This window comes from Pinus tabuliformis, chromosome 1_2 (genome assembly GCF_031772625.1).
Source record: "Pinus tabuliformis cultivar Carrire ecotype Pingquan chromosome 1_2, CPIR1, whole genome shotgun sequence".
Taxonomy (NCBI): Eukaryota; Viridiplantae; Streptophyta; class Pinopsida; order Pinales; family Pinaceae; genus Pinus; species Pinus tabuliformis.
Window position 1 is genome coordinate 1235655084 of NC_142298.1, and position 72089 is coordinate 1235727172.

The following is a 72089-nucleotide window of genomic DNA, read 5'->3' on the forward strand; positions in this document are numbered from 1 at the left end:
ATGTTAATTCCCTTTACTTTATAATTAATTTTGATATTATTTGGAATTTTATTATTTTGTTTCACTTCTTCCTCAAGCAATTATCAAAAACATGAACATCACAAAACACTAATAACACAAGATATAGGCTCCACGCCAAGGAAAAACCCCACAACTCAGGAGAACCCAAACAATCCTCTTCTTATGGAATCAAATCAAAATGAGACCTCTAAGACCTAAAGACAAAGTCCAAGACCTCCTCAAGCCCAAAGTCATCCCTCCAAATGATTTCTTCTAAATAGGTCAAAGTCAACAAATGTCAAATTTTGTTAAATCTACCTCTGTCAAAATCTTGGCCTTGCACCTTCAAGTCTACAATTCAAACCTGCAACTTCACCCCCTACAATTAGGTCAGAAAACCATAATATGCTCGCACGTGTCGACATAAAAGATATATATCCATACTTCTTCCTCACTTTGACCTTTCCTTCTTCTTCTTGACTTTTTTCGCTCTTCTTTCTTCTTGTCTTATTGTAGATCATACTTGTGTAGTATGTGCTTCAATAGATCGAATTCTCTAGCTATATATACACCTTTCAAGAGGCCGATTAGCCTCTTTAGGCCGACTTTCACTAGCAGGGCCAACTTGATCTTGGTAGTCCAAATTGACTTTATAGACTCAAAAATAATGTTTCTTTCTTGATAAAAATTGCCCAAAAGTGTATTTTACATATGATAATAATTATTTTGACTCATGACAAACTCTAGGAGAATGAAATGCATGCTTGACCTATATGACCATTAAATGGAGCATGAAACCCATGCTTGAAAAGCAATATTTTCTCTCTTCTTTTGCTTGATACAAAAAATATACATAATGACATAAGTACAAAGACAATTATGAAGACCGAATCTAGTTACTTTTCCAACAATATCATCTTAAATATAAAATTTCTTAGTTTAGTTTCGATGAAGATATGCCTAAAATACATTCAATATCTAGATGTTGAATAATTCCAGGGAGTGAACAACTACCACGTTTCAAAATTCCCATTATGTTGATTAGCATCCCAATAGTTGATTTCAGGAGACCAATTACTATGCTGGAATTCTCAATGTTGATTGATTTTTATGATTTATAGTAATTATCATCATTGATGTCTTATATTTCCCCTTGTCAAGTGTAAGATGAGAATTTTGTCCAAGAGATCCAAGATTGAGCATTAGATTCGTTTATTTTTCAATATTTCAAAGTTGAAGGGATCCAAGATTGAGCCTTGGATTCTTCTCTTTTTCAATAATATTTAGTGATTTTTGGTTGATCAATATTCATTTCTAGTCAAAAAATGTAGTGGTTTTGGATAACCACTAACCAATTTGATTTGAATAATGTGGCGGTTTTTGTTTAACAGTAACCATTTTCACTTGAACAATGTCGTGAATTTGGATGATCACTAACCAATTTGATTTGAATAATGTGATGGTTTCAGTTTACCACTAACCATCGTCACTCTTTCCCTTAAGGCGGTAGGATAGTTTCATCATCACACTTCTTCCCCTGAAGGTGTAAGAGAGTAACACTTTCATCAATGTGCTCCCCACCTTGAGGTCTAGATGGTACCATTTTTTGGTTCATATTTTAATTTTAGATAACATATAGAATTGGACTAGAATATGCCTAAAATAATATGGAATAATTGTTTTAACTAATTTTACTTTTGTATTTTCTTCTTTTTCTTGTGTCTTTACCTTTGTTTTTAGTATAAGATAATACTTAAGCAACTTCTTTACTTGTTGATTTCATATCCAAAAAATAATCCATCCATAATGAATTAATTTCTTATCTTTTTTTTCTTTTTTTTTTTCGGACACTTGTCAAATAAGTGATTTGTCTTCCCACAATAAAGACAACAATAGAGATCAAAACACTAGCTCTCTACATGACCAACTTTATGACAATGTTGGCATTTATGTTTTTCTTTAATATGTTGATGATCACCTATATCATTGACTTCTGGAGTTTTAAAAAATTCATCAAGAAACTCTCCACTCACAAAATTGATTGGCAGGGAACTTTTCAGGGGATAATATTAGCAAGTGCGCTAATTTCCCATGATTTTTCCACAAAAAAATTCACCAATTTCCATTTTTTCTAAAACTTATTAGCCCAAATTTTATAGGATAAAATTATTTTACCTTTCAAATCACCAAAATTTTATAGAGACTATAAAATAATTAAAAATATAAATATTTTTACAAGGATGTAAACAAACATTTTATAGTTTGCATATTAGGGACTAGTGAGATTTGCTAAGGTTTCTAGACTTTAAGTTAAATTTCCATCCTTAAAATTTTCTCTATTGATTGGTTTGAAGTAATCTAGAATCTGAAAATTGTTATCATTGTGATATCTTGAACTATGTCAATTTTTGTTGGGTTGTTTCTTCTCGTGGCTCTATAATGTTGTTGGAAATATTACACTAAACTAGATTAATCCACAACTTCATCTTCATTTACAAATGATGTTGTTTTTTTCAATTTCTCATTACTAATCTACAATAACATCATCATCAAATATAGGGTTTTTTGAATAAGTACTAGAGCACTTAATCAATTCATGATTTTGAAGATCCATCAACTCATCAATGAAGAGTTGGAATTGAGATTATAGCAAATGAACTTTTGTTTGCATGATTTGCTAATGTGTATTTAACATTTTCCAATGTTTCATTGGTTAGTATGGTCAAACTATTCTGAATTGTTTCAAACAAGGTTTCTAATAAATAAACCAATTCCATGATTGTAGGCATCATTTTTCACACTCACTTATACTCACTTCAAATTACTTGCTTGAACTTCACGCTCACTTGATTTATTTTTTAGCAAATTGTGGGCATCAAATGCTATCAAAAAACACCCCAGCTAATCATTTTTACAATGTTTTGATTTGATGATAATGAAATCCTTATTCAATTTTAGGTAGATCTAAGTTTTCAATTAAACTACAAGTTCAAACGTTCAATGTTGACTTATCCAAATATTCAAAGAGACATTTTTAGAGAAACTATTCTAAGTTACATTTCGTTGTTGCTTTTAATGATGTAGAATGATTGTTGGATGTTGAAGTGATTTGATAGTTGTGCAGTTGCTTGATTGCTTATGCTTGATTTTGTTTAAAGGACATTAATTGTACTTAGAACTCCTTAATTGTTTGGTTTTATGACAAAATCACAATTATAATATAAACATTAAACATAAAACATCATAATGAGAAGAAGTTTTATTATGTATAGTTTTATTATTAAATTGGATAAATATATTTGATTTTGAAAAAAATGTAGATATTTTGTGAAAAAATTGGTGTCTTTGTAATGTGATTTGGTAGAAAAGAAGGATGGATAAAAAATTCATATATCATGAAAAATTAATTAAAAAAAAACAAAAAAAAAAACATGTGGTGATCATGTCCTAGATCCACCCAAAATTGAATAAGGAGGTTTAAGGACCTTTGTTTTTGTGTGTGATGGTGAATATTTTGTTATATTGCCGGTGTTTGATCATCAATTTATGAAAAATTTTGTTCTTCTCCCCTTCTTGAAGCCAATGGATTATTGACTTTTGCTTCCATAATATTTCTTCCTGTTGTCTTTGGTCTTCTATCTTTGTGATCATTTCTCTTTCTTTTGCATCTAGATGCTCAATTATTTCCCTCTAGAATTATTCGTTGTTGAACCTCTTGCATATGTACCTCTAAGACTCTTGTTTTTCTTGGAAAATATTTCCAAAGTCTTCTTTGTCCCATTTTGTGATTTTTAACTTAAGACTAGCACAACCATACTAATAAATGTGGTTGAGATACATCGATAGAAATACATCAAGCATATGCACAACCACATTAGTAAATGTGATTAATATATTGGGATAGGTGTATATCAACCACATTAATAATTTTTATGGTACGGTAGAGATTTAACATTATTATTAATATTAATTATTATGCAATTGTAATAATTATATAAGCAATAATTAGGTTATAGTATTAGGTTTAAAATGTTGGATTTTAATATTAGTGTGTTAATATTGGGTTATAGTATTAGGTATTAATATTAGGGTTTTATTATAGGGTTTCATATTAAATTCTTCTTTGTCCCATTTTGTGATATTTTACTTAAGACTATTGAGCTTTTGTTGAAACTTAATATCTTCCCACCACACCTTTTCCTTCTCAAGGAATGATGGATCCTTAAGCCAAAAACTCTCAAATATGGAAGGCGTATTTTTAGGGGAAATTTTGATATGTATTTCTAAATAAATTGGTAAGTGATATGAACCTGTAAAAGGAACAATATATGGGTTTAGGAAGATATCCACTTAGAAGAGAATTTTTGAGACTATAAATTTATCCAAGCTTGCGGCTATTTGATTCTTACCATGATGATGATTGTTCCAAGTGAATTATCCATTAACTATTTCCATGTCAGTCAAATATATTTACTGCATCAGTTATTTGCACTATTGGGAGTCTCTTTCCAAGAAAAAAACTACCTCCATTTTTTTCTCTAGTGATGTCATCATGTTGAAGTCACCACGAAGAATTGATAGATTTCCTTGGTGAAGCTCTCTAATGCTAGCCAAGTTTCAAAGAAAGTATCCCTTTTCATTGAGCATATTTGGCCCATAGATTATTGTTATGCATCTTGCTTCTTTTGATCCTAGGTAGTGGAATCTACCTCAGATTATCCTCAAGGTAACCATCCAATCCATAAATTCCACTTTTCTTGGATTCCATTAGATAGCTAGTCCCCCTGATTTCCCTGTAGCATTTAGCATTATGGTTTGAAATCCTCTCCAACAATGAGAGGCTTTTGAGCTAACTTTATCAATGTCACATTAAGTTTGATGTAACATTACTATTGCAGGGAGTTCCCTACATGTTATTTCTTTGAGAAGGCCAGTTTTCCTTAGAAATTAACGCCTCTTATATTTTAATTATATTCATTGGGAATGATGTTGGGCAAAGGAAAACATGTTTTTTGAGAGAGCCACTTGTCCATAATTGACAAGAACATTGCCCATCTCATGTATTAACTCTTATTTACTTTTCCTTCCTCTCTTTTTATCTTCTTTTGCAAGCTTGGGAATATATTTGAATCTTTGTGTTTGGATGCCAAGACTTGCCAGATATGAGCTTGCTCTCTTCGAAGTCACATTCATTTATTTTTTTAGTAAGAGATATTCTTATCTAAATAACATTTTTTTGTTGGTCTAATATCTCTCCCGGGTCCTTACCTATCTACTCTTCAATGAGTTTTAAGAGTGAGATTTCTGTTGAAAAATGTGTAACTAGGTTCGGTCTTCATAAATATGAAATCTAATTTTGATTCTTGTAAATTGTAAAATGAAAGAAAAAATTATTATCATTGATTTGAAGCATGGGCTTCATGCTCAAGGTATTTTATTTTATAGGTCAAGAACACATTGAGTGCTTCTAGGGTTTGTCTTAGGTCAATAAGTCAAAAGATTCATTGTCATAAGTTGAAGACCCTTTTGGCTACATTGTAACTTGTAAAGAAAAATATTTTTGTCATTTTAAGAGTCGAAATACCCTCCAAGACCAAGTAGGCCTAAAATGAAGAGCCACGTCCACCTTGAAGAGCCTATATGTAGGAGGAAAATCGACCTCATTGAGATTCATTCATCCATCGTTCATTCTATTGAAGAAGGAGGAAGAAGAAGGTAGCAAAGAATGAAGAGGATGAAGGAGGATTTTGTTTGGGCTATTTCTCTCTCACACATGCTAAGGAGGACTAGGGTTTCGCAACAGATCTACGATTTCTATCTACAAGTTTGATCTTAAAGAATAGAAGGCAAGAATGTCAAGCGAAGGTCACCAAGGGTCATCCTCAAGCTCCAAAAGTGAGTGAAATGCAAGATAAGTTCAAAGGAAGGCTTAGAAGATAAATAAAATCTCACAAGTGTGGCAACAACAACTGTTAAGAGGCCTGAAATTTCATATGTGCAGTGGATGCCAAAATTTTGCAGTTGGAGATCGAAGAAGTGCCAATGAAAGAGATTTGACTGGGTTTGATTGGATCAAGGTTAGAACATCATCCAGAGAGGTTGGTATTAGTCTTGGAGGGTATTGAGTTCAGTGTTAAGGTCTTGAAATTTGTCAATTCAAGAATCTATAAGAAAGATAAGGGATTTGCGGGTTTCCTCCCAAGTGGAGAGGTTTTAGCCCCAACTTGCAGTCTATATTTTGTGTTCTTGTTATTCTTATTTTTGGTAGTTGTTTGATGATACACACACCTAATAAATAACAAAGCTAATAAGTAATAAGACATCACAAGAAGTTATCAAGTAAAGAGAAATAATTGTAATCATTTTCTTTCTCAACAATTTCATCCATCTCCCTGTCCTTTGACCTATCAACATTCCATATTCCATGTACATCTAGCATATGAATTTCCCCTATTGGTACATTCTTTATGGATTACTCTGACACTTTTCTGTTATGAGCCTCCACCTTTGTTTTCTCATTTCCATTCTCTTGATATTTTTCTTGAGAATGTGGAGATAATTCCCTTCTTTAGTCAATTCCTCATAACAACTTTTGGATTGAAGGGGCTCCTCCAGTGTTGCCACATTTTGTGGTCAATGGTTTTTTACGTGAGGTTGGACTTTCTAAAAACCCTCATGATCCATTTTTATTTTTATTTTCATTTGTTGCCTCTATGATATTCATGGGACAATCCCTAAAGAAATCAATGTATTCATGGCACCTTTGACATTTAAACAATACATGCTCAAAATCTAGAGCTTGTTTCCAAAATTCATCATGGTAGGATATTTCGATTGATTCCAACAGTGATTCAAAGATATGAATATAAAAAAACCATGCATATGAGGTATAGTGATGCCAACCTGAAACTGGTTGTGCCACTCATGCCGACCTAAAAACCCATAATGCCAAATATATGGTCAAAATGTCACTTCCTTAACCCCAACATAGGGAGATAAATCCCTTTTTATTCTTGTTTTAAAATTAAGTGTGAGGAGTTGTATGGGTAATACAAAAACATTGTATTCAAGTATCATTTAAATATAGCCACTGGAGCCAAAACTATATATAGATATAAATGCTTGGACTTGATATTTTTGGGAAGAACCACCGTAGCCTCATCTCCTCTATAAAAAAATGTGTGTGGGAAGAATTACAATGTAAACGCATTTGCCTTCTTTGAAGCTCCTTTGTAATGGCCATCGATGTTCCTCCCTTTGTAATATACCATCTCTCAATGCTTACATTTTTATTTCTTGCAACCAAGTCTCGTGACCTTGATCCTCGATCTCTTTCAATGGTGCCCAAGACAACTCAACAACTACAAAATATGCATATGGCCCCTCTTTGTATTTCTATTGGACATTTGTTTCACATCTTCCACGTAATCTCTTTACATGTCACCAGGCTCTTCTGATGATGCAAAAAGGATTTTATCTTACAAGAGATGGACTCTTGGAAGTGAAATTTCCTATTTATTGTTGTGCTCAAATATTCATTAAAGTGTACCTTGACCCTTTATTGAAGTGTGCACGCCCTTTTTCCTCTAAGAGGAATAAACACTCCTTTGTTGGAACCTTGTCAATTTCACGCCCAATGCATTAGTTCTAGATCATCCCTACCTTTTCCACATCACCAAACTTTTGCATCATCCTGGTGCCTAGTAAGCCTAGTTTTTCCTTTGTGTGTTGCTCCTTTAATCATCTGAGTAACAGACTCCAGGGAATGGAAATGTCCTCATCTTTATTCATTGACGAACTACCAATGCTTTGTAAACCACCTCACTCTGGCTTACATCATTCCAGAGATTTTCTCATTTACTAACTTCCACATTCGCCCAACACCTAGTCATATTGAATTTTCCTTTGTCTCCTCCTCTTTTAATCTTCAAGGGAAGATCCTTTGGGACAAGTCACCATAGCACCCTTGCTTAACGAGGTTTTTCTAAGAGAACCTTGAGTTCTATTTCCCAGCCTTCAATAATTGATGCACTTTCATCAAAGGTTAAATAAAATAAGTCTTTGCCCCTTTCTGCTTATACTTTGTGCTCAACTTCTTTTGCACGATTACATTCACACTCCTTTGGTCCTTCGCTCACTCTTGATCTCCATGCTCATGTTATTATGTTATGTCCCTATACTACTAGTGTAACCCCTTATTGTTATTAGTGTAACCCCATTATTATATTGTTGTTACCATGTAGTCCCCATATTTTTATTATTGTTCCCCAGAGAAGCCCAATATTGTTATTGTTGTGCCCTTACATTATTATTGTTATGTCGGATCTCATTATATTATGACCCCTTAGAATCCGATATATAGAAAGCAGGCCTTGTCATTTGTATCATCCAAGAATTGTTCATTTGTGTAATGTAAGTGAGGTTGCCCCCTTGAATAGGCTCATTTATAAGTCGTTGATCTATCTTTTCTATCTTTTTGTGAGCTAGTTTCATAACATTTGGTATTAGGGCATTGGATTCTACAGCTTCACTGCTCCAAATAGGCCATTGTGGAAGTTTCGCTATAACATTTTTCTACGATGTTTCAAAAGCTAAAATAAAAACCCATTTGAGACGCAATTGTTTTGCACCTCAGGCCAAAATTTCAGATCTTGTCTCACTATATTTTCGGATATATGATCTAAGGAAGTTACGGATTTTGCAAGCTCCATAATTCCATCTCAAACAAGTCATCATGGAATTTTCGCTATAATTTTGTTTCTATGAAAGTTCATACTCTGAAAGTAAATACCATTTTATTTGAAAGCCTAGTGAAGCTAGGGCCATAATCTCATATCTTGGTTCACTATATTGTACGAGATATGGTCCAAGACATTTAGGGTTTTTGTAGGCTCCAAAATTACATCCCAAACATGTGACCTTCGGAAACTCGTCATAAATTTCTCCCTAAGCATCAGATTGAAATTTCAAAAGAAGCTACAAAGAGAGCACAGACTGTAATTTTCTATGTAATTTTTTCATGTCTGAAATTCAAAACAGTGACACATGGCACTTCATACAAGTTCGCTCTATTGAAAAAAGTATATAATCAGGTCATCTTGGGAGATTGGGCATAACTCTTTCTTGAAGAATCCAATTTTGATCAAACTGGTGGCATTGCAAAGAGGACACATAGGGCTAATGCAAATCACAATTTCAGACCTTGGAGATCCAAAATTTCAAAGATACAACAGATTCAAGATCGAGCTTCTAAAAGCAAGAAAAAGAATGACCCGAATCAAGAAAATAGAAACACCTAGTAAGAAAAATTGGATGGATGATTTCAAGAATGTGATCCAAGCTAAGATAAATAGTTTTATCTATGCCATGGAAGCTGATATCGATGGTATGGAAGCATATTGGAAGAAAGGCATGGAATATTTGAATAAATACATGGAAGGTTTGAAGGAAGGTGTGACAAAGATGCTACAAGAAAGGTCTTCTAATGGCGAAAAGGTAGTAGAGGGAACTCATAATGAGAACAAAAGTAATGTTAATCATGATATCATAGAATCTAATATTGAATTGAAGACCCATCATATTCCAAAAATAGATATGAGGAAGTTTGATGGTAAGGAGCCCATAACATGGATACTACAGGTGGAGAAATATTTTGATCTACATAATGTACAAAACACACAAAAGGTACGTATTGAATCTTTATATTTAGAACCAAATCAGTATGTATGGTATAGATGGATTTGTTCTTGTAAACAGCTTGTCACCTGGGAAATTTTCACAAATGAAATGATAGCACATTATGAGGATACAAAGATCAACACATTCTTTAGCCAATTGATAAATCTCAAACAAAAGGGTTCAATGGCATAGCACATTGAGGACTTCCAAAAATTGAATATAAGGGTAAATGATATTCCAGAGAAGCATAGGATTGAAGTCTTCATAGGGACTATAAATGATAACATCCAACATGAGGTTCACCTTTGGGAACCTGATTCATTGGACAAGGCATATAGGTTGGCAAGAAAAATTGAAAGTAAAATTATGGCAACAAAGAAGCCTACCACTCATAACTATAAAGATGGAAATTTTATTGCTCCTAGCCTTTCACCACCTACAAGGTTGACACCAAAAAAATTGAAGAAAAAAGAGCAAAAGGTCTTTGTTACAATTTTGATAGAAAATACACTAAAGGTCATAAGTGTGCTAAGAAAAAATTAATTTACATAGATGGGGAAGAGGAGAAGGAAAAGGAACAAGAAACGTCAAAAGAAGAGGATATACACCAGGAACCAATCCCAGATAAAGATAAAATAAATCTGACCATGTCTTTTATTGCATTGACAAGAATTACCACTCCTCAAACTCTCAATATAGAAGGGCATATCAAGAAGAAAATGATAATAGTGTTGATTGATTTGGGTAGTACCCATAATTTTATTCATTGTAGGATAGCCAAGGAATTGAATTTCTTCCTATATCTAGCACCAAAGTGTCAAGTAATGGTTACAAATGGAGGAACCATAAATTGCTCTAGAAAGTGCCATAATATCAAGCTATCCATGGGATAATATGTCTTGAATAGTCCAATGCTTTCCATTCCAATGGGTGGTGCAAATGTTGTACTAGGATTCCAATGGCTACAATCTTTGGGTACGATAGCTTTTGATTTTCAAGAACTTTTCTTGAAAAAAATTTGGGAAGGAAAGGAAGTTGAATTAAGGGGTATCACCAGGAAACCTGGAAACATATTCAACTCTAACATCATGAGGAAGCTTCTAAAGAAAGAACAATGGGGCGTAATTTCATAATTATGTTCATTATAAGTTCCCACATCAAAATCATCTATTTCTCTGAATCTCCAAAACATTTTGGACAATCATTCCAATGTATTTGAGACTCCCAAAGGCCTCTCACCTATTTGTGATCATGATCATGCTATTCATTTGATTCCAGGAAGTGTTCCCCGAAACACCAGGCCTTATAGATATTCATATGCCCAAAAGAGTGAAATTGAACGTATGGTTGCAGAAATCCTAGAGGTTGGTATAGTTCAACCTAGTTAAAGTTCTTTCTCTACTCCAGTGATATTGGTACACAAGAAGGATGGATCATGGTGCATGTGTCCAGATTATAGGGAGCTCAAAAATCTTACTATTAAAGATAAATTTCCTATTCCTAGCATTGATGAATTATTGTGTTAGCGCTCGAATCTGCCTCAGGCTGAAGAAGGCAAAACTCGAGGCAACATCAAACCAAGCTCAGCCTCGTAGCTAGCCCTACTAGGGCAGGAGAGGGCTCTCTCCAGTCAATCTCGATAAAATGAGCAATCAGATGCGAGATGACTAAAAATGGTAATTGATTTTAGGCTAGTAAATGGATAGGAAAGGGGTAATTTGATAAATGGTTGGGTTTTCTGGGCAGCGTGGGATCGAGAATAGCATGAGCAGGGAAATTAAATCCGAGACACAGATTATCTCAGGAAGCAAGACAAGCAATAAATTTAGCATTCAATTTTGACATTATATGGAATGAAAAGAACGCTGAGAGGTTGACAAGGGCAATAGATGAATCCTTATCAAACAGAAGAAAACACAAAACATGAATACCTTCCCAAGGCAGAGCAGCAAAATGAATTATGCCTTTCTCACTTAAAAGTATTCATTTAGAAATGATTATGAAATGAAATGGAAACAAACTACATATGAAACAAAGGAAAAAAAAATGCTGAATTCACACCACAAGCATCTCAGGAGTCAAAGCTGTACCTTTTCATTAAATCCCTGTCAAAAACTATACATTGAAGTTTTCCTTCACAGCTCTCCCACTGTTTTCCAGAACTCAGAACCATTTACACATAATTTTCATACAATAAATAGACTTCAATATGGGAAATTCGATCGACCCAAAGTGGGACAGAAGGTGAAAGGCCAATCGCCTGTAAAGGAGTAGCATTACATTTTACTAGGATCTGAAAAAGTGACATCTGTAGGTGTGAATATTTTGAAATTGTAACTGAAAACGAAAGTAGGCCCCGTGGCTTATTTCTCTGCTATGGTTGTTTGTCATACGTTTTACATTTGGGCATTTCTGTGCTTTGACCGTTATTTTACATTTGCCACATGAATAAAAGTTAATTTTTAATAATAAACATAGTTCCCAGCTCTGATTGTTCTTATGTCATCATATCCGCCACCAATTGTCTTCATAGAATTAGCGCGCCCCAGAAGGTTAATGTTTTGAACCAGAGTGCATTCTCTCAGGATTTACCGGTTATTCTATCATCAAAGCGAACGCCAAAAGCACGCAACAGATCAGCTTTATCTACTGCATAATAGACCATCTCGTGCATGCCCAACATCCCCAGGCTTTTCTCATAAGAAAATAGCAGCTGGCATAATATTTTCATGGGAGATTAACCTAATCTAGAGACTAGAAGACATATTTAATGATCAATGCAATGGTATTTACAATGAAAAACATTCTCTGCGCCTCAGAAATTGACCCATACAATCTGTTTCAACATAGGTCTGTTGTGCACCATATCTATCACTTGTTTAAAAAACCTGGATGTAATAAGACCATTTCTGATGATTCCAAGAAGCAATTGCAATATCAGGAGGTATCACTGAACGAAGAAATTGCATCCATTTCCTGTTTCAGAATAAGAGCATCGAAGAAAATATCTAAGCTTTCACCCTGCACGATATCTTCTATCGAATGATAAGTTATCCCAACTCTATGATCAGTTACCCGGCCTTGGGGATAATTATATGTCTGGATCCGCTCTGACCTGTCTCCACTGCCAATTTGTTCAGAATGGAGCTTAGACCGGCTGGAATGGAGTCTTTGTCTTTCCATTTCATAAAGTTTCGCATATAGAACTTTTAGTGCTTTAGCTTCGTTCTTATGTTATGATCGCTCATCTTGAATGGTTACGACAATGCGTGTTGGAATGTGAGTGACACGAACAACACTGCTCGTTGTATTTACATGTTGACCTCCTGCTCCACCTGATCAATAAGTATCAATTCTCAAATCCTCATGGCGCAATTGCACATCAACCTCATCAGCCTGAGGAAGAATGGCAATAGATGCAGCACTAGTATGGATGCGACCTGATTTTTATGTAACTGGAACACGTTGCACACGATGCACACCATTTTCAAATTTAAGCTTTCCATAAACACTCGAACCTGATATTGTTGCACTGGCTTCCTTTCATACATTTTAAATATATCCATAGCAAACAATGATACTTCCTCTCCTCCTGTGCCTTCTCTGACCTCCAATATGCAATCCCTTGCATCTATATCGTCTTTTGGAAGCAAACTCTGAAGCAGCATATACTAAATGTTTCTTTCCTCCTCTAACCTCAGATGGAGTTCCTGAGCTGCTAAGTCACGCATTTCTTTTTCTTCAAGAGAGTCATTCACCAATATTTGCAAACCATCAATTTCCTTCTGTTTGGCCCTCAAGTCTTTGATACAAGGCATGTAATCCTCCAACTTATTGAGTTCCTTATTTATCCTCGCAATCTTCCTTTGTTCAAGTTCGCTAATCTTCTCCACTCAGCTTCACTCAGTTTTAGGTACTCGGCTTCATGCAAATGTCAGCTTGAAATTTGTATTATATCAAAATAAAAACTGACATTCACGCGCTGGTTTCCGGAAAGAGGAAGGTGGGTTGTTGTAACAACGATCAACGATTCTCCCTGCAATCGTTGTTCTCCTACAGCGCCACGGCAGATGGGCTCTTCACACATCCTTTCAGAGCTCTTTAGTTTGCCTCACATTGGAGCTTCTGGTTACTGGTTAAGATGATGTTGGTCGTCCATTGCTCTGAATTCACGTTGCAGAATTGTAATGTCCCTGTGTGATGACTCCTTGAAAATATTAGATTGGTCGATGGATTGGCTAACATTCCGAGGCATGCTGGTTTTGAATTGGATATCACCGAGACTTGGAACTTCAAACCTACACAGTGAGCTCTATTTTCCATTCTAGATTCACGCGAGCAGTCTCTCCACACAAGCACGCAGTTTTGCTAGACAAGCATGTACAGTCAAGCTCTCCATTGTCCAAGCATACTTGTATGCTCTCCCACAATAAGTTGATGAACATATTATCGACACACATCAACTCTAATCTGAGCCCAAATTAACCCGTCGAAGATTAGAATAGGTAGCGGATCAAATGATGCTGACAACAAATTGAATTTTTTGATGAATCGATGATAAAATTCGGCCTTGGGGCTCTGTGCAGCACGCGCACTCCCAGTGTGTCGCGCTTGGTGAGTGCGTCGAGTCAGTGCAAAAAATGCACTGTGGAGGAGCGCCCAATGCATCGCGCGGCCTATGTGCACCGCGCTCTAAGCCAATGCGCCGCACAGACTCATAACACAGTCTTAGTCTCAAAAAAATCACCAGTTTTTCCCTCTCTCCATGAAACTTCGACTTTCCTTGATTTCTTAGATGTAAATGAGATTGATAAACATAGACTGGCTATCTTCTCCTTCACCACTTCCTCAGAGACTTCACTCTAGTGGATCTATTCCAGACATACTTATCTATATATATATATTCCTGGTTGGCACCTTGACTGGATCTATTCCAGACATACTTGTTTATCGAATCGCGGCAACGAGACACAAGTGATGTTATTCCCCTGATGAGAAGACCAACCAGTACACGTGAATGAGTAGCTCGTGTGGTACCTAATACGAGGCGGGGACCCAACCCAAGTAAAGACAAAAGAGTTTAAGCAGGGCTCGGTACCCTTTCGGTCTTCATTTGCAATTTTTTCTTCAATATCAACTCACAGCTAAAAACGCGACGACATTGCTTTTGCTGAGGTAAAGAGTGATGTTTTCACAGCAACTTCGTCCCTATTTCCACATTCAATAACACCTTTTCTCCTCAGCATGCCTCCATCCAATGAGATAACCCCGTCTTATATATAAGATATGGATTGATTTCATGTGCTTTCATTGTAAGCATGACAGATTGTTCCATCATTGAAAGTTTGATCAGGAACACTAACAATCTCCAGCCGTGGATTTGGAAGAATATCAACCTTAATATGCAGAAAGAGCTCGGTATGCTAGGAATGGGAAGCTTTAAATTGCAACAGTCTAATGTCTTCTGGAAGCATAATTTTGGGCACCGTACACTTTCCCTGACTGAATTTGTATTAAACAGGACTTAGAGTATACAAATCAACTATCAACGTATGCTGGAAACCATCCATTTTGGAATCAAGATTCCCTTCGTCGTCAAAGATTCCAAACACAACATTCTTTAGAATAGAACCAGCATAAGAATGCTCTGGAATCACAGATACAACTTTGAGCTCCCTTGATAGAAGGTCAAACTCTTTGTTAAGCAACATTTTTGTATCTGAGGACACACGAATGCAACCTCCAGCAGCAGAGATTTCTTTACTCTGCCCTATGGCAATCAATACTGGATCTGCAAAATAGTAGAGGATGCCCAGGAGTATTGCAGTTCCAGTCATTATTATCATGGACCTCTGGCAGATGACTCCGAGCATGCTGTACTGTTTAGCACCGTAAGCTTGACCACACACAGTTTGGACTATTGTTGCCATTCCAAGCATAATTCCATAGGCCAATCCTTGAATGGCCACACTAGCTATGGATGCTCCTGCAAGCTGCAACTCTCCAAGATGATCAGCAAACATTTGAGATATGGCAGAGGGCATAAAATTAAAAACACTAACTATTATAGAAGGGGCAGAGAGAATCCATAGTTTCTTGGATTCAATAATGGCAGCTTGAGCAACTCTGGACCAGGAAATATGTTCTTGAAATAACACTGATTCTATGAAGGCCGACTCCTCCTCGGACTTCTTCTGACTCTTGATATCCTCATGTTGAATCAATGGGACCACAAGATGATCAGCCCCATTGTGCTCCACGGAAAAATCCCGAATTAGTTTACAGGGCACAAATTGCAGTAGGATGTTTACTTTACAGTGCCTGAATCATAATTTCGCTGTTGTTCCTCCTGTTTACATAGAATTATGGAGCTATTGAACCTAGCAAGATGATCAGGGCCTGTATTCTAAGTACTCCATGATGTAAGACTTTAAAATCAAAATTTATTACAAAAACAAATTTGTCGATTTCTGTTTTGGAGAAGGATCATTTTTTAGCATTATTGATGATGAAACTCTTGAAGTAAGAGACTTATTCAACCTCCCTCTGGCCTGCAAGCATTATTTCACACTTCTGGAGACAAAACCCTGGACTCAAGAATTAAAATGACTCTTTTTGACCAAAATGGCATTTGATGACTGCAAATGACGAGAAATGAACCTTGGTGAATTTGACTCTGACAGAGGACTGACAAGACTGAGTCTAACATTGGCTCCAATTGGGATGGTAGTTGCCGCTCCGTGGAGGTGCCAAGAACTGCAGATCTTTGGGTGAGCAGACAGTGCCTTCATCCATTGGGCTATGGAGTCATTATTTCGACAAACCACACAAGACTCTGACTCATTTATTGACTGAAACTTGACTCAAACTAACTCAATGCGAAGTGAAATGACTGAAAAACTTAACTCTATCAAACTAACTCAAAATACCAAGACCTGAATTGAAAATTTAAAGCTTGGTGGCAGTACCTGGCCACCTGTGTTTCTTACAAGACAATATATCCTCAAACTATGTCAAAATGCCAATGCAACCAATCAAGAAGATGTCTTCTTGACTGATTCTTCCTATCAGATCTTCTGGTCAACAATACAAACTGATCACTGGGCATCCAAAAGCATAGTTGACCATGATCTCCTTCCTCACTGAACACTGCAATAAACACTTTCACTGCTGGCTGCAATAAACTTGCCAGAGGATCTTGAAAAACATGAAGATTTGCCATTGCCATTTCCTACTGAAAGAAAAGGGTGTCCTTTTCACCTGCTTCTGATCTCCCTTCAAAATGTACTTTTGTAAAAATCTGCTCCTAGTCCCCAAAAAATTCTGAACAAATAGATGAGCAGATCTCTTCTTGGAAAAACATTTCAGCACATGAAACATATGAAGAAGAATCTGAATGGAAATCCTGAATGTTTTGATCTTTTGCGGTGTAAATGTAATGTAGGTTATCTTCATATGATATGATGGCCAGGTTTTCATGTTCCTTATTACATTCATTAATCATAAGAAAAGCAACTTCGGATGATTCTTGAAACTCAAACATGACATCATCTATCATAAATTCATCCAGAGAAACTTTTTCACCTACTTGAACAAAGATATCCTCTTGTTGTTCATGAATTGGCTAGATTACCTTGGTAGGGAGGTTGTGTTCTGATGAGATGAGGGTAGTTAGGCCTGTAACTCTACTTTCTTCGTTTGAGGTAGCCTCAACAATGCAATTCTCTTCTATGAGATCCAGAACAACATGTTTTTCCTCATCAGAATTCGTCTCTCGATCTGGTTTATCATCATCATTTTTGGAGATTGGAACATCATTTTCCTGCATATCCTCATTTATTTCAACCAGATCTGAAATAGGACTTCTTTTTCCATCATTTTCAGTCATATGGAAATCTTTAACCTGCTGATTTTGATCCTGCTACAAAGTTTCCTCTAAGATTTCTGTAGGCTACTGAAACAGATTTTCATACAATGCTTCCATGATTTCTTTGTCCGTAAAATTATCATCCTCATAGTATTTTTCAAGGTTCTCAATAAAACCATAAGCATGCTTGCAACAATCCTGAACTAAATTTAATGATGGATAAGATTCTTTATACTTCTCAAAGAATATTGAATGAAAATCCTTTAGACAATAAATGGAAGCAGGTGGCAAACTTTCATACCAAGATCGGGCTTCATCTTCCAGGGTAGCCATAAAAATTTTCATCAAACAGTCTTCAGGAAAATTGATCTTTAATCTATGCACATGAATGTGAAATTTCACCAGATGAAGAGCAGCGTCATTACCTTCCGCATTTCTGAACACAAGAAATTTCTTTGACCAATCTACCTTGAGCATTTTATTTAGAAAGCCTGGAATGTGATCTCAGCTCATGGGAGCGTATCTTCTTGCAATCCGATCCATCTTAAAAATGTCAAAGCTACTGATCTCTCTGCAGTGAAGTCACCATGAAGGATTGATTGCTGGATTCTTCAGTGAATGGAGTCGCCAGGTGAATGCTTTCAGCCTTTCCAGTGTCTGATCATCGTCCACCATCAACAATTAGATCGGAACTTGAGATATGAACTGGGGCAAAACAATCTACAAGTAAACCATTTCATCCCCAGTATGTCGCCACTATTTTAGCGCTCAAATCTGCCTCAAGCTGAAGAAGGCAAAACTCAAGGCGACATCAAACCAAGCTCAGCCTCGTAGCTAGCCCTACGAGGGCACGAGAGGGCTCTCTCCAGTCAATCTCGATAAAATGAGAAATCGGGTGCGAGATGACTAAAAATGGGAACTGATTTTAGGCTAGTAAATGGATAGGAAAGGGGTAATTTGATAAATGACTGGGTTTTATGGGTAGCGTGGGATCGAGAATAGCATGAGCAGGGAAATTAAATCCGAGACACAGATTATCTTAGGAGGCAAGACAGGAAATAAATTTAGCATTCAATTTTGACATTATATGGAATGAAAAGAACGCTGAGAGGTTGACAAGGGCAATAGATGAATCCTTATCAAACAGAAGAAAACACAAAACATGAATACCTTCCCAAGGCAGAGCAGCAAACTGGATTCTGCCTTTCTCACTTAAAAGTATTCATTTAGAAATGATTATGAAATGAAATGGAAACATAACAAACTACATATGAAACAAAGGAAAAAACAAATGCTGAATTCACACCACAAGAATCTCAGGAGTCAGAGCTGTATTTTTTCATTAAATCCCTGTCAAAAACTGTACAGTGAATTTTTCCTTCACAACTCTCCCAATGTTTTCCAGAACTCATAACCATTTACACATAATTTTCATACAATAAATAGACTTCAATATGGGAAAGTCGATCGACCCAAAGTGGGACAGAAGGTGAAAGGCCAACCGCCTGTAAAGGAGCAGCGTTACATTTTTACTCGGATCTGAAAAAGTGACATCTGTAGGTGTGAATCCTTTGAAATTGTAACTGAAAACGAAAGTAGGCCCCGTGGCTTATTTCTCTGCTACGGTTGTTTGTCATACATTTTACATTTGGGCGTTTCTGTGCTTTGACCGTTATTTTACATTTGCCACATGAATAAAAGTTAATTTTTAATAATAAACATAGTTCCCGGCTCTGATTGTTCTTATGTCATCATATCCACCACCAATTGTCTTCTTAGAATTAGCGCGCCCCCGAAGTTTAATGTTTTGAACCAAAGTGCATTCCCTCAGGATTTACTGGTTATTCTATCATCAAAGCGAACGCAAAAAGCATGCAATAGATCAGCTTTATCTACTGCATAATAGACCATCTCGTGCATGCTCAACATCCCCGGGCTTTTCTCATAAGAAAATAGCAGCCGACATAATATTTTCATGGGAGATTAGCCTAATCTAGAGACTAGAAGACATATTTAATGATCAATGCAATAGTATTTACAATGAAAAACATTCTCTGCGCCTCAGAAATTGACCCATACAATCTGTTCAACATAGGTCTGTTGTGCACCATATCTATCACTTGTTTAAAAAACCTGGATGTAATAAGACCATTTCTGATGATTCCAAGAAGAAATTGCAATATCAGGAGGTATCACTGAACGAAGAAATTGCATCCATTTCCTGTTTCAGAATAAGAGCATCGAAGAAAATATCCAAGCTTTCACCCTGCACGATATCTTCTATCGAATGATAAGTTATCCCAACTCTATGATCAGTTACCCGGCCTTGGGGGTAATTATATGTCTGGATCCGCTCTGACCTGTCTCCACTGCCAATTTGTTCAGAACGGAGCTTAGACCGGCTGGAATGGAGTCTCTGTCTTTCCATTTCATAAAGTTTCGCACATAGAACTTTCAGTGCTTTAGCTTTGTTCTTGTGTTGTGATCGCTCATCTTGAATGGTTACGACAATGCCTGTTGGAATGTGAGTGACACGAATAGCACTGCTCGTTGTATTTACATGTTGACCTCCTGCTCCACCTGATCGATAAGTATCAATTCTCAAATCCTCATGGCGCAATTGCACATCAACCTCATCAGCCTGAGGAAGAATGGCAACAGATGCAGCACTAGTATGGATGCGACCTGATTTTTACGTAACTGGAACACGATGCACACCATTTTCAAATTTAAGCTTTCCATAAACACCCGAACCTGATATTGCTGCACTGGCTTCCTTTCATACATTTTAAATATATCCATAGCAAACAATGATGCTTCCTCTCCTCCTGTGCCTGCTCTGACCTCCAATATGCAATCCCTTGCATCTGCATCGTCTTTTGGAAGCAAAATCTGAAGCAGCATATACTGAATGTTTCTTTCCTCTTCTAACCTCAGATGGAGTTCCTGAGCTGCTAAGTCACACATTTCTTTTTCTTCAAGAGAGTCATTCACCAATATTTGCAAACCATCAATTTCCTTCTGTTTGGCTCTCAAGTCTTTGATACAAGGAATGTAATCCTCCAACTTACTGAGTTCCTTATTTATCCTCGCAGTCTTCCTTTGTTCAAGTTCGCTAATCTTCTCTACTCAACTTCACTCAGTTTTAGGTACTCGGCTTCATGCAAATGTCTGCTTGAAATTTGTATTATTTCAAAATAAAAACTGACATTCACGCGCTGGTTTCCGGAAAGAGGAAGGTGGGTTGTTGTAACAATGATCAACGATTCTCCATGCAATCGTTGTTCTCCTACAGCGCCATGGCAGATGGGCTCTTCACACATCCTTTCAGAGCTCTTTAGTTTGCCTCATATTCGAGCTTCTGGTTACTGGTTAAGATGATGTTGGTCGTCCATTGCTCTGAATTCACGTTGCAGAATTGTAATGTCCCTGTGTGATGACTCCTTGAAAATATTAGATTGGTCGATGGACTGGCTAACATTCTGAGGCATGCTGGTTTTGAATTGGATATCACCGAGACTTGGAACTTCAAACCTACACAGTGAGCTCTATTTTCCATTCTAGATTCACGCGAGCAGTCTCTCCACACAAGCACGCAGTTTCGCTAGATAGGCATGTACAGTCAAGCTCTCCATTGTCCATGCATAGTTGTATGCTCTCCCACAATAAGTTGATGAACATATTCTCTACACACATCAACTCTCATCTGAGCTCAAATTAACCCCGTCGAAGATTAGAATAGGCAGCGGATCAAATGATGCCGACAAAAAATTGAATTTTTTGATGAATCGATGATAAAATTCAGCCTTGGGGCTCTGTGCGGCGCGCGCACTCCCAGTGCGCCGGGCTTGGTGAGTGCACTGGGTCAGTGCAAAAAATGCACTGTGGAGGAGCACCCAATGCGCCGCGTGGCCTATGTGCACTGCGCTCTAAGCCAATGCGCCACGCAGACTCATAACACAGTCTTAGTCTCAAAAAAATCACCAGTTTTTCCCTCTCTCCATGAAACTTCGACTTTCCTTAATTTCTTAGATGTAAATGAGATTGACAAGCATAGACTGGCTATCTTCTCCTTCACCACTTCCTCAGAGACTTCACTCTAGTGATTCTTCATTTGCAATATTTTCTTCAATATCAACTCGCAACTAAAAACGCGACGGAATTTCTTTTGTTGAGGTAAAGAGCGATGTTTTCACTGCAACTTCGTCCCTATTTCCACATTCGATAACACCTTTTCTCCTCAGCATGCCTCCATCCAATGAGATAGCCCCGTCTCTTATATAAGATATGGATTGATTTCATGTGCTTTCATCGTAAGCATGACAGGTTGCTCCATCATTGAAAGTTTGATCCGAAACACTAACAATCTCCAGCCGTGGATTTGGAAGAATATCAACCTTAATATGCACAAAGAGCTCGGTATGCCAGGAATGGAAAGCTTTAAATTGCAACAGTCTAATGTCTTCTGGAAGCATAATTTTGGGCACCGTACACTTTCCCTGACTGAATTTGTATTGAACAGAACTCAGAGTATACAAATCAACTGTCAACGTATGCTGGAAACCATCCATTTTGGAATCAAGATTCCCTTCGTCGTCAAAGATTCCAAACACAACATTCTTTAGAATAGAACCAGCATAAGAATGCTCTAGAATCGTGGATACAACTTTGAGCTCCCTTGATAGAAGGTCAAACTCTTTGTTAAGCAACATTTTTGTATCTGAGGACACATGAATGCAACCTCCAGCAGCAGAGATTTCTTTACTCTGCCCTATGGCAATCAATACTGGATCTGAAAAATAGTAGAGGATGCCCAGGAGTATTGCAGTTCCAGTCATTATTATCATGGACCTCTGGCAGATGACTCCGAGCATGCTGTACTGTTTAGCACCGTAAGCTTGCCCACACACAGTTTGGACTGTTGTTGCCATTCCAAGCATAATTCCATAGGCCAATCCTTGAATGGCCACACTAGCTATGGATGCTCCTGCAAGCTGCAACTCTCCAAGATGATCAGTAAACATTTGAGATATGGCAGAGGGCATAAAATTAAAAACACTAACTATTATAGAAGGGGCCGAGAGAATCCATAGTTTCTTGGATTCAATTATGGCAGCTTGAGCAACGCTGGACGAGGAAATATGTTCTTGAAATAACACTGATTCTATGAAGGCTGACTCCTCCTCAGACTTCTGCTGACTCTTGATATCCTCATGTTGAATCAATGGGTCCACAAGATGATCAGCCCCATTGTGCTCCATGGCAAAATCCCAAATTAGTTTACAGGGAACAAATTGCAGTAGGATGTTTACTTTACAGGGCCTGAATCATAATTTCACTGTTGTTCCTCCTGTTTACATAGACTGATGGAGATATTGAACCTAGCAAGATGACCAGGGCCTGTATTCGAAGTACTCCATGATGGAAGACTTTAAAATGCAAATTTATTACAAAAACAAATTTGTCGATTTCTTCTCCAAAACTCTTGAAGTAAGAGACTTATTCAACCTCCCTCTGGCCGCCAAGCGTTATTTCACACTTCTGGAAACAAAACCCTGGACTCAAGAATTAAAATGACTCTTTTTGACCAAAATGGCATTTGATGACTGCAAATGACGAGAAATGAACCTTGGTGAATTTGACTCTGACAGAGGACTGACAAGACTGAGTCCAACATATTGGATGAATTACATGGAGCAATTTACTTTACCAAGTCAGATCTTCGTTCAGGATATCATCAAATCAGAAAATTTGTGTTAGTATTTTTGATGATATACTAATCTACAACATGTCTTGGAAGGATCATGTTCAACATGTTTACAGGGTGCTCAAACTATTGGAGGAGAAACAATTATATGAAAAAATCTCCAATTGTTTCTTTGGATTACAAGAGGTGGAATATTTGGGTACTCAGTTAGCTCATAGCTCATCTTATCATCTTCAATCTAATGGGAAAACTAAGATAGTGAACAAATGTTTAGAAGGATATCTTCGTTGCTTTGTATATGATAAACCGACACTATGGGTCAAGTGGTTGCCTCTCGTTGAATGGTAGTATAACACTTCCTTCAATACTACAACAAAAATGACCCCATTTATGGCACTTTATCCACCATCCATCGCATTGTCTTTAAAAGAAAATTCTAAGGTTCAAGCAGTGGAAGATCACATAGAGAATCAACAACAAGTTCTCAAACTCTTAAAGGATAACCTCACTTTGGTGCAAAATAAAATGAAACAACAGGAAGATCAACATTGTAGCGAAAGAAGTTTTGATGTAGGTCGCTGGGTATTTCTACGACTACAACCATACAAAAAAATTTCCCTCGAGCGAGCTAAGAAGGATAATAAATTATCACCAAATTATTATGGTCTATACAAGGTGTTACAAAAGATTGATACTATTGCATACATATTGGAGCTTCTTGCATCTTCCCGAGTGCACCTAGTTTTCCATGTTTCATGATTAAAGAAGGTTATAGGTGAGAATATCCCAGTTCAAACAATATTGCTAGAACTTGACGAGGAAGGAAAAACCATATTGTAACCTGAAGTAGTCATGAAAACAAGATCCCAAAAGCTACGAAATCGATCAATTTCAAAGAATATCATTAAGTGGAAGAACTGACCCAGTGAAGATTCCACATGGAAGGACAAGAATTTTATACAGAAGCATCCAGAACAACTCAGGCGTTGAGTACAACACTTTTTGAAGGAGAGGGGTGTTAGATCCTAGATTTACCTCAGGCTGAAAAGGCAAGGTTCTAGGTCCACATCAAACCACGCTCAGCCTCGTAGCTAGCCCTACGAGGACAGGAGAGGGCTCTCTCCAGGTCAATCTTAGCGAAAGATAATCAATGGAGCTTGAGATGAATGAAATAAAAACTAATTTTAGGCTAGGTATGAAGTGCAAAGATTTGATTTAAGTTTTTGAGGGTTTTGTTGGAAAAAAGGGAAAGGAAAATTTGGGTCCGAGGATGAGGCCTAGTTTTTGCAGAGTTCTGATTGGGGAAAGGAAGGCAATCGTTTTGATGCTTTGGATTGAATGAATGAATGGAAAAGACCGCTGAGGAGCTGAAGAGGGAAAGAGGGTACAAAGAATCCTCTTCAAACTGAAGAAAACATTGAAAATTAAACAAACTAACAGGCAGAGCATATCAAGCTAATGAATTCTACCTTTTGTCACTCTTTTGTTTAATTTCAGAAGCAAATAGAAGGGAAATGGCATACATGAAACATCAATGAACTTATAATTGCATGAAGAAAAACATCATCAAAACATAGAGCCACAAGGATCCCAACAAGTGTTGCAAAACCCTGGCCTTTCCTTAGCCAAAAATGCAGAAATCAGATGTACAATGGAATGCCAAGCAATCTCAAGTGTCCAACCCTAAAAATGACTGAGAAATTACATGATATAGACAAGCCTATTTCCTTCCCATGCCTCTTGGGGTCAAGCTCATCATTCTAGGAGCTGTTTGAACCAATTCTAAACAAGGAACTGAAATCTAGGCAACCTAACAGCATGCCTCAAGAAACCGGGTTTAATATATGGCTCATAATGCTGTCGATCAATCTTCTTCCTCTCATTCCATGGTTCTCCAATTTTTGGTATGCCCGTTGCCAGTGAGATATATTCTGGTGTAAGTGTGAAGGTGACACCAGCCAAAGTAACATGATCTCCATGTAAATGCAGTACAAATAGATGAGCCAACTCATGATGAAATTGAACATTAGCCACCTTCTCACAAAACTCATAACATGACTGATGTTGAAAGCAGGAGATGGCAAGAGGGCAGGCCTGTAATTCAGTGAGGGTGATGGGTTCTTCTCTGATATGTCTGCCACCTCTATGAGGCCTCCAGGGTGCATGTTCCTCCATGGGTGAGTCACTTTGGGTTTGCATTTCATAATCAGATGAATGCTCGGATGCCATGACTGCTGCTATTCAAACCGCCTTGGAGAAATGGATGCTGGTGTAAGAAACTATATTGGACTGCTCTTTTAGTGATGTGCTTGATTTCTGCCACCAAGGGGAAAACAAATGAAACAAGGGACTGTTAGGAAGGGGAAAAAATAGTAAGGGATTAGGGACTATTGGGACAAATTTTGTTAGGGAAATGTAGGAGGGTTTGGGGTTTGGGATTTGAGAATTTGGGACAGAGAATCTGGGATAGGGGTTTGATGATTTTAGGGAGTAGGGAAACTTAGGAATGATGAAAATAAGGGAAAATTGGGATGGGGGAATGAATTGGTGACAAACAATAAATTTGAAACCCTAACAGTAGGATTTTGGGTTTAGCTATTTGTTTAGGGTTTCACCACATCAATCATCACAATATAAACCTCAAAATTGGATGAATAAACAACAACCTACTTGAAACCAAGACAATGTAGGCGGTTTTGGCAATTGGAGGCGATTTTGGAACGTTTCCGGCCAATCAGTTGTATGTGCCACGCAGCTCGCCCAATGCGCCGCGTCTTCCCAGTGCGTCGTGCCTGTGTAAAATAACATTGCACGTTTTCTCCCAATGCGCCGTGCCTCCCCAATGTGTTGCGCCACCTACTCTATGCGCCGCGCCGGCTTGAACATAGTCTTGGTTTTTCACAATGACAAAATCGCCCTCTTACCACTTTGAGTCGGCTTTCAATCGACCTTTGGATGCAAATGGATGTTTCAAAACAATGAGAATATCTTATAGTGATGGATTTAATTTTTGTTTCTCACAAACCTACTTTGTAATTTTTTTGACTTGGCACTTTTTTCACAGTTAATACAACTCTGTCTTTTTGTTTCCTCCTTGATTATTAGCTTGAATGATGAATCTTTTGGCTATTTTTGCAGGGATAGTGGCATGTAATTTCGGCAAAGGATGACCAGGGCTGCGCCTGAAGTACCTCATGACTGAAAAATTTTAAAAATTACATATTTATTACAAACCATAAATTTGATGATTTCTTCTTCAAAACTATGAATCATGATCAAACATATTGACAATGAAATTTTGCAATGAAAACTGATTTTAAACCTCCCTCATGTGCCTATGGACATTATTAGACTTTTTTTGAAGACGAAACCCTAGACCTAATGACTAAAATGACCCTTTTGCTGACCAAGAGAACAAATAGGACTGTGAATGACTTTAAAATTGATTTTGATGTATAGACACGGACCAACAAATACATGACATGAGGGAGATGAGTGATCATACCGTTCCATCAGAAAATCGATGCTCCTAATGGAATGAAAATGACTGGACTGAATGAGGCACCTAAAAATGAAATACGACAAAGAGTTTTTGATCTCTTATGAAGGGATGAACAGACTGACTCTAACATTGGCTCCAATGGGGATGGTGGCTCCTTGGAGGTGCCAAGAACTACAGATCTTTGGAAAAGTAGATAGTGCCTTCTTCCATTGGGCAATGGAGGCAAAACACGAAAACTGACACAATGCAAATGAACTCAGACTCAAGGCTAAAACTGAAAACTACAATAAAACCAAATCTAACTAAACATAACTATCAAAGTGGAAAGATGCTCATAATTGGGCTTATTCATCAAACCTACTCTAATTGTTCTTTTCACCACTCGATCAAGTGAAATGGAACAGCCAATGCAACCATGTAAGCATTCCAACTGTTGTTTGATTTCTTCACAAATGCTTTCTGATGTGCAGGAAAAGGGAAGAATCGAAAGGCAACTCCCATGGGAACTTAGAATCAAGTCGACTGCTTATAAACTTGCAAAGCATGAATTGACTGGATGACTTCAAGAATACTGCGAAAGGATCTTCATAAATATAGCTTTTGATTTCCATTAACACATTACTACTCTGGTCCAGGTAATCTTCAAATCTGGAATTTAAGATTTTCCTCATAACTGCCCTGTCTTTCTTTTGTGATTGCAGCAAGCTGTCAAAAGGGTCCTGAATTTCGTCAATAACCAAACTCTGTTGTTGATTCCAAACAGAACAAAAGTCCCCTTTATCAATCTCCTCATATGACTACAAACCTTGATCTGAGCTTTGTAATGAAAAATCTGTTAAACAAGACAATGAAGGTGACCTTTGAATCAGATTATTATCAACATTCTCTTCTGTCACATGGTTAGCCGATGGGGAAGAACTTTTACAACAAACATCATCCAACACACGAGCAATAGGATCATCAAAAATTTGAGAAGACTGCTGCGATGTATCTATTAAAACTGTATGACATCCTACTGGTTGTTCATATTTTTCTTTAGAGATATTACGAAGATTCTACCTTATAAACTGAAATGATTCGAAACAAAAGGGTACAGAATCCTCTTGCATCATTAGATCATGTATTCTGGCTTCCATGCCTTCATCTATAATCTGACCTTCAATTGCATTTGGTGGCTGCAAATCTGGTGCTAGGGAGGGTTTTGTATCCAAAATGATTTCATCAATTATTTCAGAGGAAGATTCCTCATTAACAACTTGCTCAAAAATTTCGCTATCTATCCTTCCTACAAGCTATTCATTTGAAAATTTACTATGCAATTTACCCTTCAAAAACTGAAATGATTCAAAACAAAGGTAGGGAATCTTCTTATATTATTTAATCATATGTGCCAACTTCCATGTCTTCATGTGCAACTTGACAATCAATGGCATTTGGGGGTTGGAAATCTGAATATGAGAAGTCTTGAACAAGGTTTTTATTGCCCTCAAGATGGTCCAGATCAAGACTTGTAGACAGTTGATTTCTGATTGCATGGAAATTGTCTCTGATGAACTGAAATGAATAAAAAAAAAAGGCAAAGATCCTTCACTTACTTCAAAATTTGCTGCACTTTCCTCATCATTGTCATAGTTGATATGCATCAATTGATCACTGTACTCGAGGTGTTGTAAGTGAACTTCTTCCTCCCACAAACTAGCTGTTGATTTGTCTGCAAGATTAGCTTCTGTTTGGAGAACATAATCATCATCATACTGATCAAACTGAGGCAAATCATTAGTATAAAACACATCATCAAGCATACATGTCATATCAACAGATCTCTCTTCTCCAAGATGATCTATAAGACAATCATTATCAGATCTATGAAAACTGGGATAAGAAAGAAGATGTTTTGGATCAACAACTTGTTCTTCTTCAATCAACAAGCCATGTTCTTGAACATCATTCTCATTCCTTGTGGTGATCCTCTGCATCATCTCTTCTACTGCACTTACCAACATGTCAAGATTTACTTCTAGAGATTTCAATTTCTCTGGATCTATGTTTTTCATCTCTTCTTCCTTCAACCTTGCCCTTCGGATCAGCAGATGAGCCTCTACATTTACTGCACTGTTCTGCATCTCTTCAAGTGTTGCAAGATTTATTTCCCTCAGTTGAAACTCCATTTTCGGGTCAAAGGCACCCAGATAGTGCAAGAGAGCAGATCTAGGAGGAGGCCTTATCTCAACTAGCTTTGAACAATAAACTTGTTAAATCTGGCAGAAAATTGTTGTAATGTCTCCCCTGTCATTCTTTTCAGCTGGTTATACTCTTCTATAATCAAGAAAAGGTTCTTTCCGATCACCCACCTGTTGAGGAAAGCTTTTACGAACTGCTGGAAATCTGAGATGCTCGCATCAGGCAGGGCTTTGAACCAACTCTTCACTTCGCCTTGCAAAGAAAGAGCAAAAAGACTTATATTGACATTCTATTCATCAACTTCAAAAAGGTCTAGAAAAGACTCAAAATTCTGCACATGTTGCTCAGCGTTGACATTCTTACATTCATCGTCAAATCTCGAAAAATATAGGTAATAATTTTCAGGGAAAGCATGGAGAACAGAAGGTAAAACAAGAGGTTTATACCTATCTTGGACTATAAAATGTGTAGGAGTATATACAAGAGCTACAGGATCAATTTTGTTTTCTTTAGGCTCATCACGCTGAAGAGAGTCATCATGAGATGTGGGAAAAGTAAGGAGGCCAAGATCAAAGGGAAACTCAGTATTTAAACTTTTTGAATAGATCGAGTGAAGATTTTGATCACCTTTATCATACAACAAATTCTGAAAAACTTTCAGGACAACTTCAAGAACTAAAAAGAAGTAATTTACAAGAAAGCAGACTAGATTCTGAATACCATTCCACTTTGGATACCCGAACTTTGTGTAAGATCCTTCCATTTTCTCAGAGAAAGAGTTAGTCCTCCAGTGGAGTCTCTACATTGAGTTGGAGTCACCAGGAGAATGATTTCAGCCTTCTTATGTCTAATCGTTGTCCACCATCAACCATCAGATCTAACTTGATACATGTACTAGGGTGATCGTTTAGATCATATTTTCAGTTTATAAACTAGACCGGAGATTGACTGAAGTAGTGTTTATCTACTTGCGCTAATGCAAAGCAAAAGCATTTTGAAGGCTACCTAGCTAATCTTCAAGCTCCGTCTGTAGTCTACAAAGCCAAAAAATGAAAATAAAATTTCTTCCCCAGTATGGTCGCCACTATGTTAGAGCCTAGATTTGCCTCAAGCTGAAAAGGCAAGGTTCTAGGTCCACATCAAACCATGCTCAGCCTCGTAGCTAACCCTACGAGGACAGGAGAGGGCTCTCTCCGGGTCAATCTCAGTGAAAGATAATCGATGGGGCTTGAGATGACTAAAATACAAACTAATTTTAGGCTAGGTATGAAGTGCAAAGATTTGAGTTAAGTTTTTGAGGGTTTTGTTGGAAAAAAGGGAAAGGCAAAATTGGGTCCGGGGATGAGGCCTAGTTTTTGCAGAGTTCTAATTGGGGCAAGGACGGCAATATTTTTTATGCTTTGGATTGAATGAATGAATGGAAAAAACTACTGAGGAGCTGAAGAGGGCAAGAGGGTGCCAAGAATCCTCTTAAAACTGAAGAAAACATTGAAATAAAAACAAACTAATAGGCAGTGCACAGCAAGCTAATGAATTCTACCTTTTGTCACTCATTTGTTTAATTTTAGAAGCAAAGAGAAGGGAAATGGCATACATGAAACATCAATGAACTTACAATTGGATGAAGAAAAACATCATCAAAACACAGAGCCACAAGGATCCCAACAATTGTTGCAAAACCCTGTCCTTTCCTTAGCCAAAAATGCAGAAATCAGATGTACAATGGAATGCCAAGCAATCCCAAGTGTCCAACCCTGAAAATGACTGAGAAATTACATGATATAGACAAGCCTAACTCCTTCCCATGCCTCTAAGGGTCGAGCTCATCATTATAGGAGCTGTTTGAACCAATTCTAAACAAGGAACTGAAATCTAGGCAACCTAACAGCATGCCTCAAGAAACCGGGTTTAATATATGGCTCATAATGTTGCCGGTCAATCTTCTTCCTCTCTTTCCATGGTTCTCCAATGTGTGGTATGCCGGTTGCCAGTGAGATAGATTCTGGTGTAAGTGTGAAGGTGACACCAGCCAAAGTAACCTGATATCCATGTAAATGCAGTACAAATAGACGAGCCAACTCATGACGAAATTTAACATTAGCCACCTTCTCACAAAACTCATAACATGACTGATGCTGAAAGCAGGAGATGGCAAGAGGGCGGGCCTGTAATTCAGTGAGGGTTATTGGTTCTTCTCTGATATGTCTACCACCTCTATGAGGCCTTCGGGGTGCATGTTCCTCCATGGGTGAGTCACTTTGGGTTTCCATTTCATAATCAGATGAATGCTCAGATGCCATGACTGTTGCTATTCAAACTGCCTTGGAGACATAGATTCTGGTGTAAGAAAATTTGTTGGACTGCTCTTTTAGTGATGTTCTTGATTTCTGCCACCAAGGGGAAAACAAATGAAACAAGGGACTGTTAGGAAGGGGAAAAAATAGTAAGGGATTAGGGACTATTGGGACAAATTTTGTTAGGGAAATGTAGGAGGGCTTGGGCTTTGGGATTTGAGAATTTGGGACAGAGAATCTGGGATAGGGGTTTGATGATTTTAGGGAGTAGGGAAACTTAGGAATGATGAAAATAAGGGAAAAATGGGATGGGGGAATGAATTTGGTGACAAACAATAAATTTGAAACCCTAACAGCAGGTTTTTGGGTTTAGCTATTTGTTTAGGGTTTCACCGCATCAATCATCACAACACACCACAATATAAACCTCAAAATTGGATGAATAAACAGAAACCTACTTGAAACCAAGACAATGTAGGCGGTTTTGGCAATTGGAGGTGATTTTGGAACGTTTCGGGCCAGTCAGCTGCATGCGCCGCGCAGCTCGCCCAATGCATTGCGCCTTCCCAGTGTGTCGTGCCAGTGTAAAATAACACTGCGTGTTTTCTCCCAGTGCTCCGCGCCTCCCCAGTGCGCTGCGCCACCTGCTCTATGCGCCGCGCCAGCTTGAACACAGTCTTGGTTTTTCTCAATGACAAAATCACCCTCTCACCACTTTGAGTCGGCTTTCAATCGACCTCTGGATGCAAATGGATGTTTCAAAACAATGAAAATATCTTATAGTGATGGACTTAATTTTTGTTTCTCACAAACCTACTTTGTAATTTTTTGACTTGGCACTTTTTTCACAGTTAATACAACTCTATCTTTTTGTTTCCTCCTTGATTATTGGTTTGAATAATGAATCTTTTGGCTATTTTTGCGGGGATAGTGGCATGTAATTTTGGCAAAGGATGACCAGGGTTGCGCCTGAAGTACCTCATGACTGAAAAACTTTAAAAATTACATATTTATTACAAACCATAAATTTGATGATTTCTTCTTCAAAACAGAGTTTTGAAGAAGAATCATGATCAAACATATTGATAATGAAATTTTGCAATGAAAACTGATTTTAAACCTCCATGATGTGCCTATGGACATTATTAGACTTTTTTTGAAGACGAAACCCTAGACCTAATGACTAAAATGACCCTTTTGCTGACCAAGAGACCAAATAGGATTGTGAATGACTTTAAAATTGATTTTGATGTATAGACACGGACCAGCAGATACATGACATAAGGGAGATGAGTGACAAGACCATTCCATCAAAAAATCGATGCTCCTAATGGAATGCAAATGACTGGACTGAATGAGGCACCTAAAAATGAAATATGACAAAGAGTTTTTGATCTCTGACGAAGGGATGAACAGACCGACTCTAACAAGGGGCATGTTAGGTTCATATAATACTAGTGTAACCCCTTATTTTTATCAGTGCAACCCCCTTATTATATTGGTGTGCTCATGTAGTCCTCGTATTGTTATTATTATGCCCCATAGAAGCCCACTATTGTTATTGTTGTGCCCTTACATTATTATTGTTATGTCAACTCTGATTATATTATGAACCCTAAGACTCCTATATAGAAAGGAGGTCTTTCCATTTGTATCATCCTAGAATTGTTCATTTGTGTAATGTAAAGGAGGTTTCCCCCTCGAAGAGGTTGATTTCGAAGTTGTTGATCTATTTTTTTTATCTTTTCGTGAACTGGTTTCGTAACATATTCCTTTGATCCATTCTAATTCAAAGGAAAAAATAGCTTTGTTATAAGCTCAATGTCCATGCAACACCTCTTCTTATATACTTGCACTCCTCTTCGATCTTTATTTACTCTGGATCATTAATCACTCTGTGGATCAATGATAAACAAATTTTATCATCCTAACTACAAATGGAATGGTTTGTCCCAATTTAAAAAGGGTTTTGTGTCCTTTGTATTGATTTTGATGCGCCTTCTAAAAACACTCTCCTTCTTGAGCTTGTTTGCTACAATCCTATAACACACTTGTGCTTAACAATAGAAATACAATTCCATATGATAATAGACAAAATCTTGGCACACACAAATATTCTAAACACTTAGATTGTTTAGTCTATTATATATAAACAATTTACAAATTCCTTTATGCCTTCTTTGGCCTAAGTTAAAATGACTTAGCCCCTTTCAACCCTTTTGGCCTACTTTGACTCTCTCCTCTACTCTCGACCTCCTTCCTACACTTCTACATGCATTTTATGATTTTGGCTGCATAATTATACAAATAGGATTCTCAACCATAATATGTTCAGATCCACTAATTACTCAACAAATTCCTATTTCTAAACCCTCTAGATCCACATATCTTTCAAGAGATATAACTAACCCTCAAACCTCTCTAACTTTCTCAAATATTCTTGAGAAATATCCTAAAGAGTAGATCTGATTATAATATTCTTCACTCTCATCACTTATGTACAATTCTTCTAAAAACATAGGAAAATACATTTAAACTAAATAATTAATTCCAATTTAATGAAAACCCTAGGTCTAGTCAAAAGGAGTTTTGGCTTGGAGGTAAGATGCTCTTGCATCACACTCCCAAGGTGAAAAACAATTCATTGTCTCCTGACCATGTTCCTTCATATGTTGATGAAAATCCTCCTGGATCCCAAACCTTATGTTGTATTTGATCATTTGCTTTGTCATTTTGTTGTTTTCTTCTTCATTCTTTTAGGTTTCCAAAATTTATGTTGTAATTCTCCTCCTTTGTTGATGTAGACTTGTTCTATCATATCCAATCCACTGCTAACTTTCCTTCTTGCTACAATATGCCACCTTTGAGACACCTTCATCATCAACTTCCGCATTCCTTCAATCTATATGTCAAGCTTGTCCTCTGACCAGTACATACTCTGCAAATATTTGTTGTTTTCTTGTCAAACTTTTCTACTAGTACTCGTCAATGGTTTTTGTAGCACCTTCACCTCATATTCCTTCAAACTATTAGGACTTATCATGTTTACACTTTCTTCACCACTTGGCTTTGGATTTTCCAACCAATCCTCTAAAAATATGAGCTCTATTGTGAGACCACTAACATTTCTCGTGTATTTTTCAATAGTTTCCAACTATGATTGTTGGGTCCCTATAATACTAGTGATTACCCCATTACTATTGTAATTGTACCCCTTATTAATATTTTTGTGCCCCTATTATCCCCATATTGTTATTACTGTGCCCCATAGAATCCCTCTATTGTTATTTTTGTGGCTTTATATTATTATTGTTAGGTCGGCTGGGTTATATTGTGACTCCTTAGACTCCTATATATAGAAAGGAAGTTTTGTCATTTGTATCATCCAAGAATTGTTCATTTATGTAATGTAAAGGAGGTTTACCCCTCGAAGAGGCTGAATTTTAACGCGTTTATCGATCTTTTCTATCTTTTTCTTGAGCTGGTTTCATAACATTTGGTATCAGAGCTTTGGATTCTAGGGTTTCGCTGCTCCAAACAGGTCATCGTGGAATTTTCGCTATAACTTTTTTTCTGTGACGTTTCAGAAGCTAAAACAAAAACCCATTTGAGAAGACATCACGTTGAAGCTCGGGTCCGGATTTCAGAGATTTTCGCGCTATATTTGCGGAGATATGATCTAAGGAAGTTGGTCTTTTTGCAGACTCCTAAATTACATTCCAAACAGGTGACCTGGGGAAAATCGTCATAACTTTCTCTCTGAGCATCGGATTGAAATTTCGTAAGAAGGTATAGAAAGAGGACGGACTGTAGTTTGTTTTATGAATTTTTTAGAGCCAAAGGTCGAAACAGTGACTCGTGGCACGTCGTACAAGTTCACTCTACTGAACTAGTCTATAATCAGGTCACTGTGGGAGATTTCGCATAACTCTTCCTTGGAGAATCCAATTTGGATCAGACTGGTGGCATTGGAAAGAGGACAAAGAGGGCTACTGCAGGTCACAATTTTAGAACTGGATGATTTGAATGTACAGAGATACATCAGAGGCAATATTGAGCTCCTACAAAGTGAAAAAAGGTGTGTAGATTCTTTTAAATTTTTGCTTAAGATTGGTTTGAAATTTATTTTGAAGGAATTCAAAGGGCATAGTAGAGCATTATTATCGGTAACTGATGCCCCGAGGAAAGAAAATGCAAACACCTAGTAAGGAACCTGAAAGCTCTAGCATGACTCATGAAGAAGAGGAAGAAATGCAACATGATATATCAAAATTACAAGACCAAGTGCAACAACTCTCCCTTACACAAAAAGGAACAAAATCTAAGATGGATGGTTTAAAGAAAGATGTAGAAGCTAAGATGGATGGTTTAAAGAAAGGTGTAGAAGCTAAGATGGAATGTTTAAAGAAAGGCGTAGAAGCTAAGATGATTGACGTGGAAGCTAAGATGGATTATTTGAAGATAGATTTGAAGACAAACATGGAAGATTTGAAGATAGGCATGGAAGATTTGAAGACAGATTTAACAAATTTTCTACAAGAAATGCTTACTAATGGTGAAAGGTTAGTAAAGGAAACTCATGATGAGAACAAAAGAAATGTTAATCATGATTTCATAGACTCTAATGTTGGATCGAAGACCCACCATATTCCAAAAATCGATATGAGGAAGTTTGATGGCAAGGATCCCGCAACATGGATATTACAGATGGAGCAATTTTTCGATCTCAATAATGTGCAAAACACACAAAAGGTACGTATTGCAACTTTATATTTGGAACCAAATCAGTTTGTATGGTATCAATGGCTTTGCTCTCGTAAAAAATTTATCACTTGGGCAATTTTTACGGAAGAATTGATAGCACATTATGAGGATACAAAAAGCAACACTTTTTTTAGCCAATTGATAAGTCTCAAACAAAAGGGTTCAATAATGGAGCACATTGAGGAGTTCCAAAAATTGAACATAAGGGTAAAAAATATTCCAGAGGAGCATAGGATTGATGTGTTCATAGGGTCTTTAAAGGATAATATCCAACATGATGTTCGCCTTTGGGAACCTGATTCATTAGAGAAGGCATTCAGGTTAGCAAGAAAAATGGAAAGCAAAATTATGGCAACCAGGAAGCATACCACTCACAACTATAAAGACGGAAGTGTTGTTTCCCCTAGTCTTCCACAACCTATAAGGTTGACACCACAACAATTGGAAGAAAAAAGAGCAAAAGGGCTTTGTTACAGTTGTGATAGCAAATACACTAAAGGTCATAAGTGTGCTGAGAAGAAATTATTCTACATAGATTGTGAAGAGGAAGAAGAAAGGAGCAAGAAAGGTCAAAAGAAGAGGATATACTCCAGGAACAAAGCCTAGATAAAGAAGAAATAAATCCGACCATATCTTGTAATGCATTGGCGGGAATTACCACTCCTCAAACCATCAAGATAGAAGGACAAATCAAGAAGAAAAAGGTAATAGTGTTGATTGATTCAGGAAGTACCCACAATTTTATTCATTGTAAGGTAGCAAAAGAATTGAATTGCTTCCTATATCCAGCACCAGAGTGTCAAGTGATGATTGCAAATGGAGGAACAATAAATTGCTCTGGAAAGTGCCATAATATCAAGCTATCCATGGGAGAATATGTATTGACTAGCCCAATGCTTTCCATTCCAATGGGAGGTGCTGATGTTGTACTAGGAGTCCAATGGCTACAATCCTTGGGTACAATAGCTTTTAATTTTCAAGAACTTTTCATCAAATTTTCTACGGAAGGAAAGGAAGTTGAATTAAGGGGTATTGCAGGGAAACCAGGAAAGATAATCAGCTCTAATGGTATGACAAAGCTTCTAAAAAAGGAACAAAGAGGTGTAATTGCACAATTATGTTCGCTAGATGTTTCCACATTGGAATCATCTATTTCTCCAGATCTCCAAAAAGTCCTGGACAATCATTCCAAGGTATTTGAGACTCCCAAAGGTCTCCCACCTATGCGTGATCATGATCATGCTATTCATCTGATTCCAGGAAGTGTTCCTCCAAACATCAGGCCGTACAGATATCCCTATGCCCAAAAGAGTGAAATTGAACGTATGGTTGCAGAAATGCTAGAGGCTGGTATAATTCAACCGAGTCAAAGTTCTTTCTCTACTCCAGTAGTATTGGTGCACAAGAAGGATGGATCATGGCGCATGTGTCCGGATTATAGGGAGCTCAACAAGCTCACTATTAAAGATAAGTTCCCATTCCTGTCATTGATGAATTACTGGATGAATTGCATGGATCAATTTACTTCACCAAGTTGGATCTTCGTTCAGGATATCATCAAATCAGAATGAAGATTGAAGACATTCCGAAAACAGCATTTAGAACTCATGAGGGTCATTATGAATTTTTGGTCATGCCTTTTGGCCTTACCAATGCACCTTCAACATTTCAAGGTTTGATGAATTCAATTTTCAAACCATTCCTTAGAAAATTTGTGTTAGTATTTTTTGATGATATACTAATCTACAACAAGTCTTGGAAGGATCATGTTGAACATGTTGACAGGGTGCTACAACTATTGGAGGAGAAACAATTATATGCAAAAAGATCCAAATGTTTCTTTGGAGTCCAAGAGGTGGAATATCTGGGTCATATTGTATCTCATGAAGGAGTTAAGGTAGACCCTAGCAAAATTAAAGCCATTAAGGAATGGAAAATCCCCACATCCATAAAGCATCTGCGAGGATTTCTTGGGTTGACAGGGTATTATCGCAAGTTTGTTAAGAATTATGGGAGAATAGCAGCACCTCTAACAACATTATTGAAGAAAGATGCATTTTCATGGACTCCGGAAGCAACAAAGGCCTTTGAACATCTTAAAGAGGCAATGTGCCAAGCACCGGTCTTAGCTACACCGGACTTCACAAAAACCTTTATTGTGGAATGTGATGCTTCAGGAAATGGAATTGGTGCTGTTCTAATGCAAGATGAAAGACCCATTGCTTTTGAAAGTCGTCCAATCAAGGGAAAGTTTTTACACAAAGCTATTTATGAGAAGGAAATGTTGGCAATACTCCATGCACTTAAGAAATGGCGACCCTACCTAATGGGAAGACACTTCAAGGTAAAAACGGATCATGATAGCCTTAAATACTTTTTAGAACAAAGATTATCCTCTGAAGAGCAACAAAAGTGGGTCACAAAGATGTTGGGTTATGACTTTGAAATCATCTACAAAAAAGGGAAGCAAAATGTGGTGGCAGATGCACTCTCAAGAAAGGATGAGGATGTGGAAGCATTGTTGTGCGCCATTTCTATTATCCAACCAGATTGGATAAACGAAGCAAGGAAGGAATGACGAAGAAGTGTGGGCACTTATTCGAAAGTTACAACAAGATTCCAGTACGTTTGATACATTTAGCTGGAAAAATGATTCGTTATGGTACAAAGATCGCTTATACCTCTGTAAGAATTCCCAGCTAAAACAAAAGATTCTTATGGAATTGCACACTTCTCCCTTAGGAGGGCACTCAGGATTTTTAAAAACTTACCACAGGGTTAAGAAGGAATTTTTTTGGGATGGCCTTAAATCAGATATTCAAAAGTTTGTGGCGGAATGTTTGGTTTGCCAAAAAATAAAGTTGAAACAATTAAGACACCGGTCTATTACAACCTTTATCCATTCCAAGCCAACGTTGGGAGGAGGTTTCAATGGATTTTATCACAGGTTTACCCAAGTCTGAGGGAAAGAGTGTCATCATGGTGGTAGTTGACAGACTTACCAAGTATGCACACTTTTGTGCATTATCACATCCATTTAAAGCCAGTACAGTTTCTACTGCATTTATGGAAACAATTCAAAAGCTACATGGAAACCCAAAGATTATTGTAAGTGACAGAGATCCCATTTTCACTGGAAATTTTTGGACAGAATTATTTTCTTGTCTTGGTACTCAGTTAGCTCATAGCTCATCTTATCATCCTCAATCTGATGGACAAACTGAGATAGTAAACAAATGTTTGGAAGGATATCTTCGTTGCTTTGTATCTGATAAACAGACACAATGGGTCAAATGGTTGCCTCTGGCTGAATGGTGGTATAACACTTCCTTCCATACAGCAACAAAAATGACCCCATTTATGGCACTTTATGGGTATCAACCACCATCCATTTCTAAGGTTCAGGCAGTGGAACATCACATCGAACATCAACAACAAGTCCTCCAACTCTTAAAGGATAACCTCGTGTTGGCACAGAATAGAATGAAACAACAGGCAGATCAACATCGCAGCAAAAGAAGTTTTGATGTAGGTGATTGGGTATTCCTACGGCTACAACCATATAAGAAAATGTCCCTCAAGCAAGCTAAGAAGGATAATAAATTATCACCAAAGTATTATGGTCCGTACAAGGTGTTGCAAAAGATTGGTACTATGGCATACAAATTGGAGCTTCCTGCAGCTTCTCGATTGCACCCAGTTTTCCATGTTTCATGTTTAAAGAAGGTTATAGGCGACAAGCTCCCAGTTCAAACAATATTGCCAGAACTTGACGAGGAAGGAAAAATTATATTGGAACCAGAAGCAGTCACAGAAACAAGAACTCGACAGCTACGAAATCGATCAATTTCAGAGTATCTTATCAAGTGGAAGAACTTATCCGCTGAAGATTCCACATGGGAGGATGAGAATTTTATACAGAAGTATCCAGAACTACTCAAGCGTTGAGGACAACACTTTTTTGAAGGAGAGGGGCATGTTGGGTCCCTATAATACTAGTGATTACCCCATTACTATTGTAATTGTATCCCTTATTAATATTGTTGTGCCCCTATTATCCCCATATTGTTATTAGTGTGCCCCATAGAATCCCTCTATTATTATTTTTGTGGCTTTATATTATTATTGTTAGGTCGGCTGGGTTATATTGTGACTCCCTAGACTCCTATATATAGAAAGGAGCTCTTTTCATTTGTATCATCCAAGAATTGTTCATTTATGTAATGTAAACGAGGTTGCCCCCTTGAAGAGGCTGAATTTTAAGGCGTTGATCTATCTTTTCTATCTTTTTCTTGAGCTGGTTTCATAACAATGATTCCTTTATCATGGGGTGGTTCTCCCTTACTCCATCTTCCATAGAATTATCTTATTTAAGAAATTCTATACCATCATCATCTTTCATTGCAACTTCCATAATTTTACATCTCTCACATCTGCAAACACATGCTTAAAAAAAAATTCCTCAATCATTTCTTCATCAACATGTACAATCATGTCAATTGAGTGTTTTTCATTACCTGCAATCACGCACAAATCATTAGTTTTAATAACATAAGGCTTCTTAGCCCCTTCTGATGCCTCTGAAAACACATTCTCATGTTGATATTAACTAATCTAGTAGTTCATCTAACTATCAATAAATCTCTTCTCCACATATTTGGCTTCTTCTTCATCAATGTACAAGTCTTTTCCATAAACAATTGAATTATACATAGTTTGTCTGAGTTCTTATTTCAATTTTCTATACATTCTCTTACTCAACACTTTTTGTAGTGGAGTCCATCTTACCCTCTTCTTCTTCATTGTCCAGCCACACCTCTGATCTTTCTGGCTTTCCCATAGAAACTATTTCACATGATTGATTTTTTCTCTTATCTCAACCATCTCCTTCTCAAATTCCTCATCACTTATTAAATTTATTCTAATTTCCTTGGAACTCTTCTTCATCTGATTATGACTTCTCCATTATTAACCCTTGACATGACTAGTAATAGTCATCTTTACCTTCTTCTTTAAAGTCTCCTTGTTCAATCGTGAGCTGCAACAAGCCTTCTCCATCTTGTAATAAGTTTGCCACTACCCATAGTACCAAGTTCTCTTGTTGGTATCCTTCTCTTCTCCTTATCTTAGCAATTCTACACTCACTCACTCTGGAAATGCCTTTGAAAACTTCTATACAACCTTAGATGTTGGAATTTGTCCCCTTTTGGTTCTCTGTATTAGAAACTCTTCTCCTTGTTTCTTCTAGAGTATGTCTTCTCCTTATCTTTCAAAGTTGTCAAGCTTCTACAATTTCATCCACTCACCTCTCTCTCTTATTTTACTATCCTTTCTTCAACAATTCCATCTTGTTGTTGGGGTTTTGTCACAATTTCTCCATCTAAGAGATTTGGTTTTGCAATATGGCTGCTATCTACAAATACAAATACTTATGACCAAATTCAACATAAAATCATCAATACTTATAACGTCCTTCTTCAAGACCTTATTCTTTTGATAGTCCTTTGCATATCACCTCAGTATTTTCCTCATGTATTCCTCTATATATATTCTCCCATTTTAAGAGAATTTAAACTTGCTCCAATCTCTACGACTTCTATCCACAAATTCCTTCCAAAATAAACTTCATAGGAAAATGAAATTCTTATTCAAATTTTATCCTCCCAAAACATATATCCTTCAATATAGAGACAAATTTTAAACTTAGTCTGCACCGTAAAGAATATCAATATTATTCTTGCAATCATCTATCCTCTGTTTCATTACAAAAAATAAAACAATGCCCAAACCTGATTTCTTGCAAACTCTATTTCTTAAAAGAGCTTTATGTTTGCTCCACTAACACTTTTAAGCTAAATATATTCCTAGCTCTAATACCAAATGATGTTGACCTAAAACTGGTTATTCTAATTATGTCATCCTAAAAACCCACAATGCCAAATTTATGGTTAAAAAGGTGCTTCCTAAACCCCAATTTAGGGAGATAAATCCCTTTTTAATCGTAATTTAAAATTAAGTTGGAGGATCCACACGGGTAATAAAAAACCATCAAATTCAAATATTGTTCAAATATAACCACTAGAGCCAAAACTGTATATACATATAAATGCACAGACCTGAAATTTTGGGTAAAAACCACTTTAGCCTTGACTACTCTATAAAACAAGTGTGCAGGAAGAATTATAATGAAAGCCCCTTTACCTTCATCGAAGCTCCTTTGTAATGGCCACTGATGTTCCTCCCTTTGTAATATACTACCCGTCGATGCTTGAAATTCTATTTCTCATGACCAAGTCTCGTGACCTTGATCCTTGATCTCTTTCAATGGTGCTTGAGACAACTCAACAAATACACCATATGCAATTGGCCCCTCTCTATATTTCTATTGGACATTTGTTTCGTACCTTCCACATAATCACTTTACACGTTAATCTGACTCCACATCACCCCAGATCTTCCCAAAAATGCGCAAATAATTTTCTCTTCTAGGAGACGAACTCAGGGAAATGAAATTTCCCATTAAATGTTGCGCTCAAATCTCCATTAAAGTGGACCCTGACCCTTTATTGAAGTGTGCATTCCCTTTTCCCTCTGGGAGGAGTTAGAACTCCTTTATGGGTCCCTTATTAATTGTGCACCCAATGTATTGGTTCCAGATCATCTCGGCCTTTTCCACATCACCAAACCTCCACATCATCTCGATGCCTAGTAATCCCAGTTGTTCCTTTGTCATCTACTCCTTTAATCTTCTGGATAATAGAATCTAGAGAAAAAAAATGTTCCCAGATCTATTCATTGATGAAATTTCAATGCTTTGTAAACCACTTCATTCCGTCTTACATCATCCCAATGCTTTTATGATTGGTTAACTGCCACATCCGTCGGATGCCTAGTCATCCTAACATCTAGTCATCTCAGTTGCTCCTTTGTGTTCTCTTCTTTTGATCTTCCAAGGAAGATCCTTTGGGATGAATCACCCCGACACTATTACTAACGAGGTTTTTCCAACATAACCTTGAGTTTTTTTTCTTGAAATTTTTTTATTGATGTAATTTAATCAAAGGTTAAATAAACTAAGTATTTTCCCCTTTTCACTTTTACTCTTCTATTGCAGGCTTAAATTCACACTCCTCATTTGATCTTGCACTATCTCTAGATCTCCATGCTTCCGATGTGCCTCTGATCAATTTTGATTCAAGGAAAGCATAGCTCAGCTACAGGCTAAACACCCTTGCAACATCTCTTCTAACAAACTTGTAGTCCACTGCAATCTTTATTGACTATGGATCATTGATCACTCAATGATTCAATAATTAACAACTTTGATCATCTTGATTATTAAGGGAATGGTTCGTCCCCATTGTAAAAGGGTTATGTCTCCTCTATATTAATTATGATGTGTGTTCTCAAAATTCTCTCCCTTTTGAGCTCATCTATGACAATCTTGCAACAAACTCATGCTTAACAACAAAAATATAATTCCATACAATAATAGACAAAATCTTGGTACACACACAGATTCCAGACACTTAGAGTGTTTACTCTGTTGGTAATAATACTGAGAAGGGGGGGAGGGGTGAATCAATATTTACAAATCAATAAATATTTCCATTTCATAATCATATTTATATACGCTACTTCAGTGAAGGGAATTCGCGTGTGCATGCAACTCTTCTTAAGAAAACCACCGTACATCCAATGAACTTATGATTCTATTAATTCATCATATGTTTATCTTTAATCAGGGCATACATACTTTATTAAACATTAAACAATAACCATGTGTACTAATAACAGAATAAACCATCACACATAAGAAACACACATGAACACCAAGATTTAATGTGGAAACCCAATGCGGGAGAAATACCACCTATCGTTCTCCATCTTCTATTGGAAGGGAGCTAAAACCCCCTAACTCTTGTATTGGCTGATATGTTTACCAGTACATAGGCGCCATCCTACCACCTTCACTCGTTCTCCAACTGCTACTAGAAGGGAGCTCCAACCCCATGATCTAATAACCAGCCACTACTGGCAGGAAGCTTCGACTTCCTCACAGAACGCTCCAACCCTCAGCATCCTCCAGGGACCACGTTTCATAAATTTTCAGACTGGATACTCCTGGTACACAACAACACACTATGAAGTCCACATTTTATCAAATTTACATACTGGACCTATCAGTAACATTAAAGCTCAAAATCAATCACCACTGTAATACATCCAATAAATACATTTGCATCAACCAATAATCAATCTATGATATAATTCAAACCCAATCATCAATCTCTGAATCAACCACAACTGAATCTATCAATCATTGAAACCTATGACATAACTGAATCACCTAATCATCAGTTCAACCAATCAACTAGAACAGACAGATCACTGTAACCAGTACACAGATCTGAACCCAGAACACTACATCAACAACCAGAACCAACTACAACCTCAAAAATCATATGTCATAATGTTTACGCTACTTTAATGAAGCCAACCTACATGTATACACTACTTCCTTTAATCCAACTTGCATATACCTCTAAGGATACTGAATCATAAAATATATTAACCAAAAATTGTACCAACCAGTGACATTTTGAAGATCTACTGTCAAAATACAGAGTTCTAAACAGATAGAAGCAATGATCACCTTTCTCACTTAATCAATCAATCAATCAGACTCAATTTCCTTATACAATCAATTTTGCTTTCAAATCTAATGAATACATCATTGAAAAACAGTAGTAAAACAACAACACTTATCAGATAGGTCAATCGTTCCTGAACAACAAGCTTTTCTTTTGCATATGCTACTTGGAAGTGTCGAACCAGCATGTATACGTGCCTTCACCAAGGTGAACCAATGTATAGATCTGCAAAAACTTATAACTTCACAGCTATTCCAGACTTCAGATATATCCATATCATAGTATTTAAAGCACAAAACATTTGGTAGTACTAAGATCTATTCTATCCATTATCAGATCACATAATGATAAGTCACTATGATCCTGATCCATCATTAGATCTCATCCATCATCAAACACTCAAGTGCATACTTAGTCCAAATAAAGCAAAGCATCACAAACCTATAACATGCATATTTTATTTCGATCTAACACTTCATAAGATATTCATTTCTTGTCCCCTTAGCCCTTTGATCTTCTCCTCCTTATATAGTTTTAGCATTTCTCAATACCTCGGACCAAAACAATGCTTACAACCTGTGGTATTCTTAGACGAGATCAAGTAACTGTTATTCTGCTCAATATTGTGGGCTACTACCATGGTATGGACCCTTCATATTCTTTCACCTTAATTTCCTTAATTTTCATCCCACACGTTCTTTTCCTCTTGTGAAAGTGTGTGCATACGTATATGCTCTTTTTGTACATTGAACCCACTTGTATACACTCTTTTGTCACAGTGAACTTGTGTATACAACTTAACATACTTGAAAACATTTCTTTTCCTCGATTTCTTGATCCTAATATGTAGTCCTTTGTTCGATCATCCTATTCTTTTGTACCATTACTTTGTTGCCTCTAAATAGACCTGTTATAGTGTGATTTTCCATTGTATATTAATTATAAATGGATTCCTTTGAACTGCGTTGCATTTTGTCACATCTGTAAACACAAATGCCATTTATTCTGTCACATCATGTTTATATTTTATCAATTAGTTCATTCATTAAAGAACAACTGTTATCAAGGACAACACTTACTAACAATCTCCCTGTATCAAACCTTTAACCATTATCAATTAGTTCATTCATCAAAGAACAATTGTTATCAAGGAAAACACACACTAACAATCTCCTTGTATCAAAACTTTGACCATTATCAATTAGTTCATTCATCAAAGAAAAACTGTTATCAAGGACAACACACACTAACAATCTCCCTGTATCAAACCTTTGCCATTATTCTATTCCATCATTTTGTCACCTCTGACGTGTCTTGTAGATCCATCTAGTTACCATATACTTGTTTTTCTACAAGTGGGTTTCCATCAAGTACATGTTACACTAAAAAATGTCACCATGACTATTTACAGTTAGGATGACTCTATCAACAGTCATACTACCCTCTTAGGCAAGTCTTATGCGTCTGCTCTCCATGTCAAACTCCAAAAAGAGAGAAAGTCTTTCTAAATGTATTTATCTCTGGGGACGCAGGTTCTCTCAACCTTACCTGCGGGGACGCACTCAATGTTCACAAAAGCTGCGTCTTTGGATGCTCTGTATGTAAAGGGGCAGGTGCGTCCCCCTGAAAAGGTTAAAATGCGCAAGTTTCATCTTTAAAAAGTCACTTGTGGTCATTTCTAGAGCATTCTAGAAGGTTGTTCGACGTGTATTGAGCGCCTCCAGATGGTTCATGCACTCCTACCAAAGAGGAACTTATCCCATCAATAGGGGAGCTATCCCATCCAAAGAGGGGACTATCCCATTGATGGTGGACCTGATTAACTTCCTCTTGAGCACTATAAATACAGGCATTGGGCCAGAAGGAGGAGAGGTTGAAAGCTATACATTTCTAAGGGTAAATGCTGCAGGAATTAGGACTCCCATTTAGAAGCTTGTGAGGAGAGATTGTCATCTTTGCTTGTTCTATTTGGAAGTGGGTGAGCTTTGTCAAAGTAAAGGAGAACTCTTATGGACCCTGGAAGGAGCTTGCACAACACCAAGGCTCAGGTTGTAATGGTTCCTTTTGATTACCTTTAATGCAAATTGGTCCATTCTTCTCAATAACTTGTTGTTTATGAGTTATTTCATGTACTCCTTGGTCTATATGTTGAATATGCTTTGTTTTATGTTATAATCAGGTGTTATTTAATTGTTTGACTGTTGGTGATTGCAGGTTTTGGAGAAAAGGAGGAGCTCATCCAGATCAACAAAGCTTGGACTTCTGCAACAGCGTTTGGACAAAGGTAAGAACAAAACACTTGATTTCTCATATCATAATGCATGTTTAGAGAAGGATAGCTCTAGTTTGTTTTGTTTGTCATTAGAATGTCTTAGACTTCTAGGAAGGTCGGTTGTGTCCGCACCATTGAATGATTCCGTGTGACAAATTGGCGACTATACTGGGGATTCCATTGATGAGAAAATTTTTTCCTTTGTGTGAACTTTGCTTTGAGAAAATTGGTTTATTTTTCTGGTTTTGGCTCTGTGACTTTGTCTGTGGGTGGGTTAGCTTAGGATTAGATTCTTTTTTGTTTTTCTTGAGTTTTTCAGTAGGACGCACCCTTTGAGTGCTGCACAGTGCGTCCCTAGACACACTTTTGCTGTGTGCACAGAGCAGGCCCGCACCTGTGCTAACGGGTCGCCTGCGTCCCCTGCTAAAATTTGAGAAAATTCCATTTTTTGCATTTTTGCTCTTAGATTTTGTTTTTTCTTAGTTTTTACTGCCCAGATTCATTAGTCCCTTGTCAAAGATCTTCACCTGAACTTGTTTCGATAGCATTGAGTGTTTTAGTGGATTTCATCGAAGTGTAAGCCCTAGGGTTTGATTTTGCGTAGGTCTTGTAGTGACTTTGGCGGTAGAAGTTGTCAAGCCTTAGATCTCTCTGGTTTTGTCAGCATTCTAAGAAGTCAGACCTGTCATAAAGTCTACCTGTGAGAGAAACTTACCATTGAGTTGTCTTTTGGGAAAATTTCGAAGTGCTTGTTGTTTAAGTCTTGAATTCCATTTTACAAAAAGAACAAAAAGATTTGAGTTTTGTTTTGACTAGTCTTTTGATTCTACATTAGCTGGTCCTTGATTTGATTTTGGTCTAGTAAAACAACCTAGAATCATCTTTGTGAGCTTTTGCCTTGTTAGGTTTTCTTAGAGTAATTTCCCTTTTGATTTGCTTGTGAGTCAAGTTTTCATAGATTTTATAGCTTTTGAGATTATTTTTGTTAAAGATAGATTTATATGCTTTATTAAAAAGAGAAAATACAAAAACATCTCCTTTGAAAAGTTTTGTTTCAAGTAGATTTGAAAAGTTTTGAAAGAAAAAGAGTTTTTTCGTACACGTAAGGATTGGTCATGTTTGTATGCTTGAAAATATAAAGATAATTGTTTCTTTGATTGTCTTAATTAAGAAAGTTGTTTTCTCTAAAATTTGCATTCTCTCAACTCTCTTAGTTAAGAATTTCATTGAAAAAGGAAAGTAGCGTAAATCATCTTAGGTGCATCTTTGTAGTGGTTTGAGTCGAGTCTACACACCATTGGTTTCACTTCCACTACCTTTTGTCTTTAAAGAAAAACCATAAAATTAACGCTTAAAGTAAAATCGACGTAGTAACTTTTATTTACTAGGGCTCTGAAACACCAATTTAGATCAGGCTAGTGTCTTGGAGTAGGTGAGTAATTAACTCTCCAAGACAACAAAACCAAACAAGTAGCTTATCTTGTTATAGAATAAATCCAATTGTCTCACTTGTACTCTGGGAAAGCTCCTCTTAAAGGAGAAGCACGAGCTCGTGTCCGAACCAGTGAGGGGATCAATCCCCCCTCGTTGGGAACGACGCCAGACACGCACGTATTACAAACGGTAAACCTCGGATTAACCATTGTCGAGGAGCCAGGGGTCACTTGTCGGTAAACCTTGGATTATTGTCAAGGAGCCGGCAAGGGGATTGAGCTTGCTACTCTGCCCTTGCGTGCTGTCAGAGTTTAGACTGTTCCCCCAGGTGCATTTGTTGCGGTTGGTAACCTTAGTGACCATTATCTTTAGGATTCTACCGAGGTGACAGTGGAGGGAAGGTCCCACTGTACCTGGAGCAGACGTTGGCTAGACTCACTTGGATTTTTTGGGGGGTTCACTTCACTCGAGACGGCTAAAGTGGAGGAACTTGGTCCAGTCTATTCATTAAGCAGGTTGCCGGGGTAACTTTTCCACCCGCCACTTCTGTACTGAATCCAGCGAGGTTGGGCTTCATCACCAACTAGCGCTTTCGGTCTGGAAGGCTATTGTTTGTGTTTGGTTTGACGCCCTAGATTCTTTAGGCGTGTGATTCAAATTTGTTTGGTTATTTAGAGACTTTAGGTGGTTTGATTTGAAATTTTATTTTGTTTTCGTGTGTAGTAGTTAAAAGTTTTTAGCTGTGGCGGAATTACCGAGACAGTCCCGTAGACTTCGGGGCAAGTCACCTGAAATTGTTACCGGAATAGATTTGTTAAGAAAACTCCGTAGATCGCGGGGTGGATCTCCTGAAGACGTTCCGGGTCAGTACGAAGGGTTGAAGGTCCTTGTAACTCCTCCTAGTGGCAGTAGAGTAGGTTCACCTGAAGAAGGAGAATCTTCCTTGGTGGTCCATCCAGATTACCAAAGTTTAGAGACAGGTTATAATCCCGAAGCTGTTACAGTTTCTGAGCTTGTTGGTAGTTTTTCGTCTGGTAGTGATACAGGCGAAGAACCCGAAATATCTGAACCTGTTACTCCGACTTCTAGTGTTCCTGATTCACCGAGAATAGAAAGAATTATCACCGAAAATCTTCCTACTGGTTTGATTGCTATTGAAGAACTTGCTCCAAAGGAAGAAATAGGCGTCTCTAACCTTGAAGATCAACTTACTATTGATCTAAGAGAGCGTGAATCTATCTTTTACAGTCCTCCTAGAAGTACTACTTGGTACCTTTCGTTAACCAATTATTTAGACAACTTTGGGCTAGGTTTTTCCACACCTCGTACTCCTTTTCCACCTAGAGGTATTCATACTCCTGTAAATATGTCTAGTCAGTCGTCCGTGTTTACACAAAGTCCTGAATCTTTCTTACACGGCGGTCCTTCTGTTCCCACTGGGTATCAATCTCTTTCTGGTACCTTTGCGGGGGCATCTCCTCAACCCGTTGATCATGGGTTATTAGTTGGAAACAGTGGTAATATACCATTGGGTGTAGGAGACATTTACATGATGTCAGGTTCAGTTCCCGTTTCCCAACCTCAAGGTGGCCAATTACCGCCTGGGGGGCAGCCTCAGTTAATGCCTGGGGGGCAACCTCAAGGTACATCATTTGTGTCTGGGGGGCAACCTCAAGGTCAGTACGCGCCTATGGCGCAATACATGCCTCAAGGTCAACCCCAGCCTCAATATGTACCCCAAGGTCAACCTCAGTATCAATATCAACCTCAAGGATGGCAACCTCAAGGATGGCAACCCCAAGGGTATCAACCCCAAGGGTATCAACCTCAAGGGTACCAACCTCAAGGTCAAGGTCAACCCCAGTACCCGTATTTACCTCAAGGTTATCAACCTCCAGGTCAATACTCAGGTCAAGGCTATCAACCACCTCAAGGTCAAGCATATGGTCAAGGTATGGGAACTGCACCTTACAGTTATCAATCCTATCCTCAATCCGGCTATGGATCTCAGTATCCTCAACCTGTTACGGGTCAATACCCTGGAATGTTAGTGTGGGATTCGTCACAGGGTCAACAGGTGTTGCAGCCAAGTATACAGTCGGTACCTTAAGCTGGACAACCCGTAGTTTCTGGTCCACCCCAGCAACCGCAACCTGTCCAGTCAAGTGTTCAAACTTCTGTAACTTCAGTAGTTACTCAGCCGCCAATTGCACCTAGTACTCCATCTCAAACGGCTGCTGCAACTACCGCCACATCTACCATACTCACTTCTGGAGTATCGACGGCTCCGGTTTCTACTGTCTCTGTAACCACTCCTCAGACATCTTTACCATTGTCTGGATCTACGATTCAAACCACGGTCCAGATGCCTGTAGGCCAACCTGGTATAAGTACGATTGTCACTACTCAACCTCAATTTGTTCACCAACCGTACCAGGGACAGTACCAACCTGGGCAAGCTGTCCAACAACCGGTTTACCAGTATCAACCGTATCCTGGGTACACTTATCAACAACCTCAGCGACCCCAGTACGGTCCGGTTAATCCTGGTTTTCCAGGAGTATATAATATCCCAAATGCGACTCCTGTTCCTAGTTATCCTGGATATCCTCCTCCTGGGGCCGGTATTGTGACCCAGAGTTTTAGAGATCCTAACCGGCAGTTACCGTTTATCGCAACTTTGGATTTACCATACTTGACGCGCCTAACGAACGATCCAATTCAATATCTTCCGTTCTGGCCGCCAATGCCAAACAAGTTGCCCAGCGATATACCCAAGTTCGAAGGTAAGTCTGGAGAGGATCCGTCCAATCACGTGATGACTTACCACCTCTGGTGTGCTTCAAATTCTATCTCGGATGATTCAATCCACTTACGTCTTTTCCAGCGTACACTCATTGGTCTCGCGGCCAAGTGGTACATTGAGTTACCACGGGCCTCTTTTTACAATTTTAGCCACTTAGCTACCTCGTTCTTAACTCACTTTCAGTTGCCGGTCAGATACGATAACGGCACGGAGTTATTAACTTCACTAAAACAATCAACGTCCACGTATATTTCTGATCACATTCATGAGTGGAGACGTCGAAGAAGGCTAGTGAAAGTTTTTATCCCAGACCAAATCTTAGCTGAATGGTTTGTTAAATCATTACTACCGAAGATTACTGAAGATGTAGCTAAGGCCGGAGTAGTTACTGAGGAGCAAGTCATTGCTCAGGCACAATACCTTGACTTAGTTTACACTCAGTCGGGTACATTACACGAGAAGATTCCGGATCTTCCAAAGTCGAATCAAATCACTGCTGCTCCTTCGGGATCTCATGCCGCTGATGGTATGATTGGTATCGTGAATACAAAGAGCAAGAAGAAGTCTTCCAAGGCTTCAACTACTCCTATTATCACTTTGCCCGATTCCCCGACAGGAGAGTCTTCTCCTAAACTTACCACCGATATTCACGCTGTAGAGTCATCTACGGCCAAATCAAAAAACAGCGGAAAGAAGAAAGGAAAGAAGAAGGCTAAAGCAGACAAGGCTCCGAAGGAGAAAACCGAAAAGTCGGAAACCAATGACGAAAAGCGCAAACCTCGATATCCTTGTTTTATTTGTGAAGAGGATCATTTTACGAGAGATTGCCCTCATCGGGCCGAGGTTGTGAAAATAGTCAAAGGTTCTCCCACTCCTGTTGTGTTAAAAAATCCATTTCCGGAGCAGGAGAATAAGATGATAGGTTCTTCCTCGAAGGCCAGTGAAGAACCCATTTTGATGATGTCTCATGTGAGGATTGCGACTCGATCGCAAGATTATGGTAGTAAGAATCCTGTTGATGGTAAGGAAGCAGAATCTTCTCACTCTAACCCATCAACCTCAGCTCCTGGTTCCGGTCCACTACAGATCGAGAAACCTAACCTGGACTTAGTAATTAAACCGCCCGCCAAGGGTGTACTTCGAAGGTCTGCTTTCAATCCACATGTGAGAGCGGCCCAGAATTACAACATTGTTGAGGACTTAGTTGTTTCACCCTCAGCAATGTCGGCGTTAGAAGTGCTGCAATCATGCCCAGCACAACGAAAATTGCTTTTGTCGGCTATAGGAGCTGTTGATGTTCAGGACCCGAATCTAATAATCTTCGATCTAGAAAATAGTACACCGCGTCTCCCCCATCAAATGGCTTTCCAAATTCCAGTGACAGTCAAAAACAGGCCTATTCATAGGACTGTGATTGATGAGGGAGCTTCTACGTGTATTATGTCGATTCAATGTTGGAGATCCCTTGGTTCTCCTTCGTTGAACCAATCCCCCACCATCCTTAAGGCCTTTGATGGCCGTGGGTTCCGTCCGTTTGGTATTCTACAGGAATTGCCTATAGGGGTAGAAGGTAAAACCGTTAGTCTGGATGTGGAAGTGGTTGATGCCCCTCTAGACTACAACCTTCTTTTGGGTCGAAGTTAGTCATATGCTATGACGACGGTCGTTTCATCGGTCTTCAGAGTAATTAAATTTCCACATAACGATAAGATCGTGACTATTGATCAACTAACATATTTTTCATCCGACCCAGCCTCTTCAGAGAGTATCCAGCATGTCGGTAAGACGACAATCCCTTATAGGGACGTTGGTGTAGGTTTAGTTAAAGATTCCGGTTTACTGGGAACTTTTCCTCTCCCTCCACTCAGCGTAGAACCTTCATTTGCAACAATTCATATGATTACATCAGAAAACATTATTTATGATGATCCTTGGATTGTCCCATCTGACTCTGAGATAGACTCATTCGGTGATGCTATGCCCTTGAGTCCATACGAAATTGCTTATGAAGCTCTCATGTCTTTTACCGACTCTCATTCAACCGAGATCGACCAAATGAATGTGGTCAGTGAAGAATCACTTTTCACCTCAACCTTAGAACGGATAGCGTTTCCCGAAGTCGTGTCATCTGACGAACAACTTCGCGAAATCCTAAGCGTAGACGATCTACCATGGGAGGATCTCCATCACAGATCTTCATTTTTACCTAAGGATGAAGCATTTGAAAATGATTTTTCATCTATCTTTACCGCTGAATATATTAAAGACGCTCAGGATCCAACGAAACATTCTGATTCAGAGTTGAATTTAGGGAATATTTCTCGTACTATTCCCATTGATATTTCAGTGAAGCCCGGAATTGAGGAGAACATTCATATAGGTGCCGCATGTACAGAAGATGAAATCCAAACTTACAAGGCCCTATTCCAAGAATTCCGCGATGTGTTTGCCTGGTCTTACGAAGAAATGCCGGGAATCGATCCTGCCATTGTTGTCCATGAAATAAAAACCTACCCGGATGCTAAACCCGTCCGGCAACGGTTGCGTCAGATTCACCCTCGAAAAGCGGCTGCGATTAAAGCAGAAGTCGAAAAGCTGTTGAAAGCAGGTTTCATTTATCCGATCCCGTTAACGGATTGGGTATCGAATATTGTTCTGGTCAATAAGAAACAAGGAACAATAAGAATCTGTATCGACTATAGGGATATCAATCGAGCTTGTCCAAAAGACAACTATCCTACGCCTTATATCGATCAAATTATTGATGATTGTGCTGGAAGTGAAATGTTTTCCTTCATGGATGGTTTTTCGGGCTATAATCAAATCAATATTCTACCTGCCGACCAACCAAAAACGGCATTCATTTGTCCATGGGGGACATTTTCTTATTGCAAATTACCTTTTTGGCTTAAGAATGCCGGGGCCACTTTTCAACGAGCGATGTCTTACGTATTTCATGACATCAAGCACATTGTGCAACCGTATCTCGATGATTTGCCTGCTCATTCATTACATCGAGCTGACCACCTTGTCCACCTACGAGCAATCTTTATGAGGTGTAGGCATTATCGAATTCGGTTGAATCCCCACAAATGTGTTTTCTGTATAGAAACAGGTCGATTGCTGGGATTTGTTGTTTCAAAAGCCGGCATTCGCGTCGATCCCTCGAAAGTCGAGGCTATCATCAAATTGCCTCCTCCTTCGAGTTTGCGCCAACTCCAACATTTGCAAGGGAAAGCGAACTTTTTACGCCAATTCATCCCAAACTACGCCGAGGTCACTAAAGGTTTTACACGGTTGTTGAAACATAACGTTCAATTCTTTTGGGACGAGATTGCCCAACAATCTTTTGATGCACTTAAACACGCGTTGACCCATGCACCGTTGTTGCATCCTCCCAACTACAACTAGGACTACTTCTTATACCTCGCAGCTTCGCATTCCACCATTGGAATGGTGTTGGTTCAAGAAGATGAATTCGGAGCGGAGCATGTGATATATTATCTCAGTAGGACCTTAAATCCCACTGAGCTAAAATATTCGCATGTGGAGAAATTGGCCCTGGCAGCCGTTCAAGCTGTCCAGCGTTTTCGTCACTACATTCTTCTCCGTAAAACTACAGTTATTTCGGATTGCAACCCTATGATTTACATTTTGACAAAACAACTGCTAGAGGGAAAGTACTCTAAATGGATCGTTATCCTGCAAGAGTTCGACTTAGAGTTCGAGAAGTCCAAGTCTAAGAAATCCTTAGTTTTTGCGGAATTGATGTGTGACTTCCCGCGTACTGACACAAAGACTGTGGCGGAGGAGTCCATTGCGGACGAATCTTTGTTTCTTATCAGTACTTTAGATCCGTGGTACGGGGATATAATCATCTATCTCCAAACCCAAACCTTTCGGCCTGAAGCTTCAAAGGCGGAACGTTGAAAAATTCGGTTTCAATCCCAACAATACAAAATTATTGGAGATACACTTTATCGCCGGGGGGCAGACTTAGTTTTTCGACGTTGTTTAACTCACGAAGAGGCTGAGAGGGTTTTGAATGATTGTCACTCTGGAGCATGTGGCGGTCATATGTCTGGGTATGCCACAGCTCAGAAAGTGTTGCGCGCTGGTTACTTCTGGCCATCTATGTTTAAGGATTGTATCATTGCAGTCCGGAAGTGCCACAACTGCCAAGTGTTTGATCGAAAGATGCGCGCACCGCCTGCTCCTCTCCACCCTATAATTGTCGTTGGTCCGTTCGCCAAATGGGGTATCGACTTTATTACTTGTAACCCTCACTCGGCCGGGGGGCATGCGTATATCATCCTCGCGGTTGATTATTTCACTAAATGGGCCGAGGCGATGCCTACATTCGACGCAAGCGGCAAAACAGCTACAGTTTTCGTATTCAATCATATTATAACTAGGTTTGGTGTCCCACAAGCAATCATTACTGACCATGGGAGCCATTTTCGAAACATCATGATGACTGAGCTTACAAGCCAGCTTGGTTTGCGCCACGATAGCTCCACTCCTTATTATCCGCAAGCCAACGGTTTGGTTGAGTCTATCAACAAAGTTCTGGTTATCATGATCCGACGAACCATTGGTATTCATCGGTCGAATTGGCACAACATGTTATTTTCGGTGCTATGGGCATACCGAACCTCAGTGAAAACCTCAACAGGGTTCACTCCTTTCCAGCTAGTTTATGGCTTGGAAGCTGTGTTACCCATTGAATGCGAAATCCCATCACTTCAAATGGCTGTCGAATTACTCCCAGCTACTTTCGAAGAGGAGAAACGTTTATTGTACTTAGCTAAATTAGATGAGACTCGACGTGACGCTGCATTGGCAATCGAGACTCACGCGAAGCGAATGAAATCTCAGTATGATAGAAATGTGACCCCTCGAAGTTTTTCGGAGGGAGACCTAGTGCTATTATATGATCAAGCTAACGATAAGCTAGGTGCTGGAAAATTCGTTCCTATGTGGCATGGACCCTATATTGTAAAGCGAAAGCTAGCAAAAGGGGCTTATGAGCTGGTAGATTTTGATGGGGACTCTTTGGGTAAACCCAGAAATGGACTTTACCTAAAGAGGTATTATGCTTAAATTGTGGGTATGGAGAAGTTTTAGTTAGGTTAGGTTTTCTTTCTAGCTAGTATGTTTGTTAGTTAGTCAGTGTGCTTAGCTTAGCGAGTGTGTTTTCGTCGTTATTCTGGCTTATCTTGGTTTTACTCTTCATATTGCAGATGTCGACGCCTCTCCAAACATACATTGGATTTGCTGATGGTGCTTGTCGTAGTACACGGAATATCTCTTCCGCAGCTTGGGTTATCTATTCACCCTCTGACGAGTTAGTTTCTATGCATGGGGTAAGCCTCGGTCAAACAACAAACAACATGGTGAGTGCCCTACACACCAAGAAACAATGATTAGAACTGATTTGGGGAAATTTGAATGGTTATTTGTGGAGATTGGGGTTTTAAAATCCGCCTTTCATGGAGGACGCACCCCGCGTTTACAACATAGGGCGTCCGGACGCAACTGGCCTGAAGGTGGGCTGCATCCCCCGACCATTTTCCTGTATAGGAAAAAGTCGGGGGACGCAGGTCACCCGAAGGGCACCTGCGTCCACCGAGGGGCGCATTCTAAAACCTAAACCCCCCCAAAAACCAAAACTAAAACCTAAAAATCAATTTTAATCGGATGAAATTGAAGAGTAGGATGTTGTAAAATACCTGGAAGAGACGGCGTTCGATTCTGACGGTCGGATTTTCCGCAGCGACCACGGGAAGTTTCTTGCCAAAAGCTCCTTTTTCAACCTCAACAGTAAAATGGTAAAAATGACATTGTAAAAAGTCTTTTTATCGGTTTTTTGGATGAATTTGTTCATTTTTCACCATGGAAGGATGTTTTTCGATGTATTTTTGCCTATCTTAAACAGGTATGAGTAATGTGTTGCTTCTGTGCAGGACAAAGGGACTTAGAGGGAAAATTGTCATTTTTCACGAACCAAAACATCAGAGTCATCTTTTAAGCCCTTTTCTGACTCCTAAAAAATGAAAAGATTTCCGAGCGTTTCTTTTACACTCGTTAAAACGGAATTAAAAGACGGTCCCCTTATAGCTCTTCTCTGACCGTAAAATCAGGAAAAGATTGCCGGGTTTTTGTCGTTTCAAACTCGATACGGAAATAAAACGACGTGTTTTTGATCGCTTTTTACTTTTCAGGTCAGTGACACTAATTATGAAAGTACTCCTTGGTCGCAAGATCAAGTGGTTCCCCCAGGTATTATTTTATACTTTTTCGGGCTTGAGGGACACAAATCTACGAAAAAGTTCAACTTGGAGTCTTCTTAAGTTTTTCAGACTCTCTAAAATTGAAAAACGCCGAGTTTCTCCTATACTGGGCTCGTTAAACATTTCACAGTAAAGGACCTGTTCAATTACAAACAGGAACGAACCACTCCTTCCTAGGGTTCGAATCAAAACTAGGTTGGACTCATCCGAAGGATGAGCTTATAATCAAGCATATGTTATCCTCCTCAAGCTTGTTAAAAATAAAGAGGTACTTGCCAAAAATGGTGGGGGAAAAGAGAGAAGAATGAGCCTATTTGTTACCTTTTGTCTCAGAAGAAACTTTATTACCACTCTTGAATACGACACTCTTTCACCTGGGTTGGGAAATCCTTTACCTCACAGTTGATCAAACCACTTTGAAAGTCTTCAGCCGGGTTCCGGGGATTAACTTTGAGTTATTCAGCACCAAGCCATCTGTCGTGTCATTATGTGTTCAAGAGGTCTGCAAGCAAAACTTTCATCTGCAAAATACTTGTCATCCATTTGACCATCCCTGAGTCAGTCCTTACAGCAACATTTCTTCAACTTGAACAATGATTTCGTGTTGTGGGCTTGCCTGCAACGGGTCGCTTTCTATCGACATCAGCACATTATCTAGAGAGATGACTTAGAAATCGTCAGTACCTTGAAGTCTGCATGCATCAATGGCAGGTTTCTCGCCTTTGACGTCAGTTTACATCATTTGACTTTCGATCGAAGGATTCCGTGAAATGTTCGACATCAACTCATTCATTCACATCTCATGGATTGTACTGGGTACTTTGAGAACCATTGACATTACTGGTGGTCTCTCTCACGCTTGTTAACAGTTCACATCATCGACTGGTAATCAAGTGGTTTCTACCATGTTCGACATCAACTCATTTATTCGCATGGCTAGAATCGTACCAATTCGAGAAGTAGAAATGAAGACCCTAGATCGAGTCTTTACCATCCAGGCTGCAAGGAGTTTTGTATTCATTATCTAAGTAGACTAATCATAAACAGATGGCTGCGTCCATACTGTGTCTACAAAAGTCTATGATTATGATGTAATGCAAGATCATTCCTGTATCAGAGTAGTTAGTCTGTTAGTTAAAGTTTTAATCTGAGTATGGGAATGCCTACCTCAGTGATGATATAATCTTATACATGTATTTTGTGTTGAAAATTGCAGGTTCTGACCAGGCTCTCCACGAGATAATCCTTGAAATGATAAAGCGCTTCACCCTTCCTAGATAATACAAAACCCTAATCTATTCCAGGCTTCGCACTTTAGGGGGCAATCTATTACACTAAAAAATGTCACCATGACTATTTACAGTTAGGATGACTCTATCAACAGTCATACTACCCTCTTAGGCAAGTCTTATGCCTCTGCTCTCCATGTCAAACTCCAAAAAGAGAGAAAGTCTTTCTAAATGTATTTATCTCTGGGGACGCAGGTTCTCTTAACCTTACCTGCGGGGACGCACTCAATGTTCACAAAAGTTGCGTCTTTGGACGCTCTGTATGTAAAGGGGCAGGTGCGTCCCCCTGAAAAGGTTAAAATGCGCAAGTTTCATCTTTAAAAAGTCACTTGTGGTCATTTCTAGAGCATTCTAGAAGGTTGTTTGACGTGTATTGAGCGCCTCCAGATGGTTCATGCACTCCTACCAAAGAGGAACTTATCCCATCAATAGGGGAGCTATCCCATCCAAAGAGGGGACTATCCCATTGATGGTGGACCTGATTAACTTCCTCTTGAGCACTATAAATACAGGCATTGGGCCAGAAGGAGGAGAGGTTGAAAGCTATACATTTCTAAGGGTAAATGCTGCAGGAATTAGGACTCCCATTTAGAAGCTTGTGAGGAGAGATTGTCATCTTTTCTTGTTCTATTTGGAAGTGGGTGAGCTTTGTCAAAGTAAAGGAGAACTCTTATGGACCCTGGAAGGAGCTTGCACAACACCAAGGCTCAGGTTGTAATGGTTCCTTTTGATTACCTTTAATGCAAATTGGTCCATTCTTCTCAATAACTTGTTGTTTATGAGTTATTTCATGTACTCCTTGGTCTATATGTTGAATATGCTTTGTTTAATGTTATAATCAGGTGCTATTTAATTGTTTGACTGTTGGTGATTGCAGGTTTTGGAGAAAAGGAGGAGCTCATCCAGATCAACAAAGCTTGGACTTCTACAACAGCGTTTGGACAAAGGTAAGAACAAAACACCTGATTTCTCATATCATAATGCATGTTTAGAGAAGGATAGCTCTAGTTTGTTTTGTTTGTCATTAGAATGTCTTAGACTTCTAGGAAGGTCGGTTGTGTCCGCACCATTGACTGATTCCGTGTGACAGTACAACACCTGCATCATAATTCCAACATCCTCTATTATATACAAATAGTTTACAAAGGTCATTATGCCTTTTTTGACCCTATTTACAATGAATTGGCCCCTTTCAACCCTTTTGTCCCACTTTGCCTTTCTCCTCTACTCTTGACCTCATCTCTACACTTCTAAATACACTTTTGGATACATAATTATATAAATAGGATTATAAACCATAATCAATTTAGATCCACTAATTGGTCGACAAATTCCTATTTCTAGATCCTCTAGATTCACATATCTTTCAAGTGATCTAACTAACCCTCAAACCTCTATAACTTTCTGACATATTCTTTAGACCTCTCCTAAAGAGTAGATCTTATTACAATATTCCTCACTCTCATCACTTATGTAAGATTATTCTTAAAACATAGGAAAATGTGTTTAAACTAAATAATTAAATCCGATTTAGGGAACCAACTCCCTTGGTAAATGAAACCGCTAGGTCTAGTCAAAAGGAGTTTTGACTTGGAGGTAAGATGGTCCTACATCATGTAGTGTACTTGCTTGTTCACTTCATATATTTTCACAAAATCTCCAATCATGTTCCTAATACCTTCTAATAATTCCTCCTTCCAAAGTTCTTTTGGCAGAGAAATAAGGTGAATCCAAATTAGGGACACCAAGAATTTTTCCTTTTCCTAGTTGTACTTTACTTCCCAAAATTTCTTGAATAACCCTAAATTATTGAAAAGATATGGGCCATTCTCGATTACCTTGTTTTTTTCTTCTAGATTTTCAAAAATCATAGTAGAGAAACCCTTTTCCCCAGCTCAAGATCAATGTATCCCTTTAGTTGCCATTTTTGTTAGATCTAACCAACTAATGCTCTCTTTTTTGGCCAAATGTTGATGAACTTAAATATTAGGGCATGGTCATTTATATGTTGGATTTAGCTCTCAATTTTGTTCGATTTTACTTTGTTTTCATATGCTTGATTGCCTTAGGAAGGCATCTCACTTGCATAAATTTTTTTCAATTCATCTCTAGTGGAGGATCATCTTTGTTTTTGTCCACACAGCTTGCATTTGGGGAATTTTTATGTAAAAAATGGGCCTCAAAATGAAAAATCTACTAAGAAAATCAACTTTAAAAGAACCAATAAGATTCAATATGATGACATCATCTCCAGGGGTAAATATTTTTGGAGGGTATATGTATATATATATATATATATATATATATATATATATATATATATTTGGCTTAACTCCTTGTAGGTTTACTCAAATTCCAAGTGTGTACACTGATTAGATGTGGAATTATATTCTACATCCAATGAGTATTCACTCTTCATACTTTTGAGTAAAATCTACATTGAGAAAAATCGAAAATAGATGAAAAAGAATGTTTGAAACACATTTTTTTCATGTATTTTGAATTTTTTTTGGCATATATCTACTAAAAAACATGTAGAATGAATACTCATTATACATAGATTCTAATTTTGCATCCGACGAGTGTATATACTTGAAATTTGAGTAAAACCTACAAGGATATAAGTTGAAAATACAATAACAAAAAGTAGTTTTTTTCTTTTCTTTTAAAAATTCACAAGTCTTATTCTTATTATCTTTGTTACTACACCCATTTTAGACCTCAAATCTCACTAATGGGCCTAGAGTCGATTGATAGGGTGAAGGCATTTGAAGATTTGAAACAAAACCTCCATCACAAGTGACCACATTTTTGAAAGAAAAATTTGTGCCCCTCCTAAAGAACTTTCCATAACTGCTCTCATGTAATACTAAATGGGATAAAAACCAGACCAATACATTAGTAGTATGAAGAAAATTACTTGTGTACAACGAAAAATTTAAACCGTGCAAAAAACTATAACTCATTTATTTAAAAAACCATAGCAAAACTCTCGTATATATAATCAAAATCAACTTCCATAAAACAAAGATTGTCCTTTTTAAAATTGATTATAATTTTATTTAATTGATTAAACTTGTTTTCTTATTTTATTTTAAAAGATTAATTAATTCAAAAATATTAATAATAATAATTATTCACCTTTTAATAATTTTATTTTTTTTAATTTCTCAACTTTTCATCATATAAGATCTTTTAAAACTTTCATTATTAGTCCCTACCGTCAGACGGCATGGGACTATAGTAATCGAATGTCCTACTTAGCATTAATGCCCATTGAAATTACTGTAAAATTTTCAGCCTTATCATAAAGTAGAGTCCCCGTCTATTCTTGCACCATCACTCTCTGCCTATTAAACTACCATAATAATTTGGACAACCAATGAAATATTTTGATGGTCTTATTTGGCCTCTTCCCGAGGCAAATAGACCTTTTTGGTGATTTTTTTCATACCATATATTTGTTGAACTCATTTGTACTTTCTAAATTGAGGCTAATGCTAGCATTATTTCTCAAGCATTTACTGTTCAAGATAATGCAAAACATATGTATCTCATTTGTGTGAAGTTATCTGAAGCTGTCTCGTAACCAAGCAACCAAATAGCCAGCGCGTTGTGGGCATGTTAGCCATTTGTCATGACTACTAATCCCAAACCCGAAACTTCGCCACCAAATCGCTAGCGTTTTGTGGGCATGTTAACCATTTGTCATGACTACTAATCCCAAACCTGAAACTTTGCCAATGTGTTGTGGTGTTGTGGGCATGTTAGCCATCTGCCACAACTACTAATCCGTAGCTCCCAAACTTCAGGTGTGTTTTGCATGTTAGCTATATGCTACAGATGCAGATTTAATTTAAGATGCAAGGAGCTCCCAAACTTCAGGGTGTGTTCTTCATGTTAGCTATATGCTACATATGCAGATTTAAGATGCTAATCCTTGAAGCTTAGTTCAAAGTTGTTGCAACCCTCTGTTGAGTTGCAAATTTACAACCCTTTGTTGAGGCACAAAGCTAATATTTTCTGGACCCTGCAAGCCTCTATAAATAAAAAGGTAGACAAGGAGGATCCTTGTTTCAACCAATTCAATTCATTAGTAAGTTCTCTTTGTAACTAAAAAAACTTTCACCTGTACATAAAAATTAGAATTCATTTATAATTATGAAAGAAGCTACATGAATTCAATCAGGTTTTAGTTTTCAAGTTTTTATCTTTTATGAAATAACATACAATGCTATGCCATATACAACTTCATATCAGGTTTTAATTTTCAAGTTTTAGTTTCTAATTTTCAAGTTTGTTTTTATCTTTTATGAAACAAAATACAACACTATGCCATATACAACTTCACGGCATGTACAAAAACCACCATGAAAAAATACTTCAACAAGGTCAAGTTATACAATGTAAAGTCATTATCAAGATGCAACAAATGCCACCAAACTTGAAACCAAACCAGAGAATCCACATGAAAGGAAATCAATGCAAGTTGCATAAAAACAACAACAAACAAAAAATACCTTGCGTTGTGTTTCATCCAGTGCTCTTCTGCCATTTATGAGCTCCATAAGTATCACTACATGACTGAAAACATCAGCCTTTGTAGTCACATGACCAGTGACTGTATATGTAATAAAACACAATCCAAGTGGGTTAAAGCTCTTATGCATAGTTGGCATAAAATGGTGGTAAGCCTGACAGTAGGTGTAACTACCTAGCCTTAGAAAGCTAAGTAAGCCCAATTGGACTAGGAGAATTCTGAAAGACTCTAACTAAAAATTGGTTGGTATGGGTTTGGTAACTAACTGGGGAAGAATATAACTCGACAATGCTTGGCAAGGTCTAGTCTGGGTTCGGTAAAACCATGGTAAGGATATAATTTGGCAATGCTTGACAAGGTCCCATACAAGCAAGAAAGGTCTTCATAAAATGGCAATAAATTCGGTAGCGGTAGCAGTGGTCTGCGCAACTATTTTCACATATCATGGATTCCATTCGAGTGGGTGAAAAAGACAAAAACAAAAGCAGAAAAAAATCAGATGAATTTGGTTATGCGCTAGAAATAAGTAAGACTAGTTCAGGAGCAGTTTCTGACCGCACCCAAAGGTACAGAGCCTGAACTTGAACCCAAAGCAGATTAATCAAATGAACAGATCAATGATTCTGAATTAAGTGCTTTATGATTCTATCCCATCCAAACTACTTCTTCCACACCATTTTCACCATTATTCTCTCCACTCAAAGTGCTCTAAGCTGTAGGATAGCTAAATATCACAGATCCATTGAATCTAACAAAGACCTATCTACTCACGAATCTCTTCCAGTTGGAATAAGGCTAAGAAGGACCGAGAGAAGGGAGAAGAAAAGTACACTAAAGCCATAAGTTCAAGCTCTGTCCATCTCTCTTCACACAAAAATCAGATCCTTCAGCGACCTCTCCTCCAAGTATTCCAAGTATTCCAACTATCAAACCACATTCAAAAAGAGATGAACAACTCTCTAAATGCCATGCCCTTAAATCTAGTAAGACCCCAACTATCGTTGAGGAATCGAACAGATGAAGAAATCGAAGAGAGCATGTATATATACCTGATCTTCCTTGAGAAACAAAATGATTTTAGTTCCTCTCCTCAGGGGCTCACGCTTGCAAAGTGATGCCAGGGTTACCCCCGCTTACACCCATAGTATGCATGTACCATGCATAAACACATTTTTCCCAGGTATTTAACTCACCAAGGAGTCAAATCTTCACCCATCAATTGTTAAGGCCCTATTAATCAACCCTCAAGCCTTCAATTATGAATTTATTAAAGCCTTCATCAAATCCCTCCTATCCAAACTTTAAAACTCCTCATAACCTCCGTTAACCCTTATACAACCTTCATTAACCCTTTAACCACATATATATATAACCTTCCCTCTTTAAACATTGGTTATATATATTTATCACACGAAATCCTTATCTCCCTTGATAATGTTGGATTTACACATAAATTAATACATAAACCTTTCGTCAGCACTATTTTCCTTTACAAACCTTTTACAAAGGAAATAACCCACAAACACACAATAATTTACCTTTTCGCCTGATACAACCTCTACACGTCTTTCGAGGTTCCATCTTTATCACAATCGGGTATCAGCTCCTCCGCGGTCACATTAATACACACCTCCTCCCACCTCCGATATACAAACATATTCATGATCTCAAATTATTAAACACTACCACTATAACTCTGTTGATCTCCAACCACCTCCGATCGTCGATCAGTGCTTTATCGCTATCAGCGCATCAACATTTCACATTCCACCAACCTTTGATCTTTGTCTTAATGCGATTGCAATTAGATCATGACTGTTGATCGGTTCTCAATCCAACGGTCGATATCCTTTCCCTATGCAAAGTCACCCAACAATCCTCCACCATTGATCTACACTTAGTAGATCCAATGGTCTACCATGAATTCGGATAGACAATAGGCACAGGGGTTAACTGCCCGATAAAGTTGTTTCCCCTCACTCCTCCGCTATTATGTGCCTCCGATTAGTGGAATTGGAGCCAAACAGTAAAAACCACTTATGGCTTTCCTTCCACTTGAAATCCACTTCTCTGCCTTTGAGAATTTCTCTTCAATGATTATCCTCCGTGCTCCTTCAGCATTTGAAGATCGTCGATCTATGAGATCGATGGGTTTTGTTCCTTGTCACCTGCATTGTTGATCTTCGAGATCCAATAGTTCTTATGCTTCGACGACTCACTTCTTCCTTAGTCCTTTTCTTTATGTTTTCCACTATTTCTTCAACATTTCCTTTGTGGTTCAGGTTTCTTCAAAGGGTTTCATTCTTCCGCTTCTGCGGTTCAACTTCTCTGAACTTAACTACTTAGCAAATTCTCACTTTTCTACCTCTCCATCACTTCACTTTGTTTCCTCAATTGGATTCAAAGACTCATGATGATTCCTCTGAATCATTCTCTCCTCTGCGTGTTCTGCATAATTCTGCCTGCAACCTTGTTACAAAACCTACGAATTCATATGTAATTCATTCATAAAATACTCATTTCACACATTTACATAGCTAGGAATAAGCCTCTATATACATAAGTATAAAAAAATGATTACATTTGAGACTCTGTGTCTCTCACAAGCCTGATCTTCAACTATCAGTGGCCTCCTAATTTCACTCTACCCGTAGGCTTACATTTATACCCAAAAGGTTCTTTGAACAAATTTAGGTTCAAATCCTAGATCTACTGAACTGACTCCTAAATTTCCTCTATCCTCTATGTCCACTTCTAACTTCATTTAATTCCTAAGAACTCTCTCTAGTTCCTCTTATCATGAACTGCTTTAAGAGTTATAATTGACTTCTAACTCTTTTGTCATTACTAACCACTCATGTTCTCCTTTATTCAATAGAATTTACAAGATATCTCACATTATCTAATTAATTCCTATTCTATGCACTCAAAAGCCTAAATATTACATTAATTCATCACTTAGGAATCGAAATTCCTTAAAATACATGACCCCCCTATGTCTACTAATTTACAATGATTTTCCTTGGGTTGAATTCTCCTGCATCAGAATCCCAAAGTAGAAAACATTCATGATCTCCTAATCATGTGTCTCCTGATCTTTGTCTTCCTATATCCCATACTTTGTTTTGTAACTGCCCAAATTTCTTGTTCCTTTGATGTTGTTGCACTTCTACTGTCTTTTGCTCCTTCTTCTTCTCCTTCTCAATCAGGTTCAAGTTCTGATTGATCATCCTTCCTGTTGTCATCAACTTTCTCTCTATGGCCTGTTTCATCATCAGCTGCCACAAATCTTCAATTTCTTTTTCCAGCAAATCTTTGGACTGGTCCATACTCTGCCTCTTACTTATTCCTCTTTCTCTTTGTTTTAGGTTGTTGCCGTTGTCCACCAACTCTTCAATACATTGTTCTTCTTCTTGGAGTTGTCAAATCCTACCACTTACTCTTACTCTTCCTCTCATTCTTACTTGTTATGTCATCCTTGCTGCCTCCCTTTCATCCTTACCCTCTTTCATGATTATTTCTGTCTGCACTGAATCATGATTTTCCAACATTCTTTTCAGCAATTGAGCATCTATGTTCCATGGATTAAATTCTTCCACATAATCTTCTTCTTTCATCTTTATTTGGCTACTCATCTGTGCCAAATTTCCTTCAGCATCTGCAACAAAACCTGCACTCACAAAACACTTGTTAAAATAAAAAACATAAGGCTTTTGTGCCTTATCTTCCTTTGGCAACAATTCAGTTTGCTACTTTGTTTCTTTCTCCTCTATCAGCACATCAGTATGCTATTTTGAATTCTCAAAAGAATTCATGAGATTGTCAACTAGTCTCTCCTCCATATCATCTGCTCTAATGATGTCTTCCTGCTCTTGTCCACTGTAGTGAACTCCTTCTTTTGTAGTGTCAATTTGCTGAACTTTCATTACCATCTCCTTTTTCTTATGATTTTCATTCATGACAATTTTTTTGTCTTCCTTTTTTAGCAATCTATCTTGAACATCTATCCTCTATTTTTCCAACTCCCTTCTTTGAAAGTCTAATTTTCTATATAACTCAATAATTTCAATTGGAGTAGAATTTGGAAATTTCACACAATTTCCCATACCTTCCTTCTTTATTAATAAATCATCAGATGTCCTTTCTCCCAAGGTTAAATCCTTTGCATAGGTTTCTTCCTTCTTAACATATTTCAATAGATGTCCTTCCTTTTTATTAACTGTCTCAACAGTTTCCATGGCTATTTCCATTGTGCCTATCATAATGGTGAAGTGATAATCCTTTACTATGTTTTCAGCTAACATAGTCTCTTCTTCAAGTTTGCCTTTAATCTCTTGTTGTTTACTTTCTCCAAGAGCTACCCTTGTCTCACCATCTACATTAGTATTCTCCTACATTTGTTCTGCATCCACAGACAAACTATAAGCCTTAAAAACAATAAGACCCTATGGTCCCACTGGATGTTTCAACCACCATATCTCCTTTATGTTCTAAATCCTTCATATGATTCAGAAATTCTTCAATGGTCTCTTCTTCAATCTCCTCAAGCCCTTCACTTGGTTGCTTGATATTTTCCCCCAACTGTATATGAGACCTATCTATCTCATCTTCTTCCAGAACATAATTTAGATTTTGCTTGTCTTCTTCCTCCTTTATGACAATATCAGTAAATTGTCCTTCTTTACATGTTTCACCTGCAAACATACACAAATTGTCAGATTTAAAACCATGTGACCCTTTGGCCTCACTTGAAGTTTCAGTCTTCAAGTCTTCATCTTCACTCTCTCCCAGAATTTCTCCTTGTTCTGGTTCACAAATGGACTCTTCCATTTCCATTTCCAACTCAACTTCTTTGAGTTTTTCCATCTGCCACCTCATTTGCCTCTGTTGTAGCCTTCTCTACAACTTATGCCACTTCACTGGCTTCTTCCTCAAGACCCAACCTAGTCTCTAGGTTTCCTCTAGTATCCTCCTTAATGCATCAAGTTTTTCTTTTAACTCTGCAATCTCTTTGTCAATTTCCTCTTGATTCATCCTCTTGCAATTTTCCTTGGCATCCTCTTTCTTCATCTTTCTTCTACTGTGGTCTTCCTCAGAACCTCTGGGATGACTATCAATAGCCATCTTCTTCTTCTCTATCTTCATGAGCTCCTCACTCACTCACTATGAGCTGCATTAAAGCCTCTACAATAACAAGTCCTCCTTTTTGCAACTTAACTCACCAAGCTTTCCTCTATACTTGGTCTTTTGGCAAGCCCTTGGTTCTCTATCTCTAGAACCTCCTTTGAGCACTTCTCTCTGCTCCTTCTAGGCTGTATAATTTTTCTACAAGTCAGATAGCTCTGATACCATGTAGAAATTTCACCTGTAAATCAAACTGATATATGCAATGTCCTAAAGCATAATACTTGATCTAGTTCTAGAAAACATTAAGCGGAAGAAAAATCGATTTCATGAGCATCATCAAGTATAAACACATATAACTAATCAAGAGAAATAATCACACATAACCTAAGATATATGTTATGCTCTTAACCTACAAGACAATACCAGAATACCAAATATGCGAAGAAATATACCCAAAACATATAACAGTGAGAAATAATAGCAAGTATTTTATTAGTTCATACTTAGACATGCATGGCTTAATCTTTGAGACAAGCAAATGACTACTGGCAGGATCAACCAGGTAATCTAAAAAATGCATCCCTTCCAAAGAGTCGGGACTTGGTGCACGTATTAGCTCTAGAATTACTACGATTATCCGAGTAGTATGGTACCATCAAAAAAACTATAACTGATTTAATGAGCCATCCGCAGTTTCACAGTGTGAATTAGTTCATACTTAGACATGCATGGCTTAATCTTTAAGACAAGCATATGACTACTGGCAGGATCAACCAGGTATTGGTGCACGTATTAGCTCTAGAATTACTACGGTTATCCGAGTAGTATGGTACCATCAAAAAAACTATAACTGATTTAATGAGCCATCCGCAGTTTCACAGTGTGAATTAGTTCATACTTAGACATGCATGGCTTAATCTTTGAGACAAGCATATGACTACTGGCAGGATCAACCAGGTAATCTAAAAAATGCATCCCTTCCAAAGAGTCGGGACTTGGTGCACGTATTTTATTATTCAGAAAGCAATGTTCACTTGCCTCTTCGAGGGGGAAACCTCCAATAGAACAGAGCTCGATTACAAAATAAGACACGACGCTCCTCGAGGGGAGTCTCTATCCTTTATATAGGATTCATACATGTAATACCATGGGGCAATACCATGGTTCTTACTAATACCATCTATCTAATACCATGGCCCATTTGCAACTAACTGTGGTCCCTTCATTAAATGCGGGTTATTAATATGGGCTTTATTAACTCTTTACTTAACTATAACTATGACTCGATCCTATTACATAAATAAGGCAGTTAGGGTGGGACCCTAACAATATATCACTGGGGAAAGCACCAGCATAAAACCCCAACATTGTATTATCAATCAAGTGTAGATCCTCAACAACATACAAAAAGAATCAGCTCAATAGCTATCCTGCTCTCTCTGTAATCAGAAGATGAAAATCATGGACTACCTAGGCCTTATTATATAGGTTTAAAATTGGCCTAATAATACCTGCTATCACCTTAGGTCCACCTATGTAGTCATAGAAGAAAATAGATTTCTTCATCATGCAAGGAATGCTTACTAGAAATATCCTAGCATCTAATAGTACATTGTCCCTCATTTGATCTCAATTGGGTCTTTGTATGAACTGACATGCATCAGTTATCCATGAGAGAATACTCAGTTATCAGTTGTCACATGCATGCAAACATTAACAAACTGAATATATAAAATTTAACAACTTGTTAAATAATCTAACTGGACTTGACTAGTTAGAACTAAGTCAACTGATCCTCTCAATATAGAATTGAACCTTATCTCCTTTAATCAAGGGATAAATTCCTAAATCAAGAGAGAAACTAATTGCATGATCTCACAAAGAATTCAAGTTTAATTTTCCATAACTAATTAAATCATGGAGATTAATTAATTAATATTTTAAACTGGTGGTAAGACCAAATTCGTTTTTACTTCCTATAGTTAGACCAGGGACTGCTAAAAATAGGAAGGGACCCAGAAATGATATTTTTAGAACGTTCTATTTTTAGCAGTTTCACCTCTCACCCAAGGTGGCCAATGACCTCTCTAGCCAAACTACTATTTTTAGACGCGCTATGTTTAGGAGTCCAATTTTTAGCACATTCTAAATTTAGCATTTCTTGTTGCACACTTTTCAAGATGGATTATCAGCAACCCCAATCCTGTCTCTGTGGAACTCAAACTTGCCTTTTCACAATGCCTTTGTCAAAATATCTACATCCTGTTCCTCGGTCGAAATGTACTGCAACACCATGATCCTCTTAACCACACAATCCCATAGATGATGATAGCAAATATCTATATGCTTGGACCTATCATGAAACACTAGATTCTCAGAGAGTTTAATGCAACTCTGATTATTACAATATATCACTGTAGGATCCATCATCTGACCAAACAATCCCACTAGAATCTTCTGCATCCAGATGGCCTCACATGCAGCCTGACTAGTTTCCATGTACTCTGCCTCCGCTATGCTAAGTGCAACTAATCTCTGTTTCTTGCTATACCAAGAAACCGCAGTTGACCCAAGGTTGAAGATTCCTCCTGAAGTGCTCTTCCTATCTAATGGACTACCTACCCAATCTGCATCCATGAAGCCTTGGAGCTTCGCTCCCTTTGTCCGCCTGTACCATCATCCATACTGTGTAGTGCCTTTGAGATATCTCAACACATGCTTTGCCGCCTTCCAAAATAACTTGGTTGGCTGAACCATAGCTTGACTTAGCTAGTTCACCGCAAAGCACAAATCTGGTCATGTGTTCACCAAATACATGAGTGGACCCACAAGTTGCCGATAAACAGTAGCAGCTACTACCTCACTTGAAGTTGCATCCCCCTTCCTCCAGTTACCTGCTAGAGGAGTCTCCATGGGCTTGCACATCTCCATGTGGAAGCGCCTGAGTATCTCATTAGCATACTTGCCCTGAGACACAAATATTTCCCCATCTCTCTGCCACACCTCCATGCCTAGAAAGTAGTGCATGAGGCCCATGTCCTTCATGTCAAACTCTCTTGCAAGGTCCTCCTTCCAAGACTTGATCAACTGATCATTACCTATCAAAATCATATCATCAACATATAGTACAATAAATAATAACTTACCTTCTACCATGATGTGGTAGAGGTTCGCATCCGCTTCACTCTTGGTGAAGCCCAACCTGGTGAAATAATTGTCAATCCTGGTATACCAAGCATGGGGTGCTTGCTTCAGCCTATACAATGCTCGCTTGAGCTAGCACACATGCGATTCATGATCGAAGGTCTCAAATCCCTCAGGTTGCTCTATGTATACCTCTTCCTCAATATCACCATTGAGGAAAGTTGTCTTCACATCCATCTGATGGATCTTCCAACCTATCTTAGCTGATAGTGCTAGAATCCATCTAATCAATGAGTACCTTGCAACAGGAGCAAATGTCTCATCATATTCAATCCCCTCAACCTGTGAGAAACCATGGGCAACAAACCTTGCCTTATGTTTCTCAATACTGCCATCAGTTGCCTGCTTTACCTTGTAAAGCCATCGGGAAGTAACCACTAACTTGTCCTTCAGTCTAGGGACAACATCCCACATAGTGTTCCGCATGATAGAATCATACCCCTCTACCATCGAATCAACCCAAACTAGTTGCTACAC

At 38.1% G+C, this 72089-nt stretch overlaps 1 protein-coding gene and 2 pseudogenes across 1 annotated transcript; all 3 read right to left on the minus strand.

The window, feature by feature from the left end:
* Positions 1-12524: 12524 nt before the first annotated feature.
* On the minus strand, positions 12525-13534 carry LOC149210701 (peptide chain release factor 1, mitochondrial pseudogene; annotated as a pseudogene).
* Positions 13535-19564: 6030 nt separating this feature from the next.
* LOC149210702 (peptide chain release factor 1, mitochondrial pseudogene) lies at positions 19565-20868 on the minus strand (annotated as a pseudogene).
* Positions 20869-21843: 975 nt separating this feature from the next.
* LOC149210703 (protein DETOXIFICATION 5-like) lies at positions 21844-22806 on the minus strand. Its single transcript, XM_089399059.1, has one exon. It carries the CDS (start codon positions 22804-22806, stop codon positions 21844-21846), a length of 963 nt encoding a protein of 320 aa, XP_089255185.1.
* Between the last annotated feature and the right edge of the window lie 49283 nt (positions 22807-72089).

Bases quoted from the DNA above. Each gene is read 5' to 3' on its own strand.
- LOC149210703 (XM_089399059.1), bottom strand. From the start codon at position 22,806: ATGGAGCACAATGGGGCTGATCATCTTGTGGACCCATTGATTCAACAT.